Source organism: Mesoplodon mirus (assembly GCF_964341445.2).
Source record: "Mesoplodon mirus genome assembly, chromosome: 1".
Lineage (NCBI taxonomy): Eukaryota > Metazoa > Chordata > Mammalia > Artiodactyla > Ziphiidae > Mesoplodon > Mesoplodon mirus.
Window position 1 is genome coordinate 208,333,589 of NC_138976.1, and position 72,089 is coordinate 208,405,677.

Consider the following 72,089-nt stretch of genomic DNA (forward strand, 5'->3'; position numbering starts at 1 on the left):
GCCCCGATCCAGGAAGATCCCACATGCCGCAGAGCGGCTGGGCCCGTGAGCCATGGCCGCTGAGCCTGCGCTCTGCAACGGGAGAGGCCACAGCAGTGAGAGGCCCGCGTACCGCAAAAAAATAAAAAATAAAAAAATAAAAATAAAAATAAATAAATAGTGCAGTTTACTCAGGTAAGTTTACTGATCAGAACAAAATGGAATCAATTAGGAAAAAGTTCATACAGGAAAATATCCTTTTCAAAGTTGACTATTTTAACACAGTTAAATAAGCGATTATTTTTTAATCCTTTGAGTTAAAATTGTTCAGGGTGGCCAAGAAAGTCTGGAAACATGAAAAATGTCCATAAAAGCACTTTATTACTATAGTACGTTGAATGTGTTGCTCCTCATTATTAATTCACAGTTCATTAAGCTGGGCAAAATTACAATGAACAATGTGCATTAAAGCAAAATTCCCATCAACCATTTTCCATCTGTCATACATTGTGTCAGATGATTTGTGTGTCTAATTTTCATGGAAAAACTTGTACCTTTACTCCAGAATAAGAAATCAAGGGGGATCAATCTATTAAAAAGATATTAATATTCCCAGACTCTGTGGCCTTCCGTATTTTCTTTTTAAGAAGATTCACCTAGTGCAAATCTTATAAATATTTTTACCATTTAATATGCCCAGACAAAATGCATACAAAAATTAGATAAAAGAGAAAACAACAAAAACAGATCCCCTTTGTTTTCAAAACATTTGATGTTTACATCGAAATATTTTGTTGAAAATGAAGTGATTTTTAATCTATAGTTAAAAGACACTATAATGATATTTAGAACATATTACAGATCTGGATTTTTACAAATAGATTTTTATTTAAAACAGGTCTCACACTGATATCAAGAAACCAGGCACTCTAGAACAAAATGTGGAGAGATGGCAATTATGCGATGACTTCTTAATACTCCAAGGGAAAAAGATTTTTTCCAAAGTTGTCCATCTACAATAGTAACCCTTAAGATCTACTCCCCTTGATAGGTGTCAATATTATTTCCTCTTTTATACACATTTACTTTATAATTAACTCCTACAGGAGGACATTTCTGGAAATGTTCCCAGATATCTACAGCCACACTTTCTGTCATGATCACACCATGGAAAAAGTAGGGAACCTCCAGATCCTGATGATCCAGGGGTTTCATAATTACCCCTTTGAGGTCAGTCAGAATCATAATCATTCCCAGAACAGGGTCGGTCTTTACATTTGTGCCCCTAGACATGCAGATTGTAACACTACCCACCCAAAGGCAAGTTGTCTTCCTTACTCAGGTTTGCAGGGGCACCACTCACTGTGGTAGCTAGAAGAGTCCGTTGCCCCCAGCCCGGACCTGCATTCTCTACTCTCCACAGACACATCGTACTACAGATATACCAGTGGTGCTGATGAAACTTCCAGAAAGCTATAAAATAATGCATGCCAGGCACGGTAGATGAGGATTTAGAAAATGCTAACATCTTCTCTAGGAAATAAAGGTGACATACCTATGTGGCTTTAAGCATTTTTGTGCATTAGCTGGCCCCCTGGATCTGGGAAAAAGCATCTGATTTTAAAGTTTCTCAGCCTCATTCTCTGCAATGAAATCTGAAGCTCTTCCTTCCTTCTCTGAGTCCAGAAGCTGGAATTGATACAGTCTGCTCTCTGTGATTTGTCTCTACCATTTGTTTCCAGTGACCCCTTCAACTCAGATATCTCTCAATTCAGGGATCACTCCTAAACTTCAGGACGAAGGTCACTGCCCTTTTTATTCCCACCACAATTTTATGCTAGTAACCATTTACAGTGTCGATAAATTTATTTTGTAGAATGTGCCCCCTGGACTCCACCTGCTAAATCTGTTTTGTGGGCAAATCATTTGTTACTTAGCTAAACAAATTTTATAAAATCATATTTCATAAAATTGTATTATATAAAATGTTACTTTCTTATTTTATAAAATTGGTAAATCCAGGGATTTAGGCTTAATTCTTATTTTTAAAAATGTTGGTACTCATTTTGCCAAGTTTTCTCTTTTTACATATATCAGAAAATATGTTAAGAACTCAACTGTGAAGATACCACTATTTTTATTTTTTCTCACTTTTTGTACTTAACTTTTATAACAAACCTTTATTATTGCACAGGAAACAGGAAAGTTTGTTCCTTGGAAAACATCAGGTCTAAGAACGTACTAAGTTAAAGCTTAGCATGTTAGATCTGAGAGTAGCCTTGTCTTTTTTTTTTTTTTTTTGGTACGCAGGCCTCTCACTGTTGTGGCCTCTCCCGTTGCAGAGCACAGGCTCCGGACACGCCGGCTCAGCGGTCATGGCTCACGGGCCCAGCCGCTCCGCGGCATGTGGGATCTTCCCGGACCGGGGCACGAACCCGTGTCCCCTGCATCGGCAGGCGGACTCTCAACCACTGCGCCACCAGGGAAGCCCAACCTTGTCTTTTTTTTAATGATGCTTTTTTCTGAATTGGTAAAAAAAAAAAAAAAAAAAAAAAAAAAAGCCTTAAGGCTTAGGAACAGAAGCAATTTGAGAATTAAAATCCAAATCATTCCAATGAAGTTTGTCAGAACAGTTTGTGTGTGGAGAGGACAGCTTCTAGGCACTTCAGAGAAACCAGCAGGACAGAATTGAGAATAGCCAGCACCTTACAGGGCTGCCCACAGAAATGCTTTAATGCAAAGAGGTGACTAGATTTCACAGGGAGACCAGGGAGAGGATGCAGAGATAATTAAATCACATTCAAGCACCTGTTTACCTGGGAGGTAAGTTCCTTCATATTGTGGTCAGATGCTGTTTAGGGGGACACTGGTGCAGGGGAGGTGTTGGGAGGATGAACTCTTTTCTGAGTGATTTTGCAAGTGTGAAAATTCATCCAACAGAGATGCTAGAAAAATTTGCTCCTAGTAGCGAGCATCCAACATGATATTTTGGGACAAAAATGTGTATTTGGAAGAATTTTTCACAAAAGAGCAGTGATGGGAGGAAAAGATTCATATGGGCCTGGCTAGTAATATTCTTCCTTCACAATTTTCTTGTGGGTTCCTGAGGCCTGTTGTGACTGCTTGGAGACCTGGTCCCCAAGCAATGGCCCTCCTTGTCATACTCACGGTAACCCAGGAAGTTGCTTGTCTGAAGCAGAAAAAGTTCTCCCTTCCACTCATGTCCTCTTGCTGATCAGATGAACACATGGCATCATCTACAGCTGAGAGGTGTTTGTTAACTACGTTTGTTTCATAGGACACAACTCATATATACTCTACAGTAATGTTTTTCACTGTCTTTTATAATCTCAAGGTAAGAAGTAATCAGTGTTAAAATCATTCTACTGGAATAACAAAGCACATGACTTTTTTTTCCCTAATAGTGATTGTATTTGTTTGCTAGGGCTGCCATAACAAAATACCATACTGGCTACTAGGTGGCTTAAACAACAAAAATATATTTTCTCATAGCTCTAGAGGCTAGAAGTCCAAGATCAAAGTATCAAGTTTAGTTTCTTTGAGGTCTCTCTCCTTTGATGGCTACCTTCTCGCTGTGTCCTCACATGGTTGCCCCTCAGTCTGTGCATGTCTGTGTTCTAGTATTCCCCCCTTATAAAGATACAAGTCATATTGGATTAGAGTCCATCCATATGATCATTTTACCTTAATTTTCTCTTCCAAAGCAGTATTTCCAAGTAGAAATTAAGTTTACTGTACAAGCAATCAGGTATTGAATAAGAGGCATTGCTATGGAGACAAAAAAACAATGGTTAATAATGGAGGCAAATTTCATACCAGTTTTTGAGTTCTGAGGGTAGACAGTTGAGAAGATCTCTAAATGTCAGGGTTAAAGCATCTTTTGTAGTTTGAATGTCCATCAGATGTTCAGGTAAACTTTCTGAGTGGTCCATAGAGCAACAGGAATGAAGAAGACTGTCTAAACATGAGCTGCTGTGGAGATTTCTCTGAAGTTTATATTAAGATATCTACCTTCAGTATGCAGGACTTCAGAAAAAAAAGGCAGTTTTAGTTTCAATGATTCCAAGTTAAAAGGGTGGGAGAAAATTTGGAAACACTAGTTTGGAGAGTTGTAGTCAGGTAGTGGAGGAAACTAGAAAAATTCAGGACACAGTCCAGTTTTCAGCTAATTAACAAAGCTTCAAGGAAAATTAATAGCACTAGAATCTAATATCCACAATACGTATTTTGGTTTCTATCGAAAGATAATTTTTCTCTCTAAAATCACCCTCATTTCTATCAAAGATTGCCAAATTAAGACAAATTTGTTTGCAAAATAAGTCTAGATTCAATAAACTTGGTCTTATTTATATAAGTATAGCAAGGATTGTGACTGACCATATAGGCTTATTTTTTATTTTTATTTTTTGCTTTTATTAAGAGAATTTATTGCCTCTCTCTCCTCCCAATAGCTCAAACATGAAGAAGCAACATCAGAGGAAGACAGACAGAAAATGGCTCTTTGAGTTTGTCCTTCTTGGCATTGGTGAAGGAAGAGGCAGCTTTCTCAAAGTTTTTATCTGCTTAATAGGATGTAGTGGAGAAAGGGAACAAGGAAAGTCAGAGGATAAGTGAACAGGCTCTGCACCTACCAAGGATGTGTTATCCTCCTAATCGTCCCAGTAGGAATATTCCATTCATGTTCTTTGATCTGATCCTTGCATTGGAAGACACTTCTTTTGTTAATCTCTTTTTTTTAATTTAATTTTTATTTTATATTGAAGTATAGTTGACTTACAATGTTGAATTAGTTTCAGGTGTACAGCAAAATGATTCAGTTATACATATACATATATCCATTCTTTTTCAGATTCTTTTGCCATATAGGTTATTACAGAATAGTGAGTAGAGTTCCCTTTGCTATACAGTAGGGTCTTGTTGATTATCTATTTTATATATAGTAGTGTGTATATGTGAATCCAAACTCCTAATTTATCCCTCCCCATACCTTTTCCCTTTAGTAACCAGAAGTTTGTTTTTTAAGTCTGTGAGTCTGTTTCTCTTTTGTAATTAAGTGCATTTGTATCATTTTTTCAGATTCCACAGATAAGTGATATCATATGATATTTGTCTTTCTCTGAATTACTTCACTTAGTATGATAATCTCTACGTCAATTCATGTTACTGCAAATGGCATTATTTCATTCATTTTTATGGCTGAGTAATATTCCATTGTATATATGTACCACATCTTCTTTATCCATTCATCTGTCAATGGACATTTAAATTGCTTTCATATCCTGGTTATTGTGAATAGTGCTGCACTGAACACTGGGGTGCATGTCTCTTTTGGAAGTATAATTTTCTCCAGATACATGCCTAAGAGTAGGATTGCTGGATCATATGGTACTTCTATTTTTAGTTTTTTAAGGAATCCCATAATATTCTCCATAGTGGTTGAACCAATTTACATTCCCACCAACAGTGCAGGAGGACTCCTTTTCTCCACACCCTCTCCAACATTTTGGTAGTCTACAGTTTGTAGACGTTTTGATGATGGTTACTCTGACTGGTGTGAGGTGATACCTCATTGTAGTTTTGATTTGCATTTCTCTAATAATTAGCGATGTTGAGCAGATTTTCATGTGCTTTTTGCCCATCAGTATGTCTTCTTTGGAGAAATGTCTATTTAGATCTTCTGTCCATTTTTTGATTGGGTGGTTTGCTTTTTTGATATTGAGCTGCATGAGCTATTTGTATACTTTGGAGATTATTCCATTGTCAGTCTCATCATTTGCAAATATTTTCTCCCATTCTGTAGGTTGTCTTTTTGTTTTGTTTATGGTTTCCTTTGCTGTGCAAAAGCTTTTAAGTTTGATTAGGTCCCATTTGTTTATTTTAGTTTTTGTTTTCTTTCCTCTAGGAGGTGGATCCAAAAAGGTATTGCTGCTGTGAAAGAGTGTTCTGCCTGGATTTTCCTCTAAGAGTTTTATAATATCCAGTCTTACATTTAGGTCTTTAATGCATTTTGAGTTTATTTTTGTCTGTGGTGTTAGAAAATTGTTCTAATTTCATTTTTTTACATGTAGCTGTCCAGTTTTCCCAGCACCACTTATGGAAGAGACTGTCTTTTCTCCATTGTATATTCCTGCCTCCTTTGTCATAGATTAATTGACCATAGTTGTGTGGGTTTATTTCTGGGCTTTCTATTCTGTTCCATTGATCTATATTTCTGTTTTTGTGCAAGTACCATACTGATCACTGTAGCTTTGTAATATAGTCTGAAGACAGTGAGCCTGATTCCTCCAGCTCCATTTTGCTTTCATAGTATGCTTTGGCTATTTGGGGGTTTGTGTTTCTATACACATTTTAAAATTTTCTGTTCTAGTTCCGTGAAAAATGCCATTGGTGGGGGCTTTCCTGGCGGTCCGGTGGTTGGGACTTCACCTTCCAATGAGGAAGATGCAGGTTCGATCCCTGGTCAGGGAGTTGGGATCCCACATGCCATGCAACCAAAAAAACACACAAAAAAACAAAAACCAAAACGTAAAACAGAAGCAATATTGTAACAAATTCAATAAAGACTTTAAAAATGGTCCACATGAAAAAAATCTAAAAAAAAAAATTCCACTGGTAATTTAATAGGGATTGCATTGAATCTGTAGATTGCCTTAAGTAGTATAGTCATTTTGACAGTATTGATTCTTCCAATCCAAGCACATGGTATATCTCTCCATCTGTTTGTGTCACTTTTGATTTCTTTCATCAGCATCTTAGAGTTTTCAGAGTACAGGTCTTTTGTCTCCTTAGGTAGATTTATTTATAGGTATTTATTCTTTTTGATGTGATGGTAAATGGGATTCCTTCCATAATTTCTCTTTCTGATCTTTTGTTTTTAGTGTATAGGAATGAAAGTGATTTCTGTGTATTAATTTTGTATTCTGTGACTTTACTGAATTCATTGATGTGGTGTATCACACTGATTGATATGTGGAGATTGAAAAATCCTTGCATCCTTGGGATAAATCCCACTTGATCATGGTGTCTGAGCCTTTTGATGCGTTGTTGGATTCACTTTGCTAGTATTTTGTAAATGAGTTTTGAGTCTATGTTCATCAGTGATATTGGCTTATTTTTTCTTTTTTTGTAGTACCTTTGTTTGGTTTTGGTATCAGGGTGATTATGGCCTCATAGGATGAGTTTGGGAATGTTTCTTCTTCTGAAATTTTATGGAATAGTTTCAGAAGAACAGGTGTTTAGTGTTCTCTAAATGTTTGATAGAATTCACCTGTGAAGCTATCTGATCTTGGACTTTTGTTTGTTGGGAGCTTCTTTTTTTTAAATAAATTTTAATAAAATTTAAAAATAAATTTATTTATTTATTTATTTTTGGCTGCATTGGGTGTTTGTTGTTGTATGTAGGCTTTCTTTTTTTAGTTGTGGCAAGCAGGGGCTACTCTTCATTGTGGTGCATGGGCTACTCATTGCGGTGGCTTCTCTTGTTGCAGAGCATGGGATCTAGGCATGTGAGCTTCAGTAGTTGTGTCATGCAGGCTCAGCAGCTGTGGTTCATGGGCTCTAGAGAGCAGGCTTAGTAGTTGTGACCCACGGGCTTAGTTGCTCTGTGACATGTGGGATCTTCCTGGACCAGGGTTCGAACCCGTGTCCCCTGCCTTGGCAGGTGGTTTCTTAACAACTGCGCCACCAGGGATGCCCTGTTGGAGTTTGTTCATCACAGTTTCAATTTCAGGACTGTGATTTGTCTGTTCATATTTTCTATTTCTTCCTGGTTCAGTCTTCGAAGGTTGTACCTTTCTAAGAATTTGTCCATTTCTTCTAGGTTGTGCATTTTACAGGCATATAGTTTCTGGTAGTAGTCTCTTATGAGCTTTTGTATTTCTGTGGTGTCCATTGTAACTTCTTTTGTATTTCTAATTTTATCGCTTTGAGCTCTCCCCATTTTTTTCTTGATGATGCTGGCTAATGGTTTATCAATTTTGTTTATCTTTTCAAAGAACCAGCTTCTAGTTTCATTGATCTTTCCTACTGTTTTCTTTGTCTCTCATTTATTTCTGCTCTGATCTATATGATTTCTTTCCTTCTACTTAATTTGGGTTTTGTTTGTTCTCCTTTCTCTAGTTGCTTTACGTATAACTTTAGGCTGTTTATTTGAGATTTTTCTTGTTTCCTGAGGTAAGATTTTATCACTATAAACTTCCCTCTTAGAAATGCTTCTGCTGCATCCCATAGGTTTTGGATCTTCGTGTTTTTGTTTTCATTCGTAGGTATTTTTTAATTTTTGCTTTGATTTCTTCAGTGATACATTGGTTGCTTATAGCATATTGTTTAGCCTCCATGTATTTGTGTTTTTTACAGTTTTTTTCTTGTAGTTGATTTCTAATCTCATAGCATTGTGTTTGGAATAGGTGCTTCATATGATTTCAATTTTCTTAAATTTACCAAGGCTCACTTTGTGGCGCAGCGTGTGATCTATCCTGGAGAATGTTTCGTGTGCACTTGAGGAGAATGTGTATTCTGCTGCTTTCAGATGGAATGCTCTCTAAATATCAATTAAGTCCTTCTGGTCTAATGTATCATTCAAGGCCTGTGTTTTCATATTGATTTTGTCTGGATGATCTGTGCATTGATGAAAGTGGGGTGTTAACATCCCCCAATACTATTGTGTTACTGTCAATTTCTCCTTTTATGGCTATTAGCATTTGCCTTATATATTGAGGTGCTCCTATGTTGGGTGAATATATATTTACAATTGTTGTATCTTCTTCTTGGATTGATTCCTTGATCATTATGCAGTGTCCTTCTTGGTCCTTGTTACAGTCTTTATTTTAGAGTCTATTTTGTCTGATATGACTATTGCTACTCTGGCTTTCCTTTGATTTCCATTTGTATGGAATACCTTTCTTTTACCCACTCACTTTCAGTCTGTGTGGGTGTCTAGATCTAAAGTGAGTTTCTAGTAGGCAGCATATATATGGTTCTTGCTTTTGTATCTGTTCAGCCAGTCTATGTCTTTTGGTTGGAGCATTTAGTCTCTTTACTTTTAATGTAATTATCAATATGTATGTTCTTATTGTCATTTTGTTCATTGTTTTGGGTTTGTTTTTGTAGCTCTTTTTTCTTCCCTTCCTCTTTTGTTCTCTTCCCTTGTGGTTTGATGACCATCTTTAGTGTTGCATTTGGGTTGCTTTTTCTTTGTGTATCTATTGTAGATTTCTGGTTTGCATTTCCCATGAGGTTTTGATATAGCAGAGTGTGTATATATATATATATATATATATATATATATATATATATATATATATATATATATATATATGAATGAAAAGTTGCTTTAAGTTGCTGGTCTCTTAATTTTAAATGCATTTCCAATATCCTGCATTTGTACTCTCCTCTTCTCATGATTGCTTGTTTTGATATCATATTTGTGAGTGGATGATTTCCTACCTTTACTGTATGTTTGCCTTTAATGGTGAGCTTTCCCATTCATAATTTTCTTTTTTTCTAGTTGTGGCATTTTCTTTTTCATCTAGAGAAGTTCCTTTAGCATTTGTTGTAAAGCTGGTTTGATGGTGCTGAATTCTCTTAGCTTTTGTTTGTCTATAAAGCTTTTGATTTCTCTGTCAGGTCTGAATAAGAGCCTTGGTGGGTAGAGTATTTTTGGTCGTAGGTTTTTGCCTTTCATCACTGTAAATATATTGGGCCACTCCCTTCTGGCCTGCAGAGTTTCTGCTGAAAAAATCAGCTGATAAGCTTACTGGGGTTTCCTTGTATGTTATTTGTTGTTTTTCTCTTGTTGCTTTTAATGTTTTCTTTGTCTTTAATTTTTGTCCATTTGATTCATGTGTGTTGGCATGTTCCTCTTTGGGTTTGTCCTGTATTTGACTCTCTGTGCTTCCTTGACTTGAGTGACTGTTCCTTTTCCATGTTAGGGAAGTTTTTGGCTATTATCTCTTCAAATATTTTTTCAGCCCCTCTGTCTCTCTCTTCTCCTTCTGGGACCCCTATAATGTGAATGTTGGCACATTTAATGTTGTCCCAGAGGTCTCTTAGACTGCCCTCATTTGTTTTCATGTTTTTTCTTTATTCGGTTCCAAAGCAGTGATTTTCACCAATCTGTCTACCAGCTCACTTATTTATTCTTCTGCCTCATTTATTCTGCTATTGATTATTTGTAGAGTATTTTTCATTTCAGTTATTGTTTATCTCTGTTTTTTAAAACTTCTAGCTCTTTGTTAAAAATTTCATCTATGTTCTTGGTCTGTGCCTCCATTCTTTTTCCAGTTACTTGTATCATCTTTACTATCATTACTCTGAATTCTTTTTCAGGAAGATTGCCTATCATCTCCACTTCACTTAGGTGTTCTTCCAGAGTTTGATGATGTTCCTTCATCTGGAACACATTTCTCTGCCTTCTGTGTTTGTAGCCTCCTTTCCTCAGGCTGCAGGATCTTGGCTCCTCTCACTTCTGGTGCCTGCCCCCTGATGGGTGAGGTTGGTCCAGGAGCTTGTGCTGTCTTCCTGGTGGTAGGGACTGGTGCCTGCCCACTGGTGAGTGGAGCTGAGTTTTCTCCCTCTGGTGGGCAGGGCTGTGTCAAGTGGTGTTTAGAGGCGGCTGTGCGATCAGAATAAATTTAGGCAGCCTGTCTGCTCATGGGAGGGTCTGTGTTCCCACCCTGTTGGTTGTTTGCCCTGAGGCATCCCAGAACTGGAGACTGCAGGCTATTGGGTGGGGCAAGGTCTCAGTGCCCAAATGGTGACCTCCAGGAGAGCTCACACCAAAAAATATTCCCTGGGTCCTCTGCCACCAGTGTTCTTGCCCCCACAGTGAGCCACAGCCAACTTCTTCCTCCCCAAGAGACCCTCCAAGACCCTCAGGTAGGTCTGGCCTAAGCTTTTATGGAGTTACTGCTTTGCCCTGAGTCCCAGTAAACATGAAACCTTGTGTCACTCTCCAAAAGTGGAGTCTCTTTCCCCCAATCCTGTGGAGCTCCTGCCCTCAAGTCCCACTGGCCTTCAAGATCAAATGCTCTGGGATCTCCTCCTCTCATTGCCATGTCCCCAGGCTGAGGACCCTCATGTGGGTCTCAGAACTCTCACTCCTGTGGGAAAACCTCTGTGATATGATGATTATTTTCCACTTTCTGGGTCACCCACCCAGCAGGTATGAGATTTGATTATATCACAAAAGCACCCCTCCTACCATCTAGTTGTAGCTTCTTCTTTGTCTTTGGATGTAGAATGTCTTTTTTGTATGTTCAAGTCTTTTTTGTTGATGGTTGTTCAGCAGTTCGTTGTGATTTGGGTGGTTTCATGAGAGGAGGTGAGCTCACGTCCTTCTACTCTGCCATCTTTGTCTCTACCCTCTCTCCTGAATGTCACTGTGAGGAGTTCTGGCTTCTTAAAGTTCAATTTTGATTGAAATTCATGAAGGACTTCAGGCTTTACCTCTGGTCAACCACTATCTCTGCAGAATATCTCCAGGGTTAGAGGGAAATCTCCCATATAGGCTCTTTTAAATCTGCTTTGCTGGAACTTTTTATAAGGAATCTCCAGATTAAACTTTTAATAGTCCCTTGAGGCTAAGAAGCCAAGCCAATCATTTGACATCTATAGATTTGGGTGAATTCTTCTCCTCAATGTCCCCCACATATTCTGAGGTTCTTGCATTTGCCAGGAAGTGACCTTCCTTACTCAGCTAGTAAGGCTGCTGGGAACTCTAAGCAAGGTAGCACACTATTTTCCCAAGGGGCTTTATTGGCTCCATGAAGTCAACCTTAGTTTCTTAAAGCTGTTTGGTCAAACCTAAGTTTATGTATATCTCTCTCAAATATGACATTCTAGGCAAAACTTTAGTAATATAATCAATGTTTGCAATTATGTGCTATTATAAGGAGAACAGATTCTTATTGAAATTATGCAAATAACTATATTGCCAAGAAAATAAAAATGTTCACTGAAAGCTTCTGAATTCTGGAGGAATCGGGTAGGGAGAAAAAGACAAATGATTCAATTTTTCTTACAAGGGTATAATTTACCAAACTGCTCTAAGCTTAAGAGAGAAAAACAAATTTTCCTACATTTGGAGAAACAAAACTTAAAAAAAAAAACCCAGCAATGTTTCAAATGTAAAAATCATAGGGCTTCCCTGGTGGTGCAGTGGTTGAGAGTCTGCCTGTGATGCAGGGGACCCGGGTTCGTGCCCCGGTCTGGGAGGATCCCACATACCATGGAGCGGCTGGGCCTGTGAACCATGGCCGCTGAGCCTGCGCGTCCGGAGCCTGTGCTCCACAACGGGAGAGGCCACAACAGTGAGAGGCCCGCGTACCACGAAAAAAAAATCATAAAATGGGGCTTTCCTGGTGGCACAGTGTTTAAGGATCTGCCTGCCAGTGCAAGGGACATGGGTTCAAACCCTGGTCCAGGAAGATCCCACATGCCGCAGAGCAACTAAGCCCATGTGCCACAACTACTGAGCCTGTATTCTAGAGCCCATGAGCCACAACTACTGAAGCCCATGCACCTAGAGCCCATGCTCTACAACAAGAGAAGCCACTGCAATGAGAAGCCCACGCACCACAACGAAGGGTAGCTGCCATTCGCTGCAACTAGAGAAAGCCCACACACAGCAACAAAGACCCAATGCAGCCAAAAATAAATAAACTAAATAAATTTATTTTTAAAATCATAAAATATTATAACCATCTTCTTCAGTTTACTTAGTCCCATGTAATTAATTCTTGTTTTGTTTGATCTTTTGTTAGAAGTTTTATGAAACCGTCAATTTCTCCATTAGGGTTTTGTAAATCCTTACTCAGTTCAGTGTAATGATTTGAAATTCATCAGAAACTTGTGTTCTAGAATACTTGTTAGATCCTTTTCCATGAATTTCTCTGAACATGAAACACATTTTCAGGAAGCTTTTGTAAAAGCATCTGAGTAAAACCATTGTCTAAGTAATAAAAGACAAATATCCATTACTAAAAATTTGATTCATTCTAATGGAATTGACAAGAAAATTTATCTCTGTGACACAAAACATTTAAGATAATAACTAGAATTATGACTGATAACATTATACTAGGACATATCCAATTTTAGGAATTTCATATACTTTCTAGAACATTTATATTAATAACATTCACCCTTATGATATAACCTAGAGTTTATGATCATTTATTTAGCAATGCTTCCCATGTAAGTAACATACCAAATAAGCCTAATGAGTTTCATAGCTCTCTTTTCTAATAAGATAAAACAAATCTTTGAGGGTGTTCCAAGGGGCCTCTGGAAAACCTGAACATTATTTCCAGGTCAATAAGACTTCATTTAGAATTTGACTTGGGGGAAAATCTACTTTTTCAAAAATAAAAATGTTTTAAAACACTTTGTCAAATATGATCATATGTCACTGTGAATTAATATTTAGTTATCAATTTAATCAAAGTGACAAAGATTCACATGTAAATACAGACAGTTAAATAGTGTAAAAAGACTTAGCTCTTTTAATATTGAAAGCACTCAGTTTTTCTTCAAAATTATCAGACTCATCAAGACAAAATGTACAATATTTGTTTTGCTAGACAGATTACATTAAATGTAAAAAAAAAAGTCTTTGTTTATAATTTCTCATTAAGAGCAGACCAATAATTAAGAAAATTTTGCAAAAAGAGAGAAAAAACAAATTTTAATTTTCTACCAGCTTACTTTGGATATTAAAACTCAATCACTTTATTAAATTCATTCCAATCTTAGACCTGACTACACATAAAATTCCTTTCTAAAGATTCCTTTTTAACAAACCTCTTACAACTTTCTCTGCCCATTTTGATTTGTCCCTTGTTCTCTTTCCCATTTAGAAGTTACCAGCTTTAGGACAAAAATCACTTAACAAAGTTTTTACATGAACAAAAACGTCTCCATAGCTTACACTTTTTCTTACCCCAAAACATATTCTAATTTCCTTATAATTCCTAGTAGCTTTAAACACATATATTATTTACAATTCTTTTTTTTTTTTAATTTTTTGCCTTATAACAAATTTAATCAGTTATACATATACATATGTTTCCATATCCCCTCCCTTTTGCGTCTCCCTCCCACCCTCCCTATCCCACCCCTCCAGGCGGTCACAAAGCACCGAGCTGATCTCCCTGTGCTATGCGGCTGCTTCCCACTAGCTATCTACCTTACGTTTGGTAGTGTATATATGTCCATGACGCTCTTTCACTTTGTCACAGCTTACCCTTCCCCCTCCCCATATCCTCAAGTCCATTCTCTAGTAGGTCTGTGTCTTTATTCCTGTCTTACCCCTATGTTCTTCATGACATTTTTTTCCTTAAATTCCATATATATGTGTTAGCATACAGTATTTGTCTTTCTCTTTCTGACTTACTTCACTCTGTATGACAGACTCTAGGTCTATCCACCTCATTACAAATAGCTCAATTTCATTTCTTTTTATGGCTGAGTAATATTCCATTGTATATATGTGCCACATCTTCTTTATCCATTCATCCGATGTTGGACACTTAGGTTGTTTCCATCTCCGGGCTATTGTAAATAGGGCTGCTATGAACATTTTGGTACATGTCTCTTTTTGAATTATGGTTTTCTCAGGGTATATGCCCAGTAGTGGGATTGCTGGGTCATATGGTAGTTCTATTTGTAGTTTTTTAAGGAACCTCCATACCGTTCTCCATAGCGGCTGTACCAATTCACATTCCCACCAGCAGTGCAAGAGTGTTCCCTTTTTTCCACACCCTCTCCAGCATTTATTGTTTCTAGATTTTTTGATGATGGCCATTCTGACTGGTGTGAGATGATATCTCATTGTAGTTTTGATTTGCATTTCTCTAATGAGTAAAGATGTTGAGCATCCTTTCATGTGTTTGTTGGCAGTCTGTATATCTTCTGTGGAGAAATGTCTATTTAGGTCTTCTGCCCATTTTTGGATTGGGTTGTTTGTTTTTTTGTTATTGAGCTGCATGAGCTGCTTATAAATTTTGGAGATTAATCCTTTGTCAGTTGCTTCATTTGCAAATATTTTCTCCCATTCTGAGGGTTGTCTTTTGGACTTGTTTATGGTTTCCTTTGCTGTGCAAAAGCTTTGAAGTTTCATTAGGTCCCATGTGTTTATTTTTGTCTTTATTTCCATTTCTCTAGGAGGTGGGTCAAAAAGGATCTTGCTGTGATTTATGTCATAGAGTGTTCTGCCTATGTTTTCCTCTAAGAGTTTGATAGTGTCTGGCCTTACATTTAGGTCTTTAATCCATTTTGAGCTTATTTTTGTGTATGGTGTTAGGGAGTGATCTAATCTCATACTTTTACATGTCCCTATCCAGTTTTCCCAGCACCACTTATTGAAGAGACTGTCCTTTCTCCACTGTACATTCCTGCCTCCTTTATCAAAGATAAGGTGACCATATGTCCGTGCGTTTAACTCTGGGCTTTCTATCCTGTTCCATTGATCTATCTTTCTGTTTTTGTGCCAGTACCATACTGTCTTGATTACTGTAGCTTTGTAGTATAGTCTGAAGTCAGGGAGCCTGATTCCTCCAGCTCCATTTTTCGTTCTCAAGATTGCTTTGGCTATTCGGGGTCTTTTGTGTTTCCATACAAATTGTGAAATTTTTTGTTCTAGTTCTGTGAAAAATGCCAGTGGTAGTTTGATAGGGATTGCATTGAATCTGTAGATTGCTTTGGGTAGTAGAGTCATTTTCACAATGTTGATTCTTCCAATCCAAGAACATGGTACATCTCTCCATCTATTTGTATCATCTTTAATTTCTTTCATCAGTGTCTTATAATTTTCTGCATACAGGTCATTTGTCTCCTTAGGTAGGTTTATTCCTAGATATTTTATTCTTTTGGTTGCAATGGTAAATGGGAGTGTTTCCTTGATTTCACTTTCAGATTTTTCATCATTAGTATATAGGAATGCCAGAGATTTCTGTGCATTAATTTTGTATCCTGCAACTTTACCAAATTCATTGATTAGCTCTAGTAGTTTTCTGGTAGCATCTTTAGGATTCTCTATGTATAGTATCATGTCATCTGCAAACAGTGACAGCTTTACTTCTTCTTTTCTGATTTGGATTCCTTTTATTTCCTTTTCTTCTCTGATTGCTGTGGATAAAACTTCCAAAACTAGGTTTAATAAGAGTGGTGAGAGTGGGCAACCTTGTCTTGTTCCTGATCTTAGTGGAAATGCTTTCAGTTTTTCACCTTTGAGGACGATGCTGGCTGTGTGTTTGTCATATATGGCCTTTATTATGTTGAGGAAAGTTCCCTCTATGCCTACTTTCTGCAAGGTTTTTATCATAAATGGGTGTTGAATTTTGTCGAAAGCTTTCTCTGCATCTATTGAGATGATCATATGGTTTTTCTCCTTCAATTTGTTAATATGGTGTATCACGTTGATTGATTTGCGTATATTGAAGAATCCTTGCATTCCTGGAATAAACCCCACTTGATCATGGTGTATGATCCTTTTAATGTGCTGTTGGATTCTGTTTGCTAGTATTTTGTTGAGGATTTTTGCATCTATGCTCATCAGTGATATTGGCCTGTAGTTTTCTTTCTTTGTGACATCCTTGTCTGGTTTTGGTATCAAGGTGATGGTGGCCTCGTAGAATGAGTTTGGGAGTGTTCCTCCCTCTGCTATATTTTGGAAGAGTTTCAGAAGGATAGGTGTTAGCTCTTCTCTAAATGCTTGATAGAATTCGCCTGTGAAGCCATCTGGTCCTGGGCTTTTGTTTGTTGGAAGATTTTTAATCACAGTTTCAATTTCAGTGCTTGTGATTGGTCTGTTCATATTTTCTATTTCTTCCTGATTCAGTCTTGGCAGGTTGTGCATTTCTAAGAATTTGTCCATTTCTTCCAGGTTGTCCATTTTATTGGCATAGAGTTGCTTGTAGTAATCTCTCATGATCTTTTGTATTTCTGCAGTGTCAGTTGTTACTTCTCCTTTTTCATTTCTAATTCTATTGATTTGAGTCTTCTCCCTTTTTTTCTTGATGAGTCTGGCTAATGGTTTATCAATTTTGTTTATCTTCTCAAAGAACCAGCTTTTAGTTTTATTGATCTTTGCTATCATTTCCTTCATTTCTTTTTCATTTATTTCTGATCTGATTTTTATGATTTCTTTCCTTCTGCTAACTTTGGGATGTTTTTGTTCTTCTTTCTCTAATTGCTTTAGGTGCAAGGTTAGGTTGTTTATTCGAGATGTTTCCTGTTTCTTAAGGTGGGATTGTATTGCTATAAACTTCCCTCTTAGAACTGCTTTTGCTGCATCCCATAGGTTTTGGGTCATCGTGTCTCCATTGTCATTTGTTTCTAGGTATTTTTAAATTTCCTCTTTGATTTCTTCAGTGATCACTTCGTTATTAAGTAGTGTATTGTTTAGCCTCCATGTGTTTGTATTTTTTACAGATCTTTTCCTGTAATTGATGTCTAGTCTCATAGCATTGTGGTCGGAAAAGATACTTGATACAATTTCAATTTTCTTAAATTTACCAAGGCTTAATTTGTGACCCAAGATATGATCTATCCTGGAGAATGTTCCATGAGCACTTGAGAAAAATGTGTATTCTGTTGTTTTTGGATGGAATGTCCTATAAATATCAATTAAGTCCATCTTGTTTAATGTATCATTTAAAGCTTGTGTTTCCTTATTTATTTTCATTTTGGATGATCTGTCCATTGGTGAAAGTGGGGTGTTAAAGTCCCCTACTATGAGTGTGTTACTGTCGATTTCTCCTTTTATGGCTGTTAGTATTTGCCTTATGTATTGAGGTGCTCCTATGTTGGGTGCATAAATATTTACAATTGTTATATCTTCTTCTTGGATTGATCCCTTGATCATTATGTAGTGTCCTTCTTTGTCTCTTCTAGTAGTCTTTATTTTAAAGTCTATTTTGTCTGATATGAGAATTGCTACTCCAGCTTTCTTTTGGTTTCCATTTGCATGGAATATCTTTTTCCATCCCCTTACTTTCAGTCTGTATGTGTCTCTAGGTCTGAAGTGGGTCTCTTGTAGACAGCATATATATGGGTCTTGTTTTTGTATCCATTCAGCCAATCTGTGGCTTTTGGTGGGAGCATTTAGTCCATTTACATTTAAGGTAATTATTGATATGTATGTTCCTGTTCCCATTTTCTTAATTGTTTTGGGTTCGTTATTGTAGGTCTTTTACTTCTGTTGTGTTTCTTGCCTAAAGAAGTTCCTTTAGCATTTGTTGTAAAGCTGGTTTGGTGGTGCTGAACTCTCTCAGCTTTTGCTTGTCTGTAAACGTTTTAATTTCTCCATCAAATCTGAATGAGATCCTTGCTGGGTAGAGTAATCTTGGTTGCAGGTTTTTCTCCTTCATCACTTTAATTATGTCCTGCCACTCCCTTCTGGCTTGTAGAGTTTCTGCTGAGAGATCAGCTGTTATCCTGATGGGGATTCCCTTGTGTGTTATTTGTTGTTTTTTCCTTGTTGCTTTTAATATGATTTCTTTGTGTTTAATTTTTGACAGTTTGATTAATATGTGTCTTGGCGTATTTCTCCTTGGATTTATTCTGTATGGGACTCTCTGTGCCTCCTGGACTTGATTAACTATTTCCTTTCCCATATTAGGGAAGTTTTCAACTATAATCTCTTCAAATATTTTCTCAGTCCCTTTCTTTTTCTCTTCTTCTTCTGGAACCCCTATAATTCGAATGTTGTTGCGTTTAATGTTGTCCCAGAGGTCTCTGAGACTGTCCTCTGTTCTTTTCATTCTTTTTTCTTTATTTTGCTCTGCAGCAGTTATTTCCACTATTTTATCTTCCACCTCACTTATCCGTTCTTCTGCCTCAGTTATTCTGCTATTGATCCCATCTAGAGTATTTTTTATTTCATGTACTGTGTTTTTAATCGATGCTTGATTCATCTTTAGTTCTTCTAGGTCCTTGTTAACTGTTTCTTGCATTTTGTCTATTCTATTTCCAAGATTTTGGATCTGGGAAATAGAATCTTGGATCATCTTTACCATCATTATTCTGAATTCTTTTTCAGGTAGACTGCCTATTACCTCTTCATTTGTTAGATCTGGTGGGTTTTTATCTTGCTCCTTCTCCTGCTGTGTGTTTTTCTGTCTTCTCATTTTGCTTATGTTACTGTGTTTGGGGTCTCCTTTTTGCAGGCTGCAGGTTCGTAGTTCCCGTTGTTTTTGGTGTCTGTCCCCAGTGGCTAAGGTTGGTTTAGTGGGTTGTGTAGGCTTCCTGGTGGAGGGGACTAGTGCCTGTGTTCTGGTGGATGAGGCTGGATCTTGTCTTTCTGGTGGGCAGATCCACGTCTGGTGGTGTGTTTTGGGGTGTCTGCAGACTTTTTATGAGTTTAGGCCACCTCTCTGCTAATGGGTGGCGTTGTGTTCCTGTCTTGCTAGTTGTTTGGCATAGGGTGTCCAGCACTGTAGCTTGCTGGTCGTTGAGTGAAGCTGGGTGCTGGTGTTGAGATGGAGATCTCTGGAAGATTTTTGCCGTTTGATATTATGTGGAGCTGGGAGGTCTCTTGTGGACCAGTGTCCTGAAGTTGGCTCTCCCACCTCAGAGGCACAGCACTGACTCCTGGCTCCTCAATTTGGGATGATGTGTTGTCTATTCATGTATTCCACAGATGCAGAGTACATCAAGTTGATTGTGGAGCTTTAATCCGCTGCTTCTGAGGCTGCTGGGAGAGGTTTCCCTTTCTCTTCTTTGTTCTCACAGCTCCTGGGTCTCAGCTTTGGATTTGGCCCCGCCTCTGCGTGTAGGTCGCCGGAGGGCGTCTGTTCTTCTCTCAGGCAGGACAGGGTTAAAGGAGCAGCCTCTTCGGGGACTCTGGCTCACTCAGACCGGGCGGGAGGGAGGGGCACGGAGTGCGGGGCGAGCCTGCAGCGGCAAAGGTCGGCGTGACTTTGCACCAGTCCGAGGCGCGCCGTGCGTTCCCCCAGGGAAGCCGCCCCTGGATCCCGGGACCCCGGCAGTGGCGGGCTGCACAGGCTCCCGGAAGGGCGGTGTGGGCAGTGACCTGCGCTCGCACACAGGCTTCTTGGCGGCGGCAGCAGCAGCCCCAGCGTCCCACGCCCGTCTCTGGGCTCCGCGCTTTCAGTCGCGACTCGCGCCCGTCTGTGGAGCCCCTTTAAGCAGCGCTCTTAATCCCCTCTCCTCGCGCACCAGGAAACCAAGAGGGAAGAAAAAGTCTCTTGCCTCTTCGGCAGCTCCAGAGTCTTCCCGGACTCCCTCCCGGCTAGCTGTGGCACATTAGCCCCCTTCAGGCTGAGTTCTCGCCGCCAGCCCGTCCTCTCCCTGCGCTCTGACCGAAGCCCGAGCCTCAGCTTCCAGCACTGCGTGCCCCGGCGGGCGAGCAGACAAGCCTCTCGGGCTGGTGAGTGCCGCTCGGCACTGATCCTCTGTGTGGGGATCTCTCCGCTTTGCCCTACCCAGGTATGTGGGGGGTTTCTTGCCTTTTGGGAGGTCTGGGGTCTTCTGCCAGCGTTCAGTAGGTGTTCTGTAGGAGTTGTTCCACGTGTAGCTGTATTTCTGGTGTATCCGTGGGGAGGAAGGTGATCTCCGCGTCTTACTCTTCCGCCATCTTACACGGAAGTGTCTATTTACAATTCTTAATCCTTTGAAGCTTTAATTTTTTTGTAAAGATAAAGTTAAAAATTATTAACTGTGTAAGTATTTTGTGGCTTGGCAAACTTATAAATACATTTCATAATTTCTAGAAACATATTCTACTTCATAGTACAAGGTTTGTGTTTATTTATTTATTTATTTATTTATTTATTTATTTATTTATGGCTCTGTTGGGTCTTCGTTTCTGTGCGAGGGCTTTCTCTAGTTGTGGCAAGCGGGGGCCACTCCTCATCGCGGTGCACGGGCCTCTCACTATCACGGCCTCTCTTGTTGCAGAGCACAGGCTCCAGATGCGCAGGCTCAGTAACTGTGGCTCACAGACCCAGTTGCTCTGCGGCATGTGGGATCTTCCCAGACCAGGGCTCGAACCCGTGTCCCCTGCATTGACAGGCAGATTCTCAACCACTGCGCCACCAGGGAAGCCCCATAGTACAAGCTTTTAATGAAGCACAAGACGTGTTTACTAATAGAACCAAACATATTTAGTGTGTAATAAGAGGTCAAAAGTAGGTAAACTTAGACTCGTGCAGCAATTAATATTTCAGTATTTTGTCTTAGTTGGAAATGATCTAGACATTCAATTCATTTAATTTAACTTAGCAAAACTCTAAGGGTACAATTTGTCAAAGACATTTAGAAAACTATTTAAGTTGACATAGCAAAAACAATTATTGCTAAAAAAAAGTTTACCTAAAAGAATTCTTATCTTATGTCTATTTAATTAATTTGTTCTTAACAATCACTCAGATTACTCATGACAATTTCATAAGATGTTAAAGTAGTGTTAGCCATCATCTTAAATTATTATTATTGTTACTGTTTTCTGAGAAATTTTGTAAAAGAGATAACATGAGCTTATTTGACTTTTAGTAAAACCACATAGCATAAAGCTATTATACTTAATGCTGATAACTCTTAAGATATGTCTGTATTAATTAAGCCATTAAACCTGAACTAGATTTTACTTACCAAAAATTATCCAAGATCATGTGAATTTGAAAAATATTTGTATTCGTTTTTGTTATATTTTTGAGAATTTTTAGACTGCTTGTTGGAATAAATTAAGTTTACTCACTCAGATAGCTACAGTCTTTTATCAGTTATGGAGAAGACTTTTAAGTCTTCTTGCCCTTTAAGTGTACTTGCCCTTGATAAACAATTTTAAGGAGACTGTGATTTAGAGTTTGAGCAAGAGAGGGTTTTTTTGGTGGTTTTTGTTTAAAAAAAACACCTCTTTCCTTTTTTTTCTTTAAATTTTAGTTTCAGGTTCTAACAATTGAGATAATCTGGGCTCAGTCTCAGGCAATGTGGCTGTGTTTACGTTTCAAAGACATGGTAAGATTTATAACTTTAAGGGACAGAGAAAAAAATGTAAATTTTCTTCTGTGAGTTTTGGAGTGTATTTTTCTATTATCATAAGTCTCAGGGTAATTATTATTTTAAAAACTTTTTCTTCTTAAGTACAGGACAATTTTGCTCCAATTATCCTCAACTTTTATAATATCTACAAGAACTTGAGAGGAATAGGTTTCAGGGTTGGTGAAGATAAATGGGCCTTGACTTGTTCCTAAGTTGCATTTCTGGTTTGGTAGAGATTTGGAAGACAAAGATAATTGTTTCTATTAGCTCTTGAATATTGGCTTCTTCCAACTGATCTTTTCCTAATTATTTGTAGGAGGGCCTAAGGAATTGCTGAGGAGATGGGGCAATTTTTAAAATTTTTCTTAAAAAGGGGAATTCACGTTGGATCTTTATTTTAAGTCTAATTTCTGTTATTTCATCTTAATAACGATTCCCTAAGGCTAGCAGTTATACATTATTTTTCCTTTCAATTTGATCCTTCCATAAATACCAATATGACAGTTGTTTATGATGAGAGCTCTCAAAAAGGTAATCTTTTAAATACAGCAAATTTAAAGGATCCATCATCTGGCCATTGAGGAGTAAGACCTTTCATTAATTTCAAATAGTGACTCAAATCAGTAAGGCTTTTTATGGAATGACCCAGAGGTAACTTTTCAGGCTTAGAATAAATCCTTACCATGGATGAAATAAGCATACTTTCAGATGGAGAGGGCACGGATGGTATAGCCCCTATAATGTGAAAATTCATTTCCAAGGATAATCTAAGAAAGCAAAGGCCTTCATTGCACAGGCAGTAAGGGTGGTATAGTGCAAACTGTGTCCCTGGTCTCTCCTGGGAATTTGAGGCACCTCTGATCCCAAACCTACTAATCTGTGACATCAGGCATATGCTGCTGGAATGGGACTTTTCCAACACTTACAAGGTAATGAAGGTTGAAACAACAAAGGCCCCTTATGGACTGGGTGCCCTTAGGACAAACTCCTCTGACAGCTGGCACAACAAGACTAGAGTGTGTTGTTTAGGACTTTGCGTCTCAGAACCCCAGTCAATTCAACTGGTTACCAGATGCACCCCAGTAAATACACCATCCAGATGGTGGAGACCAGAGAGAATATTCTCACTGGACAAAAAGCCAAACTCTCAGGACAGAGAAAAATACAGAAGGAAAAATCTCATCCAGTTTTTATATAGAGGACTGACAGCAAAGTTTGTCTTAATAGGCACTGGACTGGAGAGAACTGTTAACTCACCAGTCTGTGAGGCTGTCTCCAACAGCAAGCTTATAGGGCCTATGCCTGTACTCTGCCCTATGGTTCTTTCTTCTTATGAAACATGACTCAGGAGACAGACACAAAGAAAAACAGTGACTATCTCTGGGAGGAAAGGATTAAGAAAAACTGAGACGAGATTACTCCTTTCCAAAAACCAGATTTTCTATGTCACAAGGATCTTGCTCCATAAGTATTTTCTTCTGCTAATCTAAATTTAGAGATAGAGAAAAGGAGACTCTTAAGCACTTTCCCGCCCACCAGACCTTACAGGCCTGGGAAGTTGAGGAGATAAGAAATTTTACCTTCTGCTGGCCTTTGTCATGTGTCCTAGGATCTCTCAGCTGCAGCAGTCTTGTGGTGGGAAGCAGGGTTTAGCCAGCCTCCTGGTTGTCTTGTCAGCTGTTGAGGAGGAAGAAATGTCCCTGCCAACCTTCTTGAGTTAAAGAAGTAACAAGGTTTATACAGCCTTCTTGACCCTGCCTTCCCTATCTCTGGTGCTAATGATGTCTTTCTACCTCCTGGTACAGGGAGGGCAGCATTCACATGAGATATTAATTTCCTGCTTTCATGGAGACAGATAGGAAGGTCAGTGTGTCTCTCTTGCATCAGTCATTTCTTCAGTAACTTTAATTCAAAGTAATATTCCACTGAGGCATATTTTGGAGCATCCTGCCCTGGGCACCAACAAAGTCAAATGGTTTAGAGAGAAAGCAAGTCCCTTTGTCAGCAGTGACCTGTGCTCATGGTGATTGTTATTCCATCTCCACAATACCGTTGGGCTGGGTGCTCAAGAAACAGAGCTGTGAAAACATGGCTCCTGTCTCTTATAATTTATAGTACCAATGTTTCAAAGAAAAACTTTTATTTAGTGCCTCCTTTGTGTTAGACAATAATGCTGGTATATTTTCAAGATATACAAATAATAGAAAGAGACATGTATGGTACTTGAATTGTAGTGAGACATTAAAAATTTTCCCCCCCAAAAAATCTTTTTCTTTATACTTATAAGAAAAAAAAATGTAGATTCATTTTGGACAAGATAAAGAAAATTTATGAAGTGATAAATCTAACCTGAGAAAGTAGAAAAGAACACAGTACATAGGCTCTGAGCATTCTACTCACAGAAAATATTGTCCTGTTCTTTTGCAATATGGACTTGTTCCCCTGTCCCTATGGCTGTCTCTTCCCCTCTCTGTTTCTGCCCCTCTTCTCTCTCTCCCTCACACATACAATTTTCCCCTACAGAAAAACCCATTGACTAAATGCTAATTGGCAGGCACTGTGCTCAAACTGAGGCTACAGTGGTGAGTTAAAAGCAGAGATCATTTTTCCATCCTCATCAAACGTATATTCCAAGATGGAGAAAGTGAATACTAACCAAAGAGTCACACAACCATAATATTGCAACCACAACTAACAACCATAACCACGGAGTTAAGCTAAGCAAGCCACTATTGTCAGCTTTCTCTCAACCCTCAGTAGAGTGTGTTCCACTTAAAGGCCTTGAGTAAGTCAATATTCTGTTGAGAAAATCCAGGAAATTTCTCAGTCTTCCACATCTGAAATTATGCAGTTTGGAATGTCAGGAACAAGAGTGAGGGGAAAGGTCATTCAGAACTGCAGCTAACCAGTTTCTCTCTTTCTGACTGCTGCAATAACCTCCTAGTCTATCCTGTGTTTACTCCTGTTCCTCTGGCCTGTTCACAGAGCTGCCAAAGTGGTCCCTTAAAATTTAAGCCTGATTGTGCCACTCTATACTCAAAATCGTCCAGTGAATTCAATTTAATTACAATAAATCCAAAGTTCTCACCAAGGCCTCAAAGTCCTTTTTGATCTGTTCTCCCCTTCTCCCATGTCTCTCTTGGCCTCATTCCTACCACTCTCTCCCTTGTTTTCTGTAATCCAGCCAAACTTGCTTCTTCTCCAGCTTTTACTAAAACACTACTTAGTAGACAAACAATTTATTTTAAATTAGGCAAAAACTTTAATAAGACACTTAACCAAAGAAGATACATGAATGGTAAATAAGCAACATTTTAAAATGTTCAGCATTATTAGTCATCAAAGAAAAATTAAAACCACAACGCAAATAACTTCACATCTACTAGAATGACTAAAATTAAAAAGATTGATAGCATCAAATGTTAGTAAGGATGGAGAACAACCAGAAGTCTCATACATTCCTGAAGAAAATGTGAAATGATGTACTACTTTGGAAAACAGTTTGGCATTAATACAACCCCCTAATTTCACCCCCTAGGAATTTAAATGAGAAAAATATGTCCACACAAAATGTGTACATGAACGTTCATAGAAACAACTTTATTCATGATTGTGAAACTGAGTAGATCCTGTGGGGCTTTCCCAGTGACAGACTCAAAGTGTTCCCTGCTTCTTGTTTGTAGAACAAAGCTTTAGTCTCCTAGGCCTCCCTTGATTTCCAAAGAGCAGTTAATGATTATAGAACTGACCAAATTCAGAAACAAAGGAAAAGCAGTCAAGCAAGAAAAGTAACAATAGATTGAAAAACAGTGTTGTCTCTATCCCTTTCTCCTCAAGGGATATAGATAACAGTCTGACACATATCCTTGATGTGGTGCTCCAAGGACAATGGTGCTTCAAGGACAAAGGACAACCCTCTCTGAAAAAGTGTCAGCGTTACACCCCTTATCAGACCCTTAATTGCCCTCCCCACCATGTTGTGATGGTTATGAAATTCCTGAGCCCAGCTGGGCGATGAGACCTGTCCCAAATAAGAAAAGGCATCTTCCCTGTCCCACTGCCACTCTATAGAAGGAAAGTATATGTGCCTCGACCAATCAGTAAATGAAATTTTCACCGTGAACCATTCCTTTGATTTCTGGCTATAAAAACTGATCAATAGCACATGTTTGGGGTCGACTCCCCCAGACTACTAGGAAGTCAGCCTGCTGTTCTGGCAGAAACACTTTCCTCTAATAAATTATATCTTCTCTACATTCTGCCTTGTGTCCGGAAATTCTTTTCCAACCCACGTTTGGACCACGACACATGAGTGTTTTTTGTAGACACTAAGGCTCTCCACCTGATGGAGGATTTGACTACGTGCTGATCACAAGCATGTAGGTCCCAGACTGTTTGGAAAAAGAAGGCTGATGATTAAGGTTCCCAAGACATCACCCTGTCACCTTTCCACCAACTAATCAAAAGAATGTCCATGAACTGATAATTCACCCTAAGACCCTCACTCCTAATGTTGTCTTTAGAAACACTTGCCCAAAAGTCTTCAGGGAGTTTGGGTCTTTTGAGCATTAGCTGCTTGTTATCCTTGCTTCGCATCCTGCAAATAAACACTGTACTTTCCTTCACCACAACTGGTATCAGTAGATTGGCTTTGCTCTGCATTGGGTGAGTGAATCTGTGTTTCGTTTGGCAATAATTTTGGCAACCATGAAGGGGCCACCAACCCTAGTGGGCATCTCAACCATAGCACACTGGCCGCTGACCAGTGGCAGCTCATGGATACAACTCAGCAGCTGCTTGAGCACCTTTGCCTCAGAGATGGCCCTGAACACTTGCCACTGAGCAGGCATCATTGGCCCATGGCACTTTTGATTTCTGTGGTAAAGGGAAAAAGACACATGCTTTGCTGGTTGAGATTTCTCTAGTAAGTAGTGGAACTTGTGTGTGATAATACCAGGGTATTCATTCTCTTAGCCATCTGGGTCTGTCAGTGGCTAAACATTTGTTGGGATTTTCCCTTTTGGGCTGAGGAGTTTGAAACCCTGAGAGACAACATTTGTTTGTTTGTTTGAGATTTTAAGATTACCAGCCATAAACAACTGAGAATGGGTAATCAGAGCTCTGTTTCATCTTATATTCCCTACGGTGTATTTTGCAGAATTGGGAAATTCTTAGCTCTTAGTTTCGTGGGCTCATACCCATGAAAAGGAGAAGGTGATATTTTTCTAAAAATCATGTGGTCACAGTATTCTTTAGGCTCTGGAGAATAATGCCCCAGATGGGGCACTTTTTGACATTCTAAATCTTGTTTTTGCATATGAAAAAGCTGGCTTGTTAAAAGTATCTCTTCACTCTTCTGACCAGAAGGAAACAAATCTTACTAGGAGGAACTTACATTTTTCTCCCTGTGCCTCTGAAATGTAAATGTTCTTCCCTGGGCTCTAATGTACTCTCACTCACTCTTGTCTATACCATTGCCAATTCCTGAGACTGAGGGGGAAAAAGGGAGAAGAGTCCTTTTTAAACTCATGCAGGAAAACTGTGAGATCTCTGTTTGTCTGGAATGTATGTATGTCCATGTGTACATTATAAATATATCTCTTTTCCTTTGGATGGTATTATCAAAGTTAGTTTGTAAATGAGCTCTATTTAATTGACTTAAAGGAAATTAAGCACTTACAGAAATTCTCAGAAATATAAAAGAAACTAACTTGAATGAATTTCAGATTCATGTGATCTGAAAAATATTCAATATTCAATTTGGGATAATGGCTGACTTGGTCTAATGTCTCATAAAGTTTTCTTGGGTAATCTAAACATAATTTTTGAGAACAAGTGAATAAAATAGAAGTAAATGAGACAAGAGTTTTTAGGTGAACTCTGGGAATAATTATGTTTTAGGAATGTCTACTTAAAAATAGCTTTTCTGGAAGTTTTAGTAACTTGAAATTTTAGAGTTTAACTAAATTAAGCTAAATGATGAGAATTCATTGAATATCGAGGTCTTTTCCAAATAAAATAATATACTGAAATATTAATTACTAAACATTGGCTTCCTTTTACAGAGAAAGTAAAGATATTTAAGACTATTAATAAATATGTTTGGTGTCACACTGAGACATTTCCCATAAGAAAGTACATATTTTTAGAAATAATAAATAGCATTTATTTATAAATTTGCCAATCTACAGAATGCTAATGTAAAGAACAGCTCATAATTGCTTACTTCTTAATTTTCACTAGGAATTTAGGTTTTTAAGACTTGAGAATTCTAATTAAATATGTAATTAAAGCCACTAGAAATAATGAGAACATTTTCGTATACAGGGTAATAGGGTGTGTGTTTTCATTAAAAGAAGGTATGAAGAATAGGAATTTATTTTGTTAAAGAAAAAGGAAGTAATTTTGTCTTAAAGCTGGTTATTTCTAAAGAGGAAATAAAATAAAGGGCAAGTTAATATGAATATAGAAAGTTGTAGATTTCTGGGGAAAAAGTAATCTTTAGAAAGAAATTCTATGTGTTGTCAGGACTCACTAAGATTAGAATGAATTTAATTGAGTAAATGAATTTTAAGATTAAAAGTAAAGTGGTACAAAAACTTAAAATTTTTTTCTCTCTCTGTTAAGAGAAAAAAGTTTTCTTGGAATATTGATTTGCTTTTGATTACAGATTGTAAATTTTCTTTACCTTTTAAATAATCTGTTATAACTTTCTCTATTTGCTTTTAAAATCTTTCATTATAACTTTGGTTAAATGGATACACATTGTTTCACAGTGATCTGTAATCCTATTTGACCAAGTGTCTTGAAACTTTTTAACATTTTGGATAAACTTCTCAAGGATAGAATCCTAATGAAAGATATTTTGACCTCTTGATAGTTTTGGGATGTTTCAGAGGACCCCTAAGTCATCTCAAAGAGAGATATTAAACTAATTAGGATTATTTGGTATGTTATGGGAGGCACTGTCAATTGATTAGAGATAAATGTATCTCCAACATTTTAGGTTATACATTTAGATTATACTAAATATCATTAATATAGATATTCTTATGTTATATGAAATTAAATAAAATTTCTAAAATTTGAATATGTCAAATTTGTATGTTACAGAAGTAAACAAATTTTTTTGTCAATTGCATTTTAACCAGCTCTTTAACTGTGTCTTTTTAAGTCTTTTTATCATTCATAGATGCTTTTGCAAAAGTGCTTCATCTTCAGGAAGATTCATACTAAAGACTTTCTGACAAGCGCAGGTTTCTGATAACTTTCAAATCATACCGTTGAATTGGGTAAGAAATTAAAGAATTCTAATGGAAATCCTGATGGTTTCATAAAGGTTAAGGCTGCAAACTGTAAACAGCTCAAATGTTCATCATCAAGTGAATGAGTAATTCACATCAGCAATAAAGGGGAATGAAATATTAATATACATAACATGGATGAATCTCAAAACATGCTGAGTGAAAGAAAACAGGAACCAAATACACACTGTTAGATTCTAGTTATGGAAATTTGAGAATGGGAAAACTATAGTCACTGAAAGCAAATCATCATATCACTTTTGTAGGAAGGTGAGGATTGACCACAAAGCAGCCTAAGGAAACTTTCTGGGTAATGGAAATTTTCTGTATCATGATTGTGGTAGTGATTACGCAAATGTACATATTTGTCAAAATTTATCTAACTGTGCTATATACACTTAACATGAGTGCTATTAGTTGTATGTAAATTGTACCCCAATAGGGGTGATTAAAAGGAAATATATATTATGTATGACATATAAATATATGTTTACATATATTACATATATATCATGACAATAGAATAAAATATGTTCTTAGTGATTAAATTGCCATTTAGCCAACATCCAGAATGCCAAACATCCTTATTTTTTTCTTGTTTTTCCTTTCTCTAACCTCTCAAAAAGCATCATTTTTAAGTCACATCAACATTGCTGATTAGATTTGCAGTAATTTGAAAACACAGAAGACATTCCTTTTACAAATATAAACAAAAGCTTCTTTCATCTGCTCTCTAGATCTTTTTATTCTTATGCCACATTCTTTACACCAGTTGACCAATTGAGTTAGGCACTCATTTCCTTTTTCACAAATCTTTGTTGTGTTTCTGCTAGTTCTGCATTAGGGACTATTAAGGAGGAAAACCACTGACACAAAATGGTTTCATTTGTGCTGAAGCCCACGATACCACGCATATATTTAATACCTAACCTACTTGCAATTTCGACCTTCACCAGAAATGTTATCTTAATTCTGAAATCTGGAATTTTCTGGTCAGCACCAATGTGGTAATCTATCACAGGGGCCCTCTCCATCTCCCCCAAACCAAGAAGAAGAGGCAATCTGCATGATAAACTCAAGGCTTCCCTTCCCTACAAAGAGAAGATAGTACTGGTCCCAAATAACCTTTTTTTCTTTTGCTAATGACTTTCTTGCCCACCCTCCTTTCTATAAAAACCTTCCACTCTGTATAACTTCTCAAAGTGCCCTTCTATTTACTAGATGAGATGCTACCCAATTCATAAAGCATCAAATGAGGCCAATCAGATTTTCAAATTTACTCAGTTGAACTTTGTTTTTTAACAAGACATGATCTTAAACAAGATAAACATTGCCCCTGTTTTCATCTCAGGTGGCCTCAGCCTGCAGCTGCTTGAAGCAGGATTTTGGTTCCTGGCCAGAGATTGAAGTCAGGCCAGGGCGGTGAAAGCACTAAATCCTAGCCACTAGACCACCAGGGACTAGTGGCCAGTGACAAGTTCCTGGCCTGTCTGCTGTGTAGAAATGAATTTCCACAGACATGGAAAGTAGTGAAACAAGTAAAGTGTTTATTAGGAGGACAAAGAATACATGTGGCTAGACACATGGGTGGGCTCAGAGAGAGAGTTGCGCTCACTTTAGGTAGTTTGAATCACTTTTATGGGGAATTTCTTCCAGGTTTCCTTTGACCAATCATCTTGCTTTGCCTGGTTCTGAGTCCATATTTGGTATACCTCAGGTTCCTCCCGTGTTCATGTGCATCTCTTAGCCAAGATGGATTCTAGCGAAGAGGCCTATGGGTAGTTGACATCACTTACAATGGGGTGGTGCCCTCTCCCTTTTTGACCTCCAAGGAACCTTTCTGCACATGTGTAGCTGGGAAGGTCTCCTTGACTACGAGAATGAGGAACATCTAGTCTTTTATCTCTTATCTGTGCAGGGCACAGCCTCCTTTCTCGATTGCCCTGTTATTGATATTTTGGAGTTTCTGTCCAGAGGGAATGAACTCCTGCTGCTTACCCTGGGGCCCATCTATCTCCTGCCTCACTTTCACAGAACTCACAATCTGCTGTGAGAGACAGTCAGAATATGAGCACACACACACAAATAATTTTAAAGCCCGATAGATTTGAAGTCAATAGAAAAGACATTGAGGGCTTCCCTGGTGGCACAGTGGTTAAGAATCCGCCTGCCAGTGCAGGGGACACGGGTGCAAGCCCTGGTCCAGGAAGATCCCACATATCGTGGAGCAACTAAGTCCGTGAGCCACAACTACTGAGCCCGCATGTTGCAACTAGTGAAGCCCATGAGCCTAGAGTCCGTGCTGCGCAACAAGAGGAGCCACCACAATGAGAAGCCCTTAGACTGCAACGAAAACCCAATGCAGCCATAAATAAATAAATAATTAATTTTTTAAAAAAAAGAAAAGACATTGAAAAAGAAATGAGCCTCCTTTTGATAAGGAAGTCAGAGGTTTCTCTGTAACTTCTTTTGAGAACAATAAGCCATGTCTTTTCCTTCTTCTACATTTTCTCTCCCCACTGCTGACCCCAACAAAATGCTGAAGACAGAATTTGCACTCAATAGATTACCTTTTAAATTGATGTAAATGTATAAAGTATATTTATGTGCGTTAAAGTATGGAAGGGCATACATTTGGAGCATAAAAGCTCAGTACCTGCTGGAAATATCACATAATTGATGAATATAAAACTAATTATATAATAGGGAAATTAAAAAGAAATTTCAGGCTGTGTAGAGACTAAATTAAGAGAACAATAACATATATAATAGCTGAATATTTTGGCATTTGAAATTGGAATTTAAAAAATAGATAAGAGAGGAAGAAATAGGAATCTTAATTAATAACTGAAGGACAAAGGGGGGATAGGTAGCTTATTTAGCTTATTTCTGCCTTTTTAGTTGCAGAAAATATCAGTTTTGAAACCAGATATGGTTGCAATGTATTAGTTCTGCACAAAGTGCTAGGATGAGTTTCCCCACACCCACGGTTTGGGGATAGTGCTTTACTCATAACTCATCTTTCATGCATTTGCCTAAATTCTCGTGGAATACAGCTGGACGTGCAGCTCATAAATATGACCTTTGGATGTGTTTTAAACACTACTGAACTCCATTTTAATTTTACATATTAAAGCCTCTGGGCTCTATTTACTCTTTCATTATATAACATTCATTTATCTTATGAAAAACGCTGTGATTCACTGTTGGTCTAGCATTTTTTTTTCCACTTATTTGGATGATTTTTAGAATCCAAACTGTATTGTTATTTATCTTGGAAAACAGAAACACTTTCGGGAGTCAATTCTCTGAGTCCCAAACCCCTCACCTGACACCCTCTTGTGGTGCTGTGCCCTGGGGGGAGGACACAGCAGGATCTGCAGGTGGAGAGGCCTAGAGAGCTGAGGGTATTATGTGTCTGGTTTATCGCCAAGATTAGTCAAACCCCAAATTATAGTGTTGAGGGAGAAATTTTTCACCTAATGGGGTATGGGGAAGTCATTTAGGCTTATACATGGTTCAGTGTAAACTTTGTGTGAACTGAAAGAGCCTGTCAAACACACACAGCACATCTGCTTTAACCATTAAGGAAAAGAAATGTCTGATTCACAAAGAAGGATAAATGACTCCCTTCTTACGATGCCCATGTTAACACCCTCTCGAAGATGAGCTTCCTTTCCCACGTGCCAGGATCCTACTGTCTCACTAGATATGTCCTCAATCTGTCTCTTTTGAAATCTTTAAGGAATAGACCCCTGTCATGTTTGATGTATGTTCTTTGTTCTGATAAAGCATAAGACTACCATGCTTCAGTGGAGAAGTTCCTTAGAGCCTTTTGAGGGGCTGCCTCCCAGATTATAGCCCTCAGCTTGGCTCAAATAAAAGTATTTTCTGTTCCTATTATAAATTCTTTATTAGTTCCCTCCACAGTGTGTTATTCCTTATGAAGTCCAGCTGTTCTAGGCTGACACCAAGCCACCCTGAAGCAGCCATCGTGTCTTCATTGCCTCTTTCTCACATCTGGGTCCTTGAAGGTTGCTGAGATCACACTTGCTTGTCTGTGTCCATGGAACCCAGGGCAGAGCCCAGGTCCTCCCACCAGGGCCCTGGATTCTGGTACCAAACCCAGGAGAAGGTGTGCTCTAGTGATATCAGCCTCACCTGGCACCAAGGCCAAGATCGTTGTGTGTTTTTTCCCAGACTTCTTCTGTGGGAAAGGGTTTTGTGATGTTTTGTTTTCCCTAGTTCACCCTAGAGAGATGCAAGGAGGAAGTCTGATGCAGACTTTCCAGCTTACAAACATCTGAGGGCTGTGTCTCAGGTCAGGATCAATGTTCCCTTTTCCATGGGCATTCAAGTCAGTGAGGCAGCCTGACTTGAGAGCCAGGACTCTGCCTCTGTAGTCCTGGAGTTGATGGCTGAAGGCTGGGGACAGGGGCGCTGCAGTTCTGCCCAAGGGGAATTAAAGGCCAGAAAGCCCTGGTTTCTGCAGGAGTCTGATCATCACCTGAAATGTATGCCAGTTAACATATAATTTCTTTATCCTATTTATTCATTATTGTTATTTCTCATTGTACTTTGGGACTCAATTTTTTATTGTTATAGAAATCCAATGTTTTCAAAGATTCTCCCTCAAGGATTCTACTGTTAACATTTTTCATTAAGAGAAATGCCTGTCTATTCCAATCTTTCTTTCCCTCCATTATTGACTGTGTCTTTTCTAGGTCTTGTCCTTGTCTCCTGGGCCACAGTCAGTAATGTCTCCACTTATGTATTCTGAGTGTGTGATCATTTGGTCCAAGGGATTCTGCTGAATGAAGTATAAATTCTGATATCTTTCTCTTGCAAACTTTCAAAACCTACAAATAAAATGAAGATATGGGCAATATAAAATGAAAATATAATTTTTCATTCTTATTAATATCTATCTCTATTCCAATAGAATTCAATTATTGGCCCCCAATGACTATATTTTTCAAAAGAATTCCCTAAATAATTACCAGTAATTCACTACTCCAATGTAATGTAGAAGATATTCTTAGTGTATTCTTCAAATTCATGTTGATGGAATGCTCAAGTTCCCTATATCAAATTGAGCTCCTATATTCCCTCTGAATAATAAAACTAAGATATGTTTGCTAAAGGTTGTTGAAAAACAACATTTTAGTTTGACATGAATGGTACAAATATAGTATCACTAAGGGTGAAAATTTAGTATATGTCCTGTGGACTACCAGTTTCATGTTCCACAATCACAATCGAACCATTTAAATACAGAATTATTTCCTAATTCTGTTAAATAAATCTCATTATAAATAACAAGCATTTTGAAAGCTTTAAATTTTTAACTATAGCTAATTAATTTGTACCTTTGCTCCTCTATCAACAAAAATTGACTTTCATGGTTAACTCAGTTAAAAAATAAAACAGCACAATAGGAAAGAAGTAAAATACCTCCATTGCCTACAATATATAATAATATATATAAATATGCTGATGAAAAAAACGTGGGTCTGCTCTCTCATGTGCAGTAAAGCAAATCTACTGACACCAGGTTATGGCGAAGGAAAGTGTAGCGTTTATTGCAGGTGCCAGGCAGGGAGTTCAGGTCAGCTAGTGCTCAAAACACCTGAACCCCCTTTCCTGATGGGTTTCGTGAAAGCATTTTTAAATACCAGGTGAGAGAGGGGAATCACAGGGTATGTAATCAGCTCCTGCACAATTCTTTGGTTGATGTGAGGTAACAGAGCAGTGTCACAGTGGTTAACGTTATCAATCCTCAGGCTCCAGTAAAAGATCTCCTACTTAAAACAGTTTTAAAAGTTAATAAAAATAAACATTAACTGAGTAGAGGGAAGGTATCCTCAATTTCAGAACAGTGTAAAGTCAGCAAATATCAAAACTGGTGCACCCCTTGAAGATACTGATCTTGACTGGTTGCAATTTTTAAGAAAACACATTTGGGTAAAATTAACTCTGCACTTAAAACAATTGAGTCACAGGTTTTAGGTTTTCTAAATGCTCTAAAAGTACTTATTTTTCCTTTCCAAGAAGGGACTTTCAACCTCCCCCAAAGTAAAAGGGCAGTGCCTCTTGTATTGCTTCTCTCACTGAACACACCGAAGAAAAATTGCATCATGTTGGTGTCTATCTGAATAATGTGCTCAGGGCTCTCCCTGAGTCACTGCATGGTTCTCATTTGCACGTGGGAGCCAATGGGTCTAAGTGCTGGCCACCACAAGATGTGCCACTATGGCATGTGGATTATTTTGAGCTGAAAACAATCAAGGCCCAAAAGACTCAGGAAGAGCCTTTGAACTTCCCCCTTATTGCCTAAAATAATTTAAGACAGGAGGCCTGTCCCAGGAAGAAGCTATCACTAGAGATAAATGTAGTATAATACTAGGTGTGGTAGAACAGAAGGAACGTTGAAAAGCCCATTTGATCAAAATCCTCTCTGTGGGGCTTCCCTGGTGGCGCAGTGGTTGAGAGTCCACCTGCCGATGCCGGGGACACGGGTTTGTGCCCCGGTCCGGGAAGATCCCACGTGCCGCAGAGCGGCTGGGCCCATGAGCCATGGCTGCTGGGCCTGTGTGTCCGGAACCTGTGCTCTGCAAGGGGAGAGGCCACAACAGTGAGAGGCACGCGTACCGCAAAAAAAAAAAAAAAAAACCTCTCTCTGTCTCATTGTCTTTGGATGGATCAGCAAACATTTGTTTACCAAACATTAACTCTTTTTAACTTCCTGTGAATTACCTTACTTCCCCTTGAAATTTCAGACCCATACCTCCTTCTGATGCCGAAATTTGGCCTCTGTGCACTGGTATGGAATCGAAGTCGGGGGCAGAGTTTGGGTGAAGTAGAAAAGAATAGGTTTATTGCATTGCCAGGCAAAGGGGGACACAGCAGGCTAATGCCCTCAAAACTGTGTGTCCCAACCTGGGGGGATTTGGTGAGGAGTTTTATAGCAATGGTTCAAGGTCAGGGTTGCTGATAAGGATTATGGTGTGTTCAGGGCCTGCAATCCTTTAATCTGGCCTCAGGTGGTCTCCTGATGAGCTTCTATGCTTCTCAAGGTTATCAAACTGTGACCTTCTCTCTAGAATGAAGGATGCTTCATCAAGCAGTTAACATCTTCCATTTGTTGGGGGTTTTAGTTCTGTAGAAGAGCTCAGTTATTGTTATATGTTTCCCTTGAGGCAGAACCAGGATCTTGTCCCAAAGCTGCACTATTGTTTCTTGACAGTTCCTCCCTTGTCTCTGCAGCCCCTCCCTTCCCTGATTAGCAACTATTTGACCCTACCCTTTGGAATTCAGGGAAGGTTGTGGAGGCTGAAGCCTAGTCCCTGCAAACAAGAAATGGGGGACACAGAAAGACTTTAGTGCCCAGGAGCGCCACAGGGTCCTGCTCAGTTTCACTTCTCTTTAGTCAAGAATATATATATGTCACCTTGTCTTGCTGTCTTTGGAATTCTTCATACTTACGTGAATTCCCCATGTGCACATAATAATTTAATTTTCTCTTGTTAATCTGCCTTATGTCATTTTCATTGCCAGCCAAAGAGCTAATGTTACCCAAAAACCTGGGTTTGCCTCTTGGTGGGCGTCAAGCTGAAAGGCACAACAAAAACAAAGATTGGGAGAAGAAAGGATTTGTTACTTGCAGCAAGTAAAGAGAACACCGGCGGTCTTTCCCAAAGCAGTGTCTTCCTGAACAGCAAAATGGGGGAATTTTTAAGCTAAGGGTATATGCATATTCATGAAGGGGTTTGGGTGGTCCACAGAGTCCAAGCTTTAGTGGACTGAAGTCATGAGGGTCAGAAAAGGTCAATATCATCATTCCTTATGTTCCTAGTTGATCAGGCTAATCTTTACCATTGAAAGAGAACTGGGAGTCTTTACAATTATCTTTGTTATTGTTACTTCTTTGACCTGAAAACAGTCCTTTGACTCTGCATTATTTTGTTCCCTTAAGATCATTAATTACTGAGACCCTTTCAACGGCAAGCATCCTGGCCAGGCTTAGATTGCAAAACGGCTTAGGCCAAGAATGACTCCTAGATATACATATTATTAAACTTTTGTTTTATTTTCTCCTGTTAATCAGTCTCACGTCAATTTAATTCTTAGACCAGCTCAAAGTGTTACCTGAAACACTTCTTTTGTTGAGCCAAAAGACACAACCAAGCCAAAGGGCAGGAGAAGGAAGGGTTTATTCTTGCAGCAAGTACGGAGAACAGCAGGGATTTTCCCAAAACGGTGGCTCCTTGAACAGCCAAATTGGGAAAGTTTTAAACTGTCAACTGAAAAAAAAAAAAAAAGCACAAACTGAGAGTTGTGAGTTAAGTTTTATTTGGGGCAAAATGAGGACTATAGCCAAGGAAACAGCCTCTCAGATAGCTCTGAGGAACTGCTCGAAAGAGTTAGGGGGAAGGTCAGCATGTATGTGATTTTGGTGAAGGGGGACACATGTAATCAGGGACACATTTTGGCAGAAATTTGCTGCTGGTCACGAAGTGGTGGCTGCAAGTCACAAGGAGCAGATGTCTCCATTAATGATTTTAGTGCTTTTCTAGATATGAGAAGATAAAAGAAACTGGGCTCATAAAATCTTCTGGAAATATCGAACTATCTGAAGGCCTGTTCTGCCGGGTTTTCTCAGAGCATAGACCGCCTCATTCCTGATCTCCGTCCTGAATTCCATTTGGGGTGTGTTGAAGGTTGTGAAACAAAATTTATATTTTATGGCAAGACAAGAGAAATTTAAACATGAATTCTTCTCTGCCCTTTGGTCTCCTCTCTCCCCACACTGTGCACTGTGCATCTGCATTATACATTGACCAAACCTCCCCCATAGGCAGGGACACTTGCTCAACCATAAAGAGCAACATTCTCCTAACATCAACAAGACAACTCCCTCCTTAAGAGCTAACATTTCTTCTTGACCTTGTAAGGGGTTACATGACCAGCAGGATGGCACTTAGATCTGAATTATGTAAACGTTCAATAAAATGTCATTTGATGTACAGCCCTCTGTCTCAAAAAAAACTTATACACCTCCCTGGGTTTCTAATGGGCAGAACAGTTTTCAGAGTTTTCTGAGATGCTCTTCCCAGGTTATAATCCTCAAATTTGGCTCAAAGAAAAATTTCCAGTTCTCTTTTAGATCAAGTGATTACTTTTTTGTCAAGGTCAGAGACTACAGTGGCTAGTGACTTCATTCTTATAGAACCAGATGGTAAGGGACAATTTTATTTCACAAGATCATTAATTACTGAGACCTGTTCAAGAGCAAGCATCATGACCAGGCTGAGATCACAAATGATTTAGGCTTAAAATGGCTTCTCTTATGTCAAAAAGTTATATTTGATTCTTTTTCTTTGGGGACCCCCTACTCCATTTGCCTGCAGAAGGGCAGAGGAAAAGTTCTTCCTTTCTGACAGTCTTCATGACTGCCTGGAGAAACAATGATGGACTCAGGAGTTCTTCTCAGCCTCAATGTGCACAGAAATCTTTATGCCTATGGTAAAGGGGCATGGAAAGGAGGAGGTTCTCAATGTGTAGAAGTTCAGATGCTTTCAAAGGCAGGCAATGTGTCCTGCACTATAATGGCTGCTGGGCAGGAAGAAAGTTTCCTGTACCCTTCTAGATTTTTCTGATTAGTCTAGGAATTAAATTGACATGAGACAGATTAAGATTAACAGGAGAAAATCAAACAAAATTTAATAATATGTATACATGGAAGAGACCCAGGAGAACTCAGTAAATCTCCCAAATGGCTGAAATCCTCACCTTAAATACCACTTTCAACTACAGACAAAGATGTTGGGAGTAGTGGTTTGGGACTTCAAAGGGGAGGAAGGCAATTCTTCCTCGGACCTCATACGTGAAGTCACCATACCTCAAGGGGAAATCCAGTTTGCAGTACAACTTCAACTAAAGAACAGTTCTTCGTGTAACACTGCCGGATATTGGAAGATACACAGGCCCCTCGGCCAACCGAAGGCATTCCTTCATTGAGGCAGTTCGCTAGCTGCAGAACACCCTGCTTTAAAAAGTTGATTCACTTAAGGGCACAGTGGGTAGCTTGTGTCTCTTTTACTTGTTAGAAAACACACGTATTTAGGCTGCGTGTCAATCTAGACATGGCGTCTATAGCGAAAAGCCTGGTTTTCCCATTTTGAAAGCTCCATTCTTGCAGCCGGAAAAAAACTGAAAAACACTGTTGTTGCTGTGTTTCTAGTCCCTGCAGGCATGGCTCTGAGAAAAAAAAAGAGTTTTCTCGAAAGAAAGAGGGTGCTTCCAGGTCCTGGGTGGGAGCTCTTCCTGCCCTGCTCTAGAGCTAAGGGGAATCTCAACGGGGGCCCTAGCCTCGACGTAAGGTCTTGATTTGGCATCCAGAAGGGTAGGCGTGAAGCAGGTTCCCTGAGGCCTTAGTCGCAGTTCTGCATTCGTTTAACGGCAGTAAGTGTCTAGAGACTCGTGGCCCCGTCGCGTCAGCGCCAGTTTCAGGACAAGAACTCTGAGGACCCGCCGGCTCCCCTGGGCTTGCTGGGCCACACTCAGACCCGTAGGCCCTTCAGGGTGCCCCAGGGTAGGCCGAGGGAAGGGGAACACACTGCAGTCTACCTTGGGGGAGCTAGACGTTGATGTTCCAACTACCGGGGCTTTTTTTTTTTGCAAGAACCCCTAAATATCCTGTGCCCTCCCTTACCTCTTCAGAATAGTCCCTCAGAGCTATCTGAGAGGCTGTCTCCTGACTTAAGTCCTCAGTATGTCCTCCAAATAAAACATAATTCTCAACTTTTAGGTTGTGCATTTTTTTCAGTCAACATTTAATTGTATGGCTCATGTAGGCACTATGCCTAAATGTAATGGGATGAGCTGTAAATTATTAAAACTAGATAAATTCTGTCAGCTCTACCACTAGCTGAGATCAGGCTTTCTTCTCTGGATACTTCTGTCATAGACCTTGGTAGATATGGGGTCTGTGTTGATCTTAAAATTATTCTTAGAATTGTAGGGACTCATTCATTCTTTCAACAAATTTTACTGCTTATATTCTATGTGTCAGTTACAGTGCTGGGTCTTGAAATACAGAAGGCAACACATGAAAGTACAAGGATAAAACACATTTTCTACCATTTTAACTTTTTTCATTCATTAATTCATCCTTAAGTCATTCAACACACATCTTCTTATTGAATACTGATGAGGGATCAAATGCTAGGCTAAACACTGAGTATATAACTGCAAATGAGATGGGTAGGCCCTGATTTTGATGTCACTACTATCTTTTGTCGTGCCATATAGTGGGACAGCTTCATTATTCCCTTTACCATAAGTGTTGGTTTTTTTGCGGTACACGGGCCTCTCACTGTTGTGGCCTCTCCCCTTGTGGAGCACAGGCTCTGGATGCGCAGGATCAGCGGCCATGGCTCATGGGCCCAGCCGCTCCGCAGTATGTGGGATCTTCCCAGACGGGGGCACGAACCCATGTACTCTGCATCAGCAGGCAGACTCTCAACCACTGCGCCACCAGGGAAGCCCTACCCTAAGTTTTTATCATAAATTGCTAATGAAAATAAAACTGTTAGAATCTCTTAGAATTAACAAGTAATTTAAAGTTTTAAGAACTGCAGAACTGATCACATGAATTACCGTAATTTAGTCAAGAATTTTTTTGAATATCCACTTTTGACAAACATTGTACATATATATACCAGGTTGTAGAGATGAATAAAATCATCCTTAGTCTCAAATAACTGAAAGAAAAATCCCCCAATATTAGTGAATACTGAGGAATTAAGGATGATGCTATGAGAAAATTTTTATAATGTGAAATTTATTAAGTTAAATAAAATATTGTGCTTTTGAGATTAGAATGACTTGGTTTTGTTCTAATGATACTGATGATAGACAGTGGTTGTATTTTGCCGAAGTTTTATGGGAGCAAAATAAAAACTTGATAATGTGATATAAATTTGGTTCCCCAAGGCGATTTTCATTGTTATTTCTATTGGTGTTGTTAATGAGAGAAATTTCTGTGAGCTATTAGAAAAAAAATGTGGATATCAATATCTAATCAAAAAGAAGGACAAAATAATGGATAATTAGAGAATATATATAACCAGTAAATTAAAAATATACTCACATGCTAAGGAAGCACAGTGGTGGAAGTTTTGCTCATCATAAAGTTTTAACAGTGAGTAGAAGGTATCTTGGTGTCTTGGGTGTGGGAAGATATGCTAACAACCAGATCCGTTGTAAAATTTGGAACTGTTTCTTTGGTATTAAATTTCACTTAAGACCTGTGCTTCTGGACAGGATGGAGTAATAGGAACTGGATTTACTCTCCTGGCTTAAACTGCTAAAAGTAAAAAATATATATACATATATTAAACAATACTTTTAGACATTGAACAACAAACAGCACAAGACAACGGTTGTATAAAGCTTTAATTATAATGATAACCCATAAAAACCAGTGGCATAATGTTTTGTGTAATACAGTTAAATGTTGGTGTTTGAACAAGTCCCTGGTCACCTGTGAAAAATAAAGGTGGATTCTCTTTTCATATTTAATAACAAAATGAATTTCATAGGGATGCAGTATTTAAATATGTTAAAATACTACAATTACTAGAAGAAAACATTTTTGTTTTATTTAATAAAAGTTAATTTTTAAATTTTTTATATTTTTATGTGTTGCATTTATTGCTTTAAGATTATACAAATATGTTTTGATATAATTTAAGACATGCAGCATCAACTAGAGTATTCAATACACAGAGTATTCAATGGGTATAGGCTTAGTAGTGGGACCAAATTAGCCCTAGACTAAATTGTTTCACTTGCAGCCTAATAAGGCTTACAAGGAAGCCTCAAAATGATCAAACTATTTCTTAACTACCTCTTTGAGCAAAGTTACAAATATTTTAAAAAAATACAAATACGCTCTGCAACCAGTAAAGTAAAATTCACAATATCTGACATGCAATCTAGAATTACTAGGGATGCAAAGACGAAGGAAAATATAACCCATAACAAGGAGAAAAATTAATTAATGAAAACAGACTGAAAAATGGTACAATCAGTAAACAAAGACATTCAAACAGTTATTATAACTAATTTTCATAGGTTCAAAAGTTTAAAGGAAAGCATCAACATCTTAAATAGACATATAGAGGATATAAAAATAACCCAAATTGAGTTCCTAGAGATGAAAAATATAGTTTCTGAGATGAAAAATAAACTGGATGGGATTAAAAGAGATGAGGCAATGCAGAAGCAAAGATTGACCTCCCTGCAAAAGCAAAATTTTGTTATTATAATCTGTCCCACTGAGTAGTCCAAATATAAAGTCTGAAATGCAAAATGCCAGCTTGGTCATCTTTTTCCATTTCAAGTTTGCTTTACCCTTTCTGGTTTGTGCTTCCAAAAATAATTAAAGTATAAAATTATGAAAATTGTATTCAATGGTATTAAAATGAAGCATCTATCCATTTTATGGATTGCCCTGCATAATGCAAATATCTAAAATCTAAATATTATGTGTATATATACATATATGTATACATACATATATGTATATATATCTCACTAGCAGAATGAAAAGAAAATATGAAAGTACAACACAAGTTGTGGAGGAATAGAGTAAAGGAAAGTAAAATGATAGTATTTTTGTTTTTAGATATAGTTGCCCTACGCAGTGGAAAAATGATATACGGATTAGCATATTTTATTTTCTGAGAAGCATGAATCAATTTAAAAGATGAAAGGGCAGATGAATTTAAAGAATCATTAATTTAAATACATAATCAGTCTTCAATTTTTTTGTTACTGACAACATCCCCTTTAAGATTTTCAAAATGCTGAAAGGTGGGATTCCAAGATTTTTAGTTGCTATAGAAGCAATTATTAGCAAATCCTTTCTTCTAGTCTCATTACAGAAAATAGTGCCCTTTGTGCCCAGAGAACTCCCATTAGAACAGATAGCTAGTGGGAAGCAGCCACATAGCACAGGGAGATCAGCTGGGTGCTTTGTGACCACCTAGAGGGGTGGGATAGGGAGGGTGGGAGGGAGGGAGACGCAAGAGGGAAGTGATATGGGAACATATGTATATGTATAACTGATTCACTTTGTTATAAAGCAGAAACTAACACACCATTGTAAAGCAAGTATACTCCAATAAAGATGTTAAAAAAAAAAAAAAAGGAACTGCATTTCGGAGCAGCTCAGAACATAGGGTGTACCACTCTGGAGCTATCCTACATTTCCTGTGTCTGATTAAATATTGTGTATATATGCTATGTATTTATATCTCCATCTAAATATACATCTATATCTCCTAAAATGCTCTCTCACATATAATGAAGTCACAGTTTCCAGATAGTTGTTCTGGTAGTCATTAGACAAAATATAGTCTCATTTATTTAAAAAATGTGAAATGAGAGAAATGTATGAAAAACTTGATCCATCTTCTGACTGAATTTGTGGTATCGGTACCTTCAGAAGAGGAAATAATTAATTTATTGTAAATTATTTTATTCCTCATTTATTAGAGAGGAAATTTATAAACTGAAACTGTTAGGGCTTAAAGGGTTTTTTTTTCCAGAAGATAATATCTGAGGTTCTCACCTTACACTGAGCAGTATATCACTAGTAAACAATCAGACAAATATGTACATTATTAAGTTATTTTCTTTTCACCTGGCTTTTTAATACTATCATCTGATATACATCATATTAATTGACACTGCAATTTCTTCCTTGATTTGTATATTTTTTTCTACAAACACTTTGCATTCCAACTTCCACGTATCTGATTTACTCATCCCTGTGATGGTCTTCATCTTCAGACATCTTGCTGTCTGGGCTGTTCAACCCTGTGACAGTAAAAGCACACTCACTAGGGACTAGGAGTTTGAGAAGGACTTAGAAAATTGTTTGGAACCTGAAAAAAATGGCTCCAGAATATGAAAACAAATCTGCAAAATTGAGATCAAAACCTGTGTAATTAATATTTTCAACTAATATTACTACAACAGCAACGTTACTCAGCTTTCATATAGTTATCTATAAATTATACTGGATATGTGACTTGGGCACATTTTAATGCATTTGATAACATTTAGGGTAAAGCTTCTAAAAGGGCAATTGCCTAGGACTGAGGAAGGTTTAAAAATGGCCCTGCACAGAATGAACTAGAAGTGACTTCAATGGGAGGCTGAGGCAGAGATGCTGGACCCGGAGAGTGACAGAGCAGGCGTACATTGGAGAGAGCTTTCCTATATAGGAGAGCCAAGAATTTGTTACTTATTGAGGGGGGAGCATGAAGGTAGTGGACCCTATAATGAGAATCCTAGGATTGCTCCTAGATTTCTAACTTGGATAAATGACAGGACGGTACTCTTTGGTGAATACTAAAGGAACAGCAACAGCAGCAAAAGTCTAAGAATGGAACTTTAACATATCACAATGCCACCTTTAAAGTAAATTTGGTATTCTTCTCCTTTTTGAATGAATGAAAATACATTAATTAAAGACACACACGGGCTCCCCTGGTGGCACAGTGGTTGAGAGTCCGCCTGCCGATGCAGGGGACACGGGTTCGTGCCCCGGTCTGGGAAGATCCCACATGCTGCGGAGCGGCTGGGTCCGTGCGCCATGGCCGCTGAGCCTGCGCATCCGGAGCCTGTGCTCCGGAACGGGAGAGGCCACAGCAGTGAGAAGCCCGCGTACCACAAAAAAAAAAAAAAAAAAAAAGACACACACATTCACACACCTGCTAATATCTGCTCTTCTGCAATCATGTGTTTTCTGTATAGTGTCTAAATATCTATTCCAGTTGAAGTAGTGCTTAAACACTTCAATATGCCTCTTTTCAGCCAAAAAGAAAAACTGTCTATGACTGTTTCAACATATTTTAAATATATGTATAATCATTGCCAACTTGTCTGCTTTGCAGATTCTAGTTTCCTGTACAATATTTAATATCTCCCTTTATTGAAAATGTCAGTGCTCAGTATTATGATTGTTTTTCATTTTTATTATATGTCTGAATATTAGAATTATTGATTAATCTCTTTATTAATGGAATAATCTCAGCACAATGTTAAATACACTTCTTCTCTACCATTATTATACGTTATTTTAAAGATTTTCCATACAGTTACTTTAAATGGGATTTTCAGATTTTTCAGGCCTTTTGAAGTCAGTAGGATAGGCTCCAGTGAGTAAAAGAAATGCTGAAGAACAACAATATGAATTAAACAAATTTAAGTAGTTAAGAAAGCACTAATCTAGTCACTGAGAAATGTATACTAATATTTACATAGTATGTATATATAAATCAATAGTTTCTAAATGAGATAATCTACTGAACAAAATATCTTAAAATATGAATGAAAAGATGTTGTAAAATCTCTATATGATTAAAGTACAAACATTTTTATAAGCTTGGAATATAAATAATAAGCGCATTTTTGCCTGGGAGACAAGTTGTTATCTGGGAAACCTCAAGACATTTTGTAGATTATCGAAATCACTTTACTATCAATCTTGAGCATTTCTCCTATCAACTCTATAATTAGTATTGGAAATTACCATGATGACTCTATTTCACTATCAGGAACATTGAAGAAACTATTTAAAGTGCTAAACATTGGTTTTAACAAATAAAAAACAATTCATCTGAAGAAGATGTTACAATGAGCTGAGGAATTAAAAGATCTCAAAGTAGAGAAATTTCACTGACTGCAGTATAAACAACTTGAGGGTAGAGAGTGTCTGTTTTTCCTGTTTGCCCTCCAAATTTGGGAACAGTTTTATATGCACGGTGCAGGGTAATAAGCAAATGTTTAACAAATGAAAAGTACTGAATTCATTACCTTGTGGTACAAATGAGGATTTCTTTTGTACTGTAACTAGAAGATTTTAACTTCAGCATTATGAATTATTAATGTCTTTATCTGATTCCCAGTTCTGTGTCAACCAAACTTATTTGAGTGATAATTAGAGGACTTCATGTTTATCCTATCTTCTAGGATTTCACTTTTGCATATCTGTTAATTCATAATTTTGACATTTTTATAGCACAACCAAAGACTATAAAAACACATAGAGCAAGCACTTGCCAAAGAACTCTAAATAAAACACATCTCAGATATGAAATTAGATCCATGCTTGGTTATACTTCTAAGTGCTTCATCTAAAGAGAGACGTGCAACACTGCTGCATGAATTCATCACCTAGGGTGACTTTTAAACCTACCAACAGCTGGCCCCCCTATCATATCTGATTTTATTCAATAGTCTAAGTGATAATAATTTTTGGATCAAGAACTTTATTTTACTGGTTGTAAAGGTGGGCACATGCACACGCACACAATCCCCAGTGCTTTTCAAAATTGTGGGACAGAATTAATCATAACTATTGCGTTTAAATGCCATTTATCAACTTATTAAAGTGCAAGCATGCAGGGGAAGTAAGCTAAAGACAAGACTTTCGTTTTTCAATTTATTTTTTAAAAGTCTTGTAGAAATCTTTATGAAATTAACACAAAATGGTGGTACCAAAGATCTTTTTGCTTTGTTTATTCCCTAGTCTGTGGCAATGTAAAGAGTGGAAGTTAAGCCGGAATTTAAGTTAAGGAAAGCTATATTGTATAAAGTTTAGCCAAAATTCTCTAACTTGCCATATTTTTTCAAATAAATAAACTTTCTATTCTCTTCCCTCTCTCCTCATCTCCCTTAAGGTATGTCAACTCTAACCCCGCCCCCCCCATACACACATCTTGTTGCCTCTGATATTATCTCCTCTACTAGAGGCGCTTTTGTACTTATTGCTACACAATAGTTCAACAATAAAATGTGATAAATGCAGGCAAAGGTGTTTCAAGAAAGAAGGTAAATGTCCTTACACATTTTCAACATAGAAACAAAAAGTTTACAAAACAGCAAAATTAAAAAAAATAGTTATAGATAAAGTTTGCAGATAATGTCATCCCTTAAAGAAGAGGGATAAGGCACAGAAGAAATGTAGTGTTGGGGACAATGAAAATCAGCCGTTATTGCAATCTATTTATGCTGCATTCAATGGATTTAGAAGACAGAGGCTTGAGTGCTGTCGTTATTACTTGTTTGCCATTTGATGGTGGGCAAAATATTTAATTTCATTGGGTTTCTCTTTCTATGCCTCTAAACTGTGATTCCCAGGCTAAGAAAATATTTCAAATCTTTTCTAGGTCTAAAAGTCACAGACCTTAGTGTACCCTTTATAAAGGCCACATTTTCACAAAAGATAGCATTCTTGTAAAACACCTTTATAGAAAGAAAAAGCTATATTTAGAAAGCCCACTCAGTGTCCAGGGTTTTCTGAAGTCGTACTGCTGTTTGTAACCAGGTGTAGGCCAGTAGGACAACACATTTGCTTTAATAACTGTCCAGATTTCTTGGAGTTAAAGATAAGTTTTTCATTATTCTAAGTGTTGACCTAAGAAATTATTGAAAATAAGAATTGTTCTAATTTACTTCTTGAATTGCCCAGTTCTTACATGGTCTGACATGAAAGGCGATTTAAAAGATTGCATTTAAGTTTGGACATATAGCCTTCATCCTGCTGTTTCATCACAGACCTCTTACAAGATAAACACGTGCAACCATTTTGAGTTTCTGAATGGGAGTGCTCCTTAGAGTATTTTCCCCTTATAAATTCCTTGCCAACTTACTCCAATTTGAATGCAGGTAGAAATTTATAAATTCCTCCAAGAACTTATTTTTATTTTTATGAATCTTACAGATTTTGTTTTAATACCGAGGACTTTGTCAAATTCATAGACATTTGATAGAATAAAAAGCAAAAGCATAATTCAGAAAAATCCAAAAACCTCAAATAGAAAATAAGATGCTATGTTGTTAGTAACAGAAATTAGCACAAATAGACTGAAAAACTGACCACCATTGTAAACTGAGCTTTTAACTATGGCAGTCGCCAGGAAAAGGAGGGTTACTCCTCTTTTTTTGCCTTCTTTTAACAATCTCGAAAATTAAAGAAAGATCGAAATGACAATAAAAATAATTTATTTCCCAAACCATTTGAGAGTAGTTGCTAACACAATGCAATGTCTCCCCAAAATCCTCTAGTATTTCCTACAAACATATATCCAAATATAATCATGAAAATAAGGAAATTAACACTGACACATGACCACAGAGCTACTAATCCTCAGACCCCTTTCAAGTTTTGTCAATTATCCCCATCATGTCCTTCATAATAAAAGGATCAGCCCAGTGTCACATGTTGCATCTAGCTGTCCTGTCTCTTTAGTTTTTTAATCTGGAAAATTTTCTCAGGCTTCCCTTGAATCTCATGAACTAGAAAGTTTTAAAGAATATGGATCAGTTATTTTGTAGGATTTAGCTGTTTGTATTTGTCTCATGATTATTCAGGATATGTGTAGTTGGCAGGAATAACACAGTGGTGAAGCTCTGTTCTTCTCACTGCTTCCTATCAAACAATTTTGGCAAACTTTTAACTTGTAACCTTACTGGAATATCATGTTACTCATTTGATTAAGGTGTATCACCCAGTCTTCTCCATTGTAAAGTTATTTTTTTCTCCTTCATTATTAATAAATTTTGTGGTAAGGCACTTTGTAATTATGTAAATATCCTGTTCCTCATCAAACATAATTTACTCAGTTTAATTATTTAAATCAGTATGAACCCATAGACTCCTATTTTATTCAATTGACTATAATACATTTCTGCCATTATTTATTTTGAGGCTGAGATTGTTCAAGATTTGTCCAGTGGAAACCCCTTCAGTTTGGCTTCTATATCCTTTGATGTTTCCCATTTATTGTGTGATATCTCCCTTCTTTTTTTTTAACATCTTTATTGGAGTATACTTGTTTTACAATGGTGTGTTAGTTTCTGCTTTATAACAAAGTGAATCAGTTATACACGTATCCTCATATCTCTTCCCTCTTGCATCGCTCTCCTTCCCACCCTGCCAATCCCACCCCTCTAGGTCACAAAGCACCGAACTGATCTCCCTGTGCTATGCAGCTGCTTCCCACTAGCTATTTATTTTACGTTTGCTAGTGTATATATGTCCATGCCACTCTCTCACTTTGTCACAGCTTATCCTTCCCCCTCCCCATATCCTTAAGTCCATTCTCTAGTAGGTCTGTGTCTTTATTCCCATCTTACCCCTAGGTTCTTCATGACATTTTTTTTTTTTTTAGATTCCATATATATGTGTTAGCATACGGTATTTGTCTTTCTCTTTCTGACTTACTTCACTCTGTATGACAGACTCTAGGTCCAGCCACCTCACTACAAATAACTCAATTTCGCTTCTTTTTATGGCTGATCCCTTACTTCTTGAAACAATAATATGTTCTAGGGTCATCTTATATTTTCCCTGTAGTGGTTCTAGAATCAGCCATTTCTCCAAAGAGCTTTAGTTCCTTCAGTTGGAGAGCTGTATTTAGAAACCAAGATCTGGACACTAGGTGTATTCATTGCGCTTGGGAAGCAGTGGTCCCAGGTACTCTCAATAGGCAGAGCTAGGGGATTTATGTACATATATACATACACACATATGAAAACACATATTCATAACCATTTACACATATTCACAAACACATTCATTAACATATGCATACATATATTCTATGTTTTTTTTCTATAATGTCTCTATATTGAAAATCATGTGCTCACATTAACATCCTCCATTCCCTTTCAACACCCTTTCATTCTAGTTTTTGCCCTTTTCATATTTTAACTCCCTCCACAGATATTAAAATAACACTGATTACCATATTCTTAATATCCTTAATTATTTGATCAATCTTCCTGTATTTAAGTAAATTCTTGTAGCTGCCACTTTCCCATCCACACATTTTCTCCACCTGGCACGGGTTAGGACAATCTGTACAGAGTGGTTGCCAAGGCCACTTCCTCATGTGGATGCCCTTTCACACGAATCAGACTTCAGCAGTCAACTCCAGGCTCCCTTATGCAGACATCCTCTCCCTTTTCTCAGACTCTGAGACCCAATGCCAAGTCATGTGGTTCCTTGAATGCCCACCTCCCCCATGCTGACAAAGTGTTATTTTACCTCACTTAATGGACTAATTTGTTCAAGAAGGGAAGGGATCACAACACTATAAAGCAGTTATACTCCAATAAAGATATAAAAAAAAGAAGGGAAGGGACAAGAGCGGGGATGAAGAAAGGGAGGTGGACAGGGATGAACAGGTATCTTTCCTTTCTAAACAATATTTGAAGAGGTCCTTCATTTAGAAGTTGCAAAGACATTATGAAGTATCAGCTGAAGAACTGAAACAACGACATATATTTACACATCTGTATCCCTACATCTATGACACACAACGTACACCTAATTTTATAGCAACCAAAATATAATTTAACAAAACTTATGATGCTTAGCCATACACTTTAATACTCAGCAACTTAAAAAAATGTGCAGTGCCATTTGGCTGTTAACTATCATCCATTTATATGAATGGATTTGTAAAACTCCTAGCCAAGAGTGCTTGGGATAGCGTCTCTACTGGTCCTTACTGGATCCTCTTCTTCTTTTGTCACTCTTTTCAGTGATTTGTTGATTCTCGATTGTATCTCATCGGTGACTTGCATAACCATTGGTAATCATATCTGGGCAAATACCCCAGCTTGGTGTCTCTCAAAGGGCTGACTGAAAACCACCTGCAACAGAATCAACTGTGGTACTAGATAAGATTCAGGTCCACAGGCCCTGTTCTGATTTCCTGCTCAGAAGCTCTTTAGAGAGTAATGAGTATTTGGAAAATACCTTAGCTAATTCTCACACATTAACACTGAAACCATGGTGGAGTTTGCATGTCTACAATTCCTCAAAGTTCACGGTTTAAAACACATAGGTCTCACCAACTACAGTTCTTTTATTTTAGCTTGATCAATTCACATTTGTTATTTAACCAACTTGGAAATTGCCAGATGTGTGAAGAGCCGCCAAAGTAAAATGTATCTATCTTTTGCAAAAATGTCTTCTACCAAGTGTCTCTACAAAATGAAATGTAAATACCTTCTAAGATCTTGCTTGGAGGAATCTTACAGATTTTTAAAATCTTCCAGGTTTTAGGGAATAGCAAGTGCAAAGGCCCTGACGTTGGGAAAGCCACTGCAGAAAGAAAATCTGGATGTGTGTGTGAGAGAATAGTAGTAGTAAACGAGCTTGGAGAGTAGGGTAGAAGAAATACTGAATAAAGCATGTGGGACAGGTAAAAAGTTTAATTTTTATTCTAAAGTGATGGGAACTGGTTTTGGAAAATAATGTGATATGATTCATGGTTTTTTGTGATTATTCTGGCTATTGTATTGGTTATAGACTCTAAGGATTGGGGCAAGACGGGAGGAAGCAAGGAGGTTGTGGAAGAGGCTGCCTATTGCATTAGATGAGGCAAGCAATGATGGCTTGGAGTAAGTAAAGACGGCAAGAGTAAGGTGAGAGGTAGGTGCATTCAGGATGTATTTTCAAGTTAGACTGGCAAGAATTTCTGATGGACTGGACACAGGAATTGTGGGAAAGTGAGAGTTTAAGGATGAATCTAACATTTTTGGCCTGAGCAACTGGATGAGTTATGGAGCCAGGAAAAACGGGAGTGCAATGGATGGATCAAAGCAAAATATTTAGTTTTATTTGCTAAGTTTGAAATGTCTATTATGCATAGACTGGAGATATTTAGTGGGAAATTGGAATTAGGAGTCTGGAGGTTAGGTGAGTGCTTAGGGCTAGAAGTACGAATTGGGGAATCATAAGTCATCTTCCCATTAAAGTAATGGGACTAGATTAAAACTCATGAGTAGTTAAGGTAGATGCAGAGTGAAGGGGGCCAGGAATGAGCCTTAGGGCATTCTAACAGACGTTGAGGGATGGGAGGCATCACCAAGGGAGACTGCCAAGGAATGGTGAGTGAGGAGGGGAGAAATCTAGGAGAGGATGGTGTCCTGGTAGCCAGTGAAACAAAATATTCATTCTGGAAATTATGAGGTTCATTTCCCAAAGTTTCTTGAATTGATGATCATTTGAAACTTGGTATTTTAAAAAGAGCTTTAGCAAACAGAAAAGAGAATAATTTTCTATCATGAGTGATTGATTGCAGTAGCATGGGGAATGGAAACGTTGTGAAAAGGGAATCAAGAATCTATGTAAAAGACAATTTTAAACAAAAGTATTCATTTAAAACACAAGTACACAATATTTAGACATTATATTTTGTCTTTGTGTCAACAGCAGCTACAGCATGCTGTAAGTGAAAGATGAAGGATTACAGTTTAATATCAAATCAGGGAAAAAGGTGAAATAGTTGAATTCTTTGTAGATTTTTAATAGATTTCAAAGCTCTATTGGTTTTGAATAATGTCATATTTCAAACATAATTTTCTAAATAATCAGAACAATTTTAGAATCAGGATAAACCTTATATAACCTTACATAAAACTTATTTAAATGCACATATAGTTCATTTTTACAGGTAAAACTAGGACTCTGGTCTTCTGATTACCAGTACTATTTCTTATTGCAACACACTGTTTAAATGTATAGATGACTGAAAAAAAAGAGCATACCAGTGATCTCTTAAATGTTTTACAAAATATTAAGTAATTAAAATTAGGGGAAATAAAGCTCATGAGGATTAAATTACAGGAAGAGTTTATAAGAGGGCAAACAAGTAGGAGATGTATTTCCACACAGATAAATATGAGGTTTTAGTAGAAAATGACCAAAACTGCATTTATAAGGTCATGATTCTAGCTAAATGATATAAAGACAACCATCATGTGAATAACATATAATTCTGAAGGTGAATTTTGAATATGGAGACTGATACAGATTAACATCTGATTATAATAAAAATCAGATCGGCAGGGTAACAAGGTCTTCTTCATCCCATCACAGCTTATCAGGAATAAGGGAACCTCTTGATACTTTGGTATGTGCCATTTTAGGACAATGAACTTGCTACAAAGTGAACACTTGATATAAGAAATAGTTTAGAAACATAAATATGATTCAAGAAATCCATGGGTGGTGAAAGCTATGTTGGATTATTTCAAAAAGTTAGGGATGACTAGGTTAAGTAACTTCTCTTTTTAATAACAGAATAACTGTCACATGAAAGATCTCACTATGCCATTGACAAAGATAAAATCCCGGGACGCCATGGCTTCACAGTCTAATAGTCTAGAGATACAATGTCCAGTATAGTGTCCATTAGTCACAAGTGGCTATTAAATACTTGAAATGTGGTCAAGTTTGACTTAGGAACTGAAATTTTAATTTTATTGAACTTACATTTAAAAATTTAAAAACACATGTGACTAATGGCTGTAGTTTTTGACAGCACTAAGAACATTTCCATTATCATGGAAAGTTCTATTGACCAGAGCTGACCCATAACCTTTTTACTTGATTTTACATTTATTCCTCTTTGCTAAGAAAATCCTCTCTCTTACGAAAAAACAATATTAGCAAGATGGCTAGATATAAGCTCAAGATGCAAAAATCTATTGGATTTCTATAATCCAGGAACAAAGAGAGAGCTTAAAAATTATTTAAAATGGAAAAAAAACTACCTAGGAATAAATCTAAATAAAAATGTGCAAGACATTTATGGAGAAAATGAAACCTTATTGAAAGATATTAAAGAAGTCTTAAATAAATGGAGAGGTACATCTTGTTTATGGATTGAAAAGACTCATCATATTGGTGTAAGTTTTCCCCAACTTAATTTATATAGTCAATACAATTACAATAAAAATACTTAATAGAGGTTTTACAGGATTGCCAATTCTGAAATTTATGTGAATGGTCAAGAACAGCTCAGACACACCTAAAAAATCCATTCATTCCAAAATGGTCCTGGAAGACTTAATTATTCATAAGAAAACAAAGAAATTGGATAATACAGACAAGTCGATTGTAAGTGCATTAATGGCTTGAATATAAAACAAAGATACACTAGAACTTTCAGAAGAAAATATACTATATCTGGGTAGCATTAAACTAGGGAAGGATATTTTAAGTAGAACAAAAAGACACTAAGCTAAAAGATAAATTTGATTTCATTAAAAGTGAGAGCCGCTATTTATCAAAAGACATTAAAAAAGTTAGAAGGTATGAAATAACTTATTTGTGTCATATATAGCTGACCAAAGATTATTTGCTTGTATTTAAAAAACAATACAAATAAGTAGGAAAAAGATAAACAGTAGAAAAATGGACAAAAGATATTCTCTGGACTTCACAGAATAGGAAACATAGGCAACTGTTAAACAAATGAAAGGATTCTCAGCCTATCAGTAATTAGAGAAATACAAATTAAAATTGTTATGGACTGAATTGTGTTCCCTAAAATTCGTATGTTGATGCCCCATCTCCCAATGTGGCTGTTTGGAGACAGGGACTTTAAAAACATAATTATGGTTAAATGAGGTCATAATGGTGGGGCCCTAACGGATATGACTGGTGTCCTTGTAAGAAGAGAAAGAGATAAGAGGGATGTATACACACAGAGAAAAGGCCATGTGAGGACATGGCAAGGAAGCAGTGGTCATCTGCAAGTCAAGGACAGAGGCCTCAGGAGGACCCAAAACTGCCAACATCCTGAGCCTGGACTTCCAGCCTCCAGAACTGTGAGAAGATAAATCTCTTGTTTTTTAAGCCACTGAAGCTGAGGTATTTTGCTAGGACAACCTGAGCAGACTAATACAAGGAACAAAAGACTAGAATGGCCATTCTAACTGGTGAAGCTATAGAGCAAAAGGGCTGAAAATTGATTCCATAACTTTGGAAAACATTTTGACATGAATTTTTAAAGTTGAATATTTGAATTCCCGACACCTCAGCAATTCTACTCTTAGTATGTCTACTCTTTTACTTATGTTAAATCTTGCACATGTGTACCAGGAAACATTAAAATAAATGTTCATGGAAGTACTGTCCGTAATAGGCCCCAAACAACCCAAATATCATTAATAGAATAAACACATTTTCTTGTATTTATACAATCAAATATTATACAGTAGTACAAATGAATGAACACTAGTTAAAGTAAAGTGGATGAACCTTAGAAACATAATGTTGAGTAAAAAAAGCAAGCACAGAAGACTCAAGTATGATATCAATTTTATAAATCTCAATAATAAGCAAAATCAGATAAAAATTATGTGGATGTTCAACATAAAGCCAAGATCAGAGTGATTTCTTTGGTGAAAGCAGGAAGGTGGGATCAGGGTAGAGAACAGAGAGAAGACTCAGCAGTTTTGATTCTAGTTCTTACTTTTGGTGGTGTGTTTGCAGGAGTTTTTATTATTTCTCATAACTTACATACAACTAAATATATTCTTTTGTATATTATCTAATAATATTTAAAAAATCAAAATCCATTATATACCAAAGATAACCCCTAGACATTAATTATAGAGAGTCCATTTTGAAACAACATACATAGTTACTCATAAATCTTCTGTAGTTGAAAGCTTTTAGCTATGAAATTCTTCCCCCTTCATAGGAGGACTTTATGTTCCATAATGAAGGAAAATTGTTCCTACTTTAGGACAGTTTGCCTTCTTTATTTAAGTGATACTAGTTCTTTGGCTGCCTAGAAATTTTAAAAACAACTGATAACTACATCTACTGCCTGCAAGAGAATAAAGGAAAAGGAGCATAGGAGGCAATCTCATACATTATTGATAAACACATACAAAGACAATATTGGTACAAAGCTATTTCTCCATATAGCAACTCTGAATTTTATTAATAAACACACACATATATATATATATATATATATATCAAACATTAATAAAAGAATAAAATCCAATATGAGTATATTTGCTCTTTTTTTGCAATTAGTTCCAGGATTCTATTTTAGATTATTACTTCATATCTGCGAGAGTTGGGTGTGTGTTTGTGTGTTTGGTTTTATGGAAGTTGCATTGTGCTAAATTTTACATTTCTTTCTAGAATTAAATGGCTTTTGTTATCCCTTGGGAATACTGAAGATAGCAACAACAGATTACTACCTACCGGTGGAAAAGTATAAATAGCAATTTTAGCTGCTAGTGATTCTGAAATTGCCCTTAACTTTGTCCTTCTAAAAATGCTCCAAGAATTACGTTTTGCAAATCCACAGATTTACTATCCATATTCAAGTCATTTACGTGGACAAAGAATGTAGCCTGCGGTATCAGTACAAAGGATGTTATAGCCATCAAGCCATCAGCCACTGAAGCCACCCCCAATGCTCCACCCTGAGGGGATTCAGGATGGAGAAAACAGGATACTGGCGCTAGATAATTAAAGTGCATTTCAAGGGAATGATTTCCATGAGACCAGATTCTTGCATCGCACCATATATAGAAAATTGCTAAATTTATTAAATTAAGATGTCTAGTTTCTTTACTTAACAGTAATCTTTTGATGTTCCAAATACCTGGGGTTTTTTTTGCAAGCACCCCTAAATATCCTGTGCTCTCTCTTACCTCTTCGGAACAGTCCCTCAGAGCTATCTGAGAGGCTGTCTCCTGATTTAAGTCCTCAGTATGTCCTCCAAATAAAACATAATTCTCAACTTTTAGGTTGTGTATTTTTTTTCAGTCAACATTTAATTGTATGGCTCACGTAGCTACTATGCCTAGATGTAATGGGATGAGCTGTAAATTATTAAAACTAGATAAATTCTGTCAACTCTACCACTAGCTGAGATCAGGCTTTCATCTCTGGATACTTCTGTCATAGACCTTGGTAGATATGGGGTCTGTGTTGGTCTTAAAATTATTTTTAGAATTGTGGGGACTCATTCATTCTTTCAGCAAATTTTATTGCTTATATTCTATGTGTCAGTTACAGTGCTGGGTCTTGAAATATAGAAGTCAACACACGAAAATACAAGGATAAAACACATTTTCTACCATATTAACTTTTTTCATTCATTAATTCATCCCTAAATCATTCAACAGGTATCTTCTTATTGAATACTGATGAGGGGTCAAATGCTATGCTAAACACTGAGTATATAACTGCAAATGAGATGGGTAGGCCCTGATTTTGATGTCACTACTATCTTTTGTCCTGCCATATAATGGGACACCTTCATTATTCCCTTTACCCTAAGTTTTTATCACAAATTGCTAATGAAAATAAAACTGTTAGTGGAGTTTCAACATGCATAGATAAATGAGAACACAGAACTCCCCTTTCGCATGCCCCATTCTTCTCCTTCTAACTCCCTATGTGAACCCACTTTGTGCCAAGACCAAGAATTTGTGCCCCAATAAGAACCAAGCTGATTTCCTCACACTGACAGGGGCTATTGCTCACTTAGAAGACTTGAAGCTTAATTTTGATAAGCAACTAGAAGACCATGGAGACAACCTATAAAAATGATTTGTATTGGGAGAAAATACTAAAAAGGGTTAATGTGCTGTTCCACATGTCTAACCTCCTGGGATTAAACCACAGGCACCAAGATCACCAAGTGTACTTGGCAACAATGAGCTAAAAATGAAAAAAAAAAAAAGCATCATACTGTTATTGTATTCATTTCCCCCAAGGCACTCTCTGATAAACACCACAACCTCTAAGGTAATTGAGAACAGCTTCCTTGTGGGGTAGGTTAGATATGCATCTTTTTCCAAGCAGTTATATCATATCCAGCTATCAGCACACCTTACTTAAGATGATTGTAATGTATGAGATTAAATGTTCCTACCTGATTGGAAACCTTCTTGTCCTCAATTCATTGGCTATACTGGATTATTTTTCTTGGGTCAGACCTCCAGAATTCTACCAGAAATCGTTCCTTTGGGGAAACCAGGCCTTCCCAGAAACTCAGGAAACTGAAATGGAGACAGCAAGAGAGAAGGAAATTATTTGGACATATAGACCTCAATTGTTTGGTTTTAAGTAAACGTCCCAGCAAACATCTTCTAAATGGTATAATAACTTTAGGGAAATTCACAGTTTATAAGTTTGTGTACTCATAAACTGAACATATTATGATAAGAGTACAGGTTGCATTTTGTGTCTTCAACTCAAGCAAAGACTTCAAAAAAGGCCCAGTTATACTTTGTTCATTAAGACACAAAGAGAGGGCAAAAAGGGCAAGTTTCTAAGTCTTTTTCTTTAAAATTTACTTCCTTTCTTCAGCCTTCATCAAGATCTTCAGGAAATTAACTTTACTAAAGTTAATTATTCATAAAATAAACATACGAACCTGCAGAAAACTATTTCACAGAGACCTGTAATGTACAATATCCATCGCATACATGCACCATGAGCTTGTCTTTTCTAGCACTGGCATACACAAAACTCTGTGTGTGTGTGTGTGTGTGTGTGCACATGTGTGTCTTTTTTTTGTTATGGAGCCATAGGGAGAAAATAAATCTATTGGCTGCAATTCAGTGATGTAGAAAGATTTAAGGGTAAAGGAAAAGGCTACAAGCAATAAAGTGAAGCAATAAAGTCATGAGGTTGTGCTTCCATAATAATAACAATAGCAGTCTTCTGTAACCAAGGGAGCAGGCTCCTCAAATTATAGTCACACCTGTTAGACCATCTGCCCATAAATTTCACACAATCATTAATGGAAAACAAATGGCACTGTCTCTCCTTCCCTTTATCCATTGGCTATTCTCATATAAATCATTTTTCTCTTCAAGGTCGTGCTCTTTCCTATCTGTTTAAAAATATTAGGATTTAGGAGGGGTGATACATAATGTGCCATGCCTTGGTACTTGTACCAGTGATGGCTCTGTAAGGAGCACTGGATTGTTAGGAGGCTATAAATTGAATTCCCCTAGAAGCAGAACCTGAGGCAATAATTTCAATGCAAACTGTTCATCTGGGAGGTGCTTCCAGAAGACTCAGAAGTGGAGTGGGAATTGAGAATGGTGGCATGGAAGGAAGCCAACAGAGGTGCATTACTGAATCAATTACTCCTGCAGGGAACTGCTGCCAGTACTTCAGGGGAGTTCTGTGAAACTCTATAGAACATGTCTCAGAGTTATCCCAAGAACTGGTGAGAAACTTGAAGTACTTATCTTCCAGTCCCCTCTGTCCTTGGTTGAAAGCTACACCCAGATACATTAACTCCTGTACATTTCTGGCCTGCCCTAAGGCGGATAATTGCAGGTGGTAGCATGAGTCTATCAGCATATACTGGAATGATGAGTGCTGGGGAGATATGAGTGGAGCATTGAAACCATCTAATACAGTGGGGGCAGGAGATATTAATTATTGGCTTGCAAGTCCAAATGGGTAACCTTAAATTCCTGGGTTAATGGTTTTACTTTGAGGTATTTAAGCATGATGTATGAGTAAAAATTTCCTCTATTAAATCAAGTTGAAGATCCTAAGTCCCTAATCTTCTGGAAAACTGTGGGTATCTTTTTAACAGATTTTTGAAAAGTAACATGATTAAGATTTCAAACTGACCATTCATTCATTCATTCATTCACTCATTAAACAAACATTTATTGAACACCTAAAGTATGCCATGGGTTAAACTAGGAACCAGGGTTACTGTTACTAAAATCATTATCGTGCCATCTAGAAGTCAATGTATTGTGACACTCAAATAAGAAAATCCATAGTCACCGTAAAAATTATTACAGAGTGCTATAAGAAGACACGGTAAGACCTTAATTCATGCCGTGGACAGTAGTATATGGGGGATATCAGTAGGGCTTCCTGTAGAAGGCAATTGAAATGGATATGTAACATGAAGGAAGGGTGAATTTTTGAGGAAAAGAGAAGATAAATTCATGTTTGCCAGAAAATGAATGGTTAAGGATCAGTCCAGAAAGGAGTTCCATTCATAATCAATATAAGAAATGTCACTGGGGCTTCCCTGGTGGTGCAGTGGTTGAGAGTCCGCCTGCCGATGCTGGGGACAAGGGTTCGTGCCCCGGTCCGGGAAGATCCCACATGCCACGGGGCAGCTGGGCCCATGAGCCATGGCTGCTGAGCCTGCGCATCTGGAGCCTGTGCTCCGCAACGGGAGAGGCCACAACAGGGAGAGAAACGCGTACCGCAAAAAAAAAAAAAAAAAAAAAAAAAAAAGAAATGCTCACTGGAGTGTAAGAAAAGAAGACAATGGAGAGGGTGGTAGAAGCCAGACCATGAATGGTCCATGTATATATACTAAGTGCTATGGTCTAGTCTTTGTGTTCCCCTCCAAATTTATACGTTGAAATCTTAATTTCCAGAGGTGATAGTAGTAGTAGGTGGGGCCTTTGGGAAATGATAAAGGTATTAGTGCTCTTATAAAAGAGACCCCACAGAGCTCCTGAAGCTCTTCTGCCATGTGAGGTTACAATGAGAAGTCTGTGACTCAAAAGAGGGCCCTCATCTGACCATACTGCCACCCTATTCTTGCACTTGCAGCCCCCAGAACTGTGAGAAAAAAATGCCTGTTGTTTATGAGCCACTCAACCTGCAATATAATCTTACAGCAGCCCAAAAGGACAAAGAGAGTTTGCATGTCAGATTTTACTCCAAGAAAGATGGGAATCCATTGAAGGATTTTAACTTGTAACTTAGAAGAGAGAAAAGTTTCATAACACAATCAGGTATTTTTATAAGAAAAATTTGTTTCATTTTCAGAAAGATCACTCTGGAAATACTGTGACTAGATTTTTGGAGAAGGGTGATGGCAGTCCCGGATATAGAAAGATGAGTTAGTAGTCCATTAATGTAAGTCAAACAAGAAAGTGGATATAAAAAGTGTGAATTTGTGGCTGAGCGTTCTTTTCTTTTAGCACTTGAAAAATGTTATGTCAGTGCTTCTGACTCCAGAGTTTTAGACAAGAAATATGCTGTCATTGGAATTGGTGTTTCTCAATAAGTAATGCATCGTTTCTTCCTGTCCACTTTCGAGATTTTTTTTGTCTCTACTTTTCCGAAGTTTAGTTATGACGCGTCTTGGCAAGGATATCTTTGTGTTTTTCCTCTTTGGGTTTGTTCAGATTCTTGAATTTGTGTTTATGTCTTCTAAAAAATTGGGAACTTTTTAGCCATGATTTCTTTGAATACTTTGTCAGTCCTACTTGCCCTCTGTTTTCATTTTGGAACTTTGTTGATATGAATGTTAGTGCTTTTGTTACTGTTTACAGGTTCTTGAGATCCTCTTGTTTCTCCCATCTTTACCCCTCAGTCTATTTTTCTCTGTACATGTGGTACATTGTATTGATCTCTTCTAAGTTCATGATTCTATGCTTTGTAATCTCCACTCTACTCTTGAGCAAAGTTTTTTGATCGTTGTAGTTTTCAGTTCTACTGTTCTCATTTGTTTTTATTGTTATAGCTTCTAGTTCTTTGTTTACATTTTCTATTTTTCCCATTTCTGTCAAGGAACTCATAATAGCTAATTGAAGCACTTATGTGACAGCTTATTTAAAATCCTTGTCTGATCATTTCAGTAAGTGTTTTATCTCAGTGTTGGTGTATGTTTATTGTCTTTTCTCATTTATTCTGTGATTTCCTGGTTCTTGGTGTCATAAGTATTTTTCCATTGTATTCTAAACATTGTGAGTTATTATATGACTCTGTATCCCATTTAATTTTATTATTACTTTTTAGAAGGAAGTCATCCTATTTGAGGCGTAGTATGAGGACTGGGAGGTTATGTACAGATTTCCATTGGGCCCTACTGACGATACCCCAGCAAAAGTGGGCACTTACATTGTCTCACTGCAGACAGATCAAGTAGAAGTTCAGCTATCCTATTGGCCCTTCTGACACCTTCCCCCCAAAAGTGGAACATTAATATCATTGTGTTGCCTTTTAGTAGGAGTGGAAGTTCATCTCCCCAGTAGATTTCTTGACACAGGGGAGGGGAGAAGTGAAGTGTTTGCTGTCCTTCCTCCCACTTCTTTCCTTCTTGTTGATGCCGGGTGTGGGTAGAGGGTCAGCTACGTGCTGGCCCCACTGACACCAGGGTAAGAGGAAGAGAACTGACAACTAGCCCTGCTTGTGCCATCTCATTCTGTCTTATTGCCTCAGGATGGTTATGGGGATTCAGCACCTCATTGGGTCTCACTGACATCATGTGTTGGGGGTTAGTGGGGTGCCTACTCCCTCCAACCTGTAACATCCTATTCTTATTGATGTCAGGGAGAGACGGATGCTATGTCCCACCATTGGAGCCCATGACTGTGTGAGGGTAGCCCAGTGTTAACAAGCCTGTCAGGCACCACCTTTTTTTTTTTTTTAATAAGTAAATTTATTTATTTATTTGGCTGTGTTGGGTCTTCATTTCTGTGCAAGGGCTTTCTCTAGTTGCGGCGAGCGGGTGCCACTCTTCATCGTGGTGCTCGGGCCTCTCACTGTTGTGGCCCCTCTTGTTGCGGAGCGCAGGCTCAGTAGCCGTGGCTCATGGGCCCAGCTGCTCTGCGGCATGTGGCATCTTCCCAGACCAGGGCTCGAACCTGTGTCCTCTGCATTGGCAGGTAGATTCTCAACTACTGCGCCACCACGGAAGCCCAGGCACCACCTTTTAAAGTCTGTTTGCTAATGGAAAGGGCTGGAGGCTCAGCTCACCACTGGACCACACTGAAACAACCCTGGTGGGTTGTTTCAGAGCGCTGCCTCTTCTGGAGGGCAAGAGTGGGGTGGTGTGGAAGATCAAATCCTACCTTGGCCCAACTGAAACCACAGGACATAGGGGATGGGTGCAATATTCCACTGGCACTTGGCTCGAGTAGTGTGTATATTATTGCCCAAATGGTCTTCTGTCTTTAGCAACCCCTTTCCTCATACTTTGGCTTGGGGGAACTGGGTTTTGTGTTTTTTTCTAAAGCTTTTTTGTCTGTTGTTCTGTTGGTGGTTATTGATTGGGGGTTCCTGTAATACCCTCTCCAGGATGTATGGGAAGCAACAGGAAACACAGGGGACTCATCACCATGTTATTCCTCAAGTCCCAAAGTCCCTAGTTAAGTCTGCCTTCTCATTTCCACCTTTCAGCGTCTTCCTATGTTTGTTTGTTGTTATGTTCAGGGTTTTAGTTTTAAGTGGGAGAACCTGGGAGAAATGGGCTACTTCATCTTCTTGGAAGCAGAGGTCTGGAAGACTTTTGATGTTAAAAAGTACTGCTGACTGTAAATTAAAATTTGATGATAAACACCTTGCCCTTTAAGAATTATTCTACTAGATGATGTGGCTTCCCAAAGTTGCTACAATTTGATTTTCATACTTCTAAAAGCCAAGTGTTTTGCTGGAGTTGAAATTTAATGATAAGCAAGAGATGAGGCTAAGATGATCTATGTGGTAACAGATTAAAGTTGGAAACATCAATATACATTCATTTTTAGCTTAATATTGCTTCATATTACCTTAATACACATGGTTATGTAGAGAGATACTTATAGATATGTGTGTATACATGGGTCATGTACACACATATTATCTCTTTGCTCTGTCAGCTGAGAAGATCTAGAAGCAATGACATCCGAGCAGCAATTAGCACACCCCACACCCAGATCCTGCTGTCTAATACCGTTCTCCACTAAAAAGACCTAGTTATCCTTGAAGAAATAGCTGATTCTAGGACTAGGGCAGTAAATATACAAGATTTATAGACAAGACCATCTTATAGTGTCAGAAAGTAAGGAAGTTCCAAAAAAAAAAAATACAGGATGGGGATACCTCAGAGTGGCACAAGAGCCAACTGAAAAGAGTTCACAAGGGTCAGGACTAGAGCAATTTGAGGAACAAAGTAACTAAAGTAGAATTAGATTATAACCCAAAGTATAAAATAAAAATCCATGAGTTCTTCTGATATAAATAAATAATTGGATACATAAATAAATGCAGGAGAATAGATAAATCTCCAGTACAAAGGAATTCCAAATAGTTTATGTAGTACTCCATCTTAAGCATAACTCCCTATTCCTTAGTTGTGGGCTGAGCATATTGACTTCCTTCCAAAAAAGTACAGTATGAAAAAGGGAAAACAGTAATCTTAGGATGGAGAAACCTGAAAAACACTACCTCAGCCTGGTGATCAAAGTCGACCTCAGCATTCATAATGCATATTGATACTTTGTACACTTGATGTGATCTGACAAAATAACCCTTCTACTCTGTGGTCTTCCTCCCCAAAACACATAATCCCAATATGATCATGAAAAATGCATCAAACAAATTCTAGTAGTGGGCATCCTACAAAACCCTAACTACTCAAAATTGTCAAGGTCATCCACGGAAAATCTGAGAAGCTATCAAACCCAAGAGGAGCCTAAGGAAACATGGCAACTAAATGTAATGTGATGTTTTGGATGAAATCCTGGAATAGAAAAAAGACATTAGGTAAAAACTAAGGAACTAGACTAATGGATGGACTATAGTAAATGATAATGTATCAATATTTGTTAATTGATTGTAACAATGTAACATACTAATATAAGTGGATCATCATAGAGGGAAATGGGTATAGTGTATATGGAAACACTTTATACTATCTTCTCAATTTTTCTGTAAAATTCAAACACTTCTAAAAAATAAAGTCTATAAAAACGCTGTGTTTTCTTGTTTTATGATTATGTGCCTGTATTTCCTAATGAATATGTCAATTTGCTTTACCTTCCTTGATACTGATATTACAGGAAATACTAAGTAACTCTGAAAGAATTTGTAACTCCAATTCAACAAGCAATAATTCTTGTATTAACTTTGTGGAAGAACCCACCGAATAAATCACAGCAAATTGTCTTTAAAGGCTGAATTTCTTTTCAGTGTTTAATCTTTTATATTATTAATGCATACCACAAACAAGATTTTGTTTCAAAGGGCAGAAAACATTGATTGTAGGCAATGTCTAAAGTACAGTGAAATATTAATGCATGATGCTATAACAACTTTAATGTATTTTATGTTTTCAAAATGATGAATTGTTATTTCAGTCAATAAAGTATTCACTTTTATACATTTCTACCCATCTTTTCCCAAGACACCCACAAGGAAATGATACTATCATCTAACATTAGGTTCCTCAATTTAAATTGGAGTTTTTGGTAGCTGTGGTTGCCAATGGTACTGGAATGTGTGATACTTTTACAAACCCTCTCCATGGCAAAATCTGATCCTCACAAGGTAAATCACAGTAGGTGCCTAAAGCCAAATGACATATTGCTTTGTAGCTAGATTACCAAGCATTTTACTTAGAGGCACAATAGAATGTAGAAAAGGCCATTTCTCTTTCTGTCTTTTTCTGCTCAAAGGTCACTCACCATCTTACTTTTTATCAGCCATTTCAGAAGTTTTCCATAAATTTAGACTATATAATGTCACTTAATGTGAATGTAGCTCAACCTTCTGTTTTAGTACAGCTAATCTCACATTATTTTATTGGTGCTAAATATGTAAATCATCAGCAAATTTTTGTACTTAACTTTTTTTTTTTGATGTGGACCACTTTTTAAAGTCTTTACTGAATTTGTTACAATACTGCTTCTGTTTTATGTTTTGGTTTCTTGGCTGTGAGGCATGTGGGACCATAGCTCCCCGACTAGGGATTGAACCCACACCCCCTGCATTGGAAGGTGAAGTCTTAACCACTGGACCGCCAGGGAAGTCCCTGTACTTAACTTTTTCTTTTTGTTTTTTTTTGCGGTACGCGGGCCTCTCACTGTTGTCGCCTCTCCCGCTGTGGAGCACAGGCTCCGGACGCACAGGCTCAGCGGCCATGGCTCACGGACCCAGCCACTCCGCGGCATGTGGGATCTTCCCAGACCGTGGCACGAACCCGTTTCCCCTGCATCGGCAGGCGGAGTCTCAATCACTGCCCCACCAGGGAAGCCCCCTGTACTTAACTTTTAAAAATAATTAAAATAAGCTATTCAACACATTTTTCCTTAAAAAAAAAAAAAAGCAATTCTCCTTAGGCTGGCCCTGTGCACATATGTGACTTTGCCATTTTTTCTATGGACTATCTTCTTATCTGTTTTACGGTGTCACATTTGTTCTACCTTCTCAAAAAGAAGCATTTAAAAATTCTTCTACGCGTTCGTGCATTCATACATTTATTAAATAAATCTATTGAACACCTACAGACGGCACAGAAAAAAAGGCAGAAAACTAATCTGGGTTGCAGAGAAAGTAATGAACTCAGTTAAAATATTTGGTGAAAATAGGTATTACTCAATCTACTGGAAATTACATTTCATTATGGGGACTCACAGACTCCAGGAAAACCAAGACCTAAATAATAATAAAGTAATAAAAGGACTAGCCATTTACTGAGTGCCTGCTTGTACCTGACTCTGAAACTCTAAAATCATTACGGATGTTCTGATGATTGTCTGATATAATTGTAATCTCCATTTTACAGATGAAAATAACAAGGTTCAGAGACATTAGGTTACTTGCCTAAAGTGAAGTGGCCCAGAAACTACAGAACTGGAAATTGAACCTTAGACTTCATAATGCCAAAGTCTGTGCTTTTAATCACAATGTGTGTGTGTGAGAGAGAGATAGGGCGAGAGAGAGAGAGAGAGAGAGAGAAAGAGAGAGAATGTGTTTAATAGAGAACCTCTGAGAAATGGCAAGAAAACTGCCAGGTATCCATAAAACAATAATTTAGGAGCTTCTTACTATACAAGTAATTGTTAATCATATGGCTGAACTAAAGATCTCTCACTTTTGAACTAAGAAATGAAAAGCTTCCAGAAGTTGAATCTAAATTTTACACTTACATAAGATACTTCATACAGAATGCTAAAGTATAATAACTAAAGAGCTCTGAAAATACTGGAAGCATTCATATAAGTATGATTTCATAATGTGGATAATAGAGGATTTAAGAAATTGGCAGAATCAACTGCAGACTCATTTGTTATCATTTCTGTGAAGGGCAAGATAAATGAATAAAATGAGAAAAATGAAAAAAGAATGGCTAGCAATTTTAGGTAGTTTGCTGAATCTCCATACTAGGAGAGACTAAGCAAAAAAAAAAAATTCTCGAAATATTATTTTGAAAGCACCTACAAGTGTATATGGTCTTTTTATACCAAATAACTTGGAATTATGAACTGTCAAATAAGTGTAATCTTCTCTGATGATAAAATTGCTGACTTTGTTTGAAACTAGGGAATGAAAAATGAGGTAATAATCAGAAATTCTTAAGAAAAGGAGTAGAAAAAACAAAATTATAAGAGTTATGTTAAAAAATATTTTGAAACAAACATAAAATCCCCATTACTGGTACAGAGCTTTTAAAACTTTATTTTGGTTTTAAGTTTTAATAAATATTTATATGTTTACATAATTACTGTCATAAGGAAGAGACAATTGTAGGTCAACTTTCTTCATTCTTTCTTTATTAAGCATTATTCTATTTTGCTCCATCATCTTGTAATTATACTATAGTAACTGTGTAACTTTCTACTAAGTGGGTATTTCCTAAACTGTTTTCCTATTGTTAACAATTAAAAGTGTTTCCAATTTTTTGTTATTACAAATGACATGACAATGAGCATCTTTATATAATAATTTTCTGGATTATAAATTATTTATTGGCATAAGCATCCAGAATTAGAATTAATGTGTAAAAAGCTATTAACATTTTTATCTTGCTAGACATTGCCAAATTACTTGTCAAAAGATGGAACCAAATTATATTGCAAAAATCTTTGCCAACGGAAGACATTATATATAATTTTTCATTTTTCTAAATTAATAAGTTGGAAACCTATGTTCCATTTCTTTGAATTCTTTGATAACAGAGTGCTGCTGGAGGCTGGGAGGGCAGCCATGTCTGTGAAGGCTCCCCAGAGTTGGAGCAGGGAGTGGAAAAAGGTAAAAAAAAATACTAATGGTATTTTCCCTCCATTGTTATCTCTCACTCTCTTCTGCCTCTGTGTAACTTATATCCAGGTAGCTGGAGAAAAATCATGTGGCAGGGCAAATTGGTATTCCAATAAATTAATAATCACCAACTTCAAATGGATTTTCAAGACTGGAAATATTGCTCTGACTTACAGTAAGCTCTTTCTAACTCTCCTTAAGGACTATTTTCTGAGAAGCTTTACTTAACCTCCATCCTCTCTACTTCCTTCACTCTGAGCTGGTGAGGTGCTTCATAACTCATTAAGAACACAGAAGTCAGTAAATAGTCCACTGCCAAATCCATTAATTCATTAGCATTTGCATTGATCTTTGTATTCCCTTTTACTACAGGAGTTAAAGTTAAAAGGCCGTGTGCACTACAGATAGGATTTCATTTTCTCTCATCTTCTCAAGTACTTCACAGCACTGCATTTTCTACAGCCCATCTACTCCTTATGAATGATTCTTGCCAAAATTCAACCTCATTCTAGACTAGTAACTCCAACTTAAAATGTTAAAATCTATACGTGTAACATGAAAGCCTCCCTCCACCCCTAATCCCTGCATATCTTCTATAGCCAATTCATGTCTGAACTTTTCAAAATTGTTATCTTCATATATTGTTTCCATTTCCTCACGTCCCATTTACTCTATAATTTACATCCATCTGACTTCTCTCACCATAATCTCTTTGTCCACTGTCCTGAAATTTTACTTATGAAGGTCACCAGTGATCTCCATGCCAGTATAGCCAACGAATAGTTTTTGTCCTATTTCTAGGCTTTTTCCTTCTTTAAAAAAGAAAAACAAAAACAAAAACCATTTTTTTTTCTTCTATGCTTTTACACTCTCATCATCTTCTGTCTTGGAATATTTTACTGGCTTTCTGTGTTTAATCTGATTTCTAATATTCTATTAGTTTCCTTTATCTTCAGTGGAATAAACCAGTATATGAAGGATTATTCTCAACAGTTAGTTCTCATAATAACAGTACTAGTAGCAGCAGTCAATACTCTGTAATGCTTATCATGTGCCGGACACTATTCTAAGACACTGTTTAAATCCATATATATACACACACACATATATATATGAGGTTTTCCTCCTCATACGCCTATGAAATAAGCCTATTATTATACCCGTGTTACAAATGAGAAAACTGAGGCAATGAGAGGCCAAGGTCACAGGATCAGTAAGTACTTGGTTCAGCCCCGCCTGAGTTAATGCTGGAACTTTAGAGTAGACAAGTTAATAATGTCTCACAGATTGGCCTTAAATGTGAGCAGCATTTAATTAATGACTTGTGAAGTATCAGAAAAAAATGGAACATTTTAAATTGATTGGGAACTACTAAGTCATGTATCAGTAACTAAGAATGACTCTTATTGAATGAAATTATTTTTCATTATTCTTTTGAAAGAAGAATATTCTTGTGTTAGTGTTTCACAGTTTTTTTTATTCACATATTTATTCATTTATTAGCCACACATTTCCTACACACCTTCTATGTGCCAGTGTCTGCTGCAAGCCTTGGAAGATTCAGTGGTGAGCAAAAAATTACAAAGTCCTTGCTCTTAAGCAAATGTCCAGTGGTGGAGGAAGACAGAGTAAACATGTAAATAAATTTTGTACAGCGACAGAAATACGACTGGACAATGGGACGGAGAGGCACTGAGGAGGCAGGTCTCTTTGGTCAAGATAGTAGTGGTGGCGTTTGAACCGAGACCTTAATGATCAGAGGGAAATTGGTCTGGGTAGAAGGATTAGCCAATCTAAAGCTGGGAGAGCAAGAAGTAGAGCTTGTTGCATCTGAGGGACTGAAAAAGACAACTGTGCCTCGAACCCCATGAAGGTCAGGGAAAGATGTAGTAAGTGACCAGAGCACATGGTCCCTGTGAGCCTGGCTAAGTAGTTGAAAATTTAATCTCTCTACAATAGATAGCCTTTAGAGGTTAGAAGCAGTGCAATAATAGCATCTGATTTGTGCTTTTTGAAAGACTACTTTGACTGTTGAGTGTCCTACAAAAGCAAAATACTTGTGTCTCTATGAAGTGCGGATAGTAAAATTTAAAAAGCCCAATGAGCTCATAAGCAGTTGGTTTACTAAGTGTAATCATTTATCTTAACTAGACTTCATTAATATAAGCTTGGTGACCTTGGGGCCCTGGGACATATTAGATTAGGGAAACCCAACTATTTTCAAATAGTGTGATTTGAAAAATTCTCGAAATTGTTGGGGTTCAGGAAGATTATTTTAGTGCTGGGCCTGGATGGGAAGTTTAGAATAAGAAACGAAAGATGATGGCTGGCTTCCATCTATTCTCCCTTCCTGTGGGAGAAATGATGGTGGGGTGACTACTTTGCTGTTGACCCAATGCTTACATTTCAGAGCTAGTTCAATCCAGTAAATATTTGCTGAACAACTATTATATGTTAGGCACCTTGCTGAAACTGGGAATATAGAGAATAATTAATAATAAAAGCAGGTATTACTAACAAGAGACAGGCACTGTGCTAATGCTAAACATGCACCATCTCAAGTTACATTAATTTACACACTAACCATATAGGGTAGATGCATTTATGATACCATTTTCCGGGTGAGAAATCTAATCCCTTTAAGGGGCTTAAGTTACTTCTCCAAGGTTACACAGCTAGTTAGGGGCATAGGCAGTATTTGGACTCAGGTCTGGTATCAGCACCAATTCTCTTAGCCATTATGCTCTATAAGGACCTTACTTGAGAAGTTCAGGATTATACATATATGGGTACAACCAACCCTAAGGCCATCTGGCAAAACTGGCTGCTTGAGAAGTCCTGGATTTATGTAAGATGCTCTTGGAATGGAGAAGATCGTGAAGGAGGGTCCCCAAAACACACTCTCTATACTAAGGGGTAAAAAGAGAGAAAGAATTAGCCTACAGCAGTATGATATTGAGGACCAAGAAACAGTGTTTCTCTCTTTTGTGAATAGTTATTAAATTGTTTCTACTTCAAAATATCGGAAAGAAATCACAGTACTATGGACAGTTTGTGGAGCCACCCTATCTTAGCGTGAATCCTGGCAGGTGTAGAGTTCATAGTATGACCCTGGCACCTAAGTGTAGTTAAGTAAGCTTTCATTTTTCTTTAGGCTGAAAGCAAAGTAGCTTTCTGATAGGTATAGTTTAGGAAAGTCTTCAAAGAAAATATTTAAAGTCCACTATCTCAGAGAAAAGCCATTTTGCAAAAGATCTGTCAGCAAAAGCAAGGCCAAACACACCAATTATTTAGTGAGACTTGTATTGTTATATCATTGCTCATGTTGTTTCTTTTTGCATTTACCTGGAAGAAGGCTTTTAATGTTCAACAATTCTCAAAGAGATAAAGACCCACACTGACGTGTCAGAAAGAGCTGTGCCCTGGAATTAGATCAGTTTAGGTTTGACAACTTACTAGAATTAGGTAACGTTCTTAACCTTTCTGAGCCTGTTTCCTATCTGCAAATAGGGATAGCACTATCTATTACAGAGGGATGTGTTTAAATTAAATGATACAGGTAAATGAAATATATCCTTCCAGACTGAGAACATACCTAGTAAATGTTAAGTGATCTGCAAATATTCTGCTTTCTTGAAATGGATGAAACCTGTTATCATGTTCTTAACCAATGGTCTAAATATCAAGACAATATTTAGTTAAAAGTTATATTTGTTCTTTCACTGTCCATCTGCATTTTAACATATCCTAACATATTCTCCTTGATCAATTGTGTCAATATTAGTAACATTTGTCATTTAAGCTATTATTGTTCATATGTTTAAAATATTTCAATGTGATAAAAGTCATTACTCAAAGGGATGCCTAGCTGGCTTTGTCAAAGATTTATTTTAAGTAAAAAT